General features: G+C 46.5%; 3 protein-coding genes across 4 annotated transcripts; 2 read left to right on the forward strand and 1 right to left on the reverse strand.

Annotated features, from left to right (window-relative positions):
- Positions 1-32,566: 32,566 nt before the first annotated feature.
- On the forward strand, positions 32,567-34,015 carry LOC125533727 (putative non-inhibitory serpin-10). The gene is made up of 2 exons (XM_087539988.1): positions 32,567-33,024; positions 33,194-34,015. The coding sequence occupies exons 1-2, from the start codon at positions 32,680-32,682 to the stop codon at positions 34,013-34,015; spliced, it is 1,167 nt and encodes a 388-aa protein (XP_087396114.1). The 5' UTR covers positions 32,567-32,679.
- Positions 34,016-34,355: 340 nt separating this feature from the next.
- On the reverse strand, positions 34,356-35,206 carry LOC125533728 (heavy metal-associated isoprenylated plant protein 39). 2 transcript variants are annotated; one of them, XM_048697091.2, is made up of 3 exons: positions 34,973-35,206; positions 34,785-34,866; positions 34,356-34,693 (listed from the first exon to the last, which is right to left on the reverse strand). In XM_048697091.2, exons 1-3 carry the CDS (start codon positions 34,982-34,984, stop codon positions 34,524-34,526), a joined length of 264 nt encoding a protein of 87 aa, XP_048553048.1. In that variant the 5' UTR covers positions 34,985-35,206; the 3' UTR covers positions 34,356-34,523. The 2 variants fall into 2 exon arrangements, with proteins under 2 accessions (XP_048553048.1, XP_048553049.1); XM_048697092.2 differs by having other exon boundaries at positions 34,785-34,863; positions 34,973-35,197.
- Positions 35,207-36,625: 1,419 nt separating this feature from the next.
- On the forward strand, positions 36,626-37,252 carry LOC147986133 (uncharacterized). The gene has a single exon (XM_087541890.1). It carries the CDS (start codon positions 36,626-36,628, stop codon positions 37,250-37,252), a length of 627 nt encoding a protein of 208 aa, XP_087398016.1.
- The last annotated feature ends 34,837 nt before the right edge of the window (positions 37,253-72,089 follow it).

The following is a 72,089-nucleotide window of genomic DNA, read 5'->3' on the forward strand; positions in this document are numbered from 1 at the left end:
TATCTGTTCACAATCTTCTTGCCCTTCTTTTTCACAAATGGAGTTCTTTTGTGGAACAGACGTCCTTTAGGTAGGGTGGTCCTTCTTCTTCTTGTGGTGTATGCTGCTACTCCATCGTCGTCGTCATGTTCGATCTTCGGGTCGCTGTACTTGTCGAAGTCTTGCTCATTGGCTACTCCATCCATTCCGATGATCTTCCTTTTGCCTCTCCTCGCGACAACACGACCGGGCTTTGACGGGTCGGTAATGAAGAAGCATTGGTCCACTTGGGAAGCCAGTACCCATGGCTCATTTTTTGCGGTGATGTTTGCGCCCGCGGTCTTTGATTTGGCTTCGGGTATAACCATGGTGGTGAAATACCGGTCTTCTTTTAGGACGCTCTTGGCCCATCTGACACGGAACATCAGGACCTTCTCTCCAGCATAGCTCAGCTCCCAGATCTCCTTGATCCTTCCGTAGTATCTATCCTTGTCGTTACCAGTGTAGGATTCCATCGTTACCCCGGAGTTCTGATAACCATCGCTCTTCATGTCCTTGTCCTCGGTGTAGAATGTGTAGCCGTTGATATCGTACGCCTCATAGGTCATCAGGTTGTGCTCGGCGCCCTGTGACAAGGCGAATATGAGTTGTTCCTCCACGGAAGAATCCTCATGTAAAGGGTACGACAGAAGCTTCTGCTTGAACCAACGCGTGAAACATGAGTTGTGCTCTTTGATTATATCTCCGTCCGTCCTCTGTTGGCCTCGGTCATTGTACGTCTTCTCAATAAAGGTTTTGTGCTCTACCACCCAAGGATCGACCACGTCTATGTGTTGTAGCGCGACTAGGTTTGCTCTTTCAAAGTCGGCGAGTCGACCCTCGAAGTCGACATGCATTTTGCGGCGACCCTCACAGTGACCCCATCCAGCGAGCCTGCCGAGGTGCCTGTTGACGAGCAGACCAACGGGGTCCTCGATGCCTAGATAATTCGTGCAGTAGGAGATGCACTCTTTGATCATAAAGCCCCTGGCTATGCTTCCCTCTGGACGTGACATGTTGCGAACGTATCCTTTGATGACACCATTCATCCTTTCGAACGGCATCATGCTGTGCAGGAACGTCGGCCTGAGTTGGATGATATCCTCCACGATATGGACCAGCAAATGCACCATAACATCGAAGAATGCGGGTGGGAAGTACATCTCAAGCTCGCATAGTATCACCACGATCTCTTCCTGTAGCCTTCTGAGTTGCCTCACGCCAACCGACTTCCGAGAGATGACGTCGAAAAAGTTGCATAGGCCAAATAGCGTTCCACGGACGTGCGCGTCCATGATCCCACGGATTGCAACTGGAAGTATCTGCATCATCAGCACGTGACAGTCGTGAGACTTCATCCCGCTGAACTTCTGCTTCGCTGGGTCTAGGTATCTGCTTATCTTCCCCGCGTAACTGTAAGGAAGTTTTACTCCTACGAGGCAGGTGAAAAACTGCTCGATCTCCTCCTGACTTAGAGTGAAGCACGCGGGAGGATAGTCATTTCCGGTCTTCTTGGCCTTTTTGCCTTTGTGACGACTTTCCATGTCCTGCTTCGCCTCATCATCATCATCATCATCATCAGCGTGAAGCTCCTCCCTGACGCCCATTGATTTCAAGTCTGCCCTTGCTTTTGGCCCATCTTTGGTCCTCTCTGGCATGTTGAGCAGGGTACCAAGCACTCTCGCACACGTTCTTCGTGATATGCATGACATCAAGGCTATGAGGCACACGGTGGATCTTCCAGTACGACAAGTCCCAGAAAACAGACCTCGTTTTCCATACCTTCAGCAGCGGCTCTGGCGCCTTTCGCTTCTTTCCCGGCTTTGGCGCCTTTTGCTTCTTTCCCGGCAGTGGGCAATCTTTTCAAATTTTTAACAGCTGGTCTATTTCCTCGCCGCTCCTCGTACGCGGGCGTTTTCGGGGTTCGGTTTCACCATCGAACAGATCCTTGCGTTTCCTCCACGGGTCATCATCGCGAAACCACCTTCAATGTCCCATGAACACGGTTTTTGAAGACCCGGGATCTCTATCTAGCTGGCGATACGTTGTGTCATCCATGCACCTGACGCATCCAGAAAATCCGTGGACCACCTGCCCCGTGAGATATCCGTAACCGAGATAGTCATGCACCGTCGTGAGCAATGCGGCTCCCATAGGGAAATATTCTTTCTCTGCGCGTCCCACGTATTGGCTGGTGTTTTCCACAGCGTGTCTAGCTCCTCTTTCAGCAGCCCCAGATACAGATTGATGTCGTTCCCTGGTTGTTTCGGCCCTTCAATTAGCATACTCATGTGAATGTACTTCCTCTTCATGCACAACCAGGGGGGAAGGTTGTACATCCACACAAACACATGCCAGGTGCTATGTGTGCTTCTCTGGCTGCCAAACGGATTGACTCCATCGGTGCTCGCACCTAGCACGATATTCCTTGGATCCTTCCCAAATTCTGGGTGTTTGAAGTTCAACGCTTGCCACTGGCTCGCATCCTTTGGGTGACTCAGCATCTTGTCTTTTTTATTTATCTCCGGATCATTTGCGTCATCTTCTCGCTTCTTCTCCTCCCTATCCGCGTGCCAACGTAGGAGCTTTGCTACCTTAGGGTCCGCGAAATAGCGCTGCAGAAGAGGAGTGATTGGAAAGTACCACACCACTTTTCGAGGAGCTTTCTTCCTCTTCTTGTATCAAGTGACGCCGCACACCGGACATATGGTAGACTCCGCGTGCTCGTCCTGATAAATGATGCAATTGTTCATGCACACATGGTATTTCACGTGCGGTAAATCCAGAGGACACACGATTTTCTTCGCCTCCTCGAAACTGGTCGGGCACGTGTTCCCCTTGGGAAGACGTTCATGCTAGAATGACATGTTCTCGTCGAAGCATGCGTCGGTCATTTTGTGTTTTACCTTCATCTCCAGAGCCATGAGCGTTACTTTCAGGCGGGTATCCTCGGGCCTGCATCCTTCATACAATGGAGTAACTGCGTCTATCTCCAGTTGATCCAGCTTGGCTTTCTCTCGGGCGGCAGCTCTTGCGTTATCCGTCTGCTTGAGAAGCAGCTCTTGAATATGAGGGTCCTGCACCCAGCCCATCGATGGTCCATCGTCGTCTGCTCCGCCGGCATCTTCATCTTCATGATCATGCCCTTCGTCTGCTCCGGCATCTTCTACATGATGACTGTGTACAGCATCACCGTCGTGATCATGTCCTCGAGATTCTTCCTCTTCTCGCCCGCCCGAGCCGCGCTAGTTGTCTTGCTGCCCTTCCTCATTTCTTGCCCGGCCCCCATGGACAACTTCATAGTCATCTTCATCACTTTGCCACCGATAGCCATCCATGAAACCATGCAAGAGCAGGTGGTACCGCACCTGCCCGGAATCCGGGTCCGCAATAAGGCTCTTTAGCTTGCATCTTCGACACGGACATCTTATCTTCGTCTCGTTCTTTTGAAGCATCTCGGCCTTCGCGGAGCTCAAAAACCTATTCACGATGCCTTCGGTCATCGTGCGGACCATGGTCGCCTGCGGGGTAGAGCAAAACTATATTTTAGAACCAAGAAAATTTTTGGCATGACTTTCCCTAAAATAGGACCAAAAAGAATGCATAGTGCCAAAATTCTCGCCGAAACGGAAATGAATCAACATTCGGGCAAAAAATATTGGCAACTATCGCATTTCAAATACCGGTACTTGCAAACACAAACATATATGCAACACAACAAACATATGCAACACCACAGACATACATAGATCTAGCTAGGCCACAAAAAGTGCATGTGCATGTTGTTGGAGCGAGCTAGGGAGAAAAAAAGTAGATCTACAACATGAAGATAGCTTTCCCTTACTTACCTATCAAAAAAAGGTAATTTCACCACTTAATTTTGATGAATCTATGGTGCAAATGAGGTGAGGAGGAGGAGGCAGCCGACAAGCTTGGAGAAGGAGGTGGAGGGAATGAAGTGGGGAAAGTGAGTGTGTAGGTGTGGATGTCCAAAATATCTAGCTGGTCCCAGGTTACTAATGGCGCACCACCTGGCCGTGCGCCATTAGTAATCCAACATACTAATTGCGCACCACCTGGCCGTGCGTCATTAGTAGTTTTGCAAAAAAGTTAAAATATATATATATATACTAATGGCGCACCGTGGCATAGTGCGCCATTACTAGTTTAAACTAGTAATGGCGCACTATGCCATGATGCGCCATTAGTAGTTTTGCAAAAAAAAAGAATAAAAAAATACATTAGTGGCGCACTCTGTGGCTGGTGCGCCATTACTAGTTATAACTACTAATGGCACACTTCGCCCGGATGCGCCATTAGTATGTTTGGAAAAATGAAAAAAAAATTGTTACTAGTGGCGCACCTTCTGCCTGGTGTGCCATTAGTGTCTTCCACACTAATGGCGCATCATCAGATGGTGCGCCATTAGTATATCGTAGTGGCGCACCACTTCTCTGGTGCGCCATTAGTGTCTATTTCATCTATAGCCCTTTACCTAGTAGTGGGAAAGTAATACGATGCCTCCTGTGCGGCCGTTTATGTATGTATGTATGTATATAACCTGAAAGATTGTAGTCGTCGGCTTCAATCCCCACGCATATAATGCGGAGGTGCTCGCAAAAAACGCGTGTTCACACTTAACCCAACGTCTTGGTCCTATTAAGGAGGTGATAGCGCAGCGAACGAGGCAACCGGACTATAATGCTTTAACACTTTCAATTAGCCATAGGAGTTTGACAGTGGGGCTACTAGATAGCACCTGGTGGCTCCGCACTCTCCCGATCTCGGGTTGCGTACATGCCTGGCCGGGAAATGGCCCTTCGTTAAGGTGGAGGAATTCTATCATTCCGATAGGTCATCGAGTGGTTGACCAGTCTCACGCTATATCATGACAGTCAGTTTTCGGCTTTCTCTACTAAGGTGCTCGTACGGATGAACCAGGGCACAATCGCAGTAGTTCTCCTGGTGCTGCCTTAGCCGATAAAGCGGAACGTAAGGCACCAAAACACGGGAGCTGGGCAAACCCAACATTTGACCAAAGACAATGATTCGGAGCTGATGCATATAAGGCCAAACTCGCGACATCGAACACTCCCTAAGGTATTCAGTCTTTATGGTATAAACCGGGCCTAAATAGTGCCCTTTGTAAGAAGCCCCTTGTGTCCAGGTACGTGCATTATTCTGACGTGGCCACATGCCAAGACGTCAGCATCCTTCTCAATTGTGCTGAGAATTCGAGGGATGTGTATCAACAAGAGACAGTAAAAAAGGTTTATGCAGGGTATTAATCTAAAAATAATCCTTGGAGCGGGTCCCTGTTGCACGTCTGCGCCTGTGTCTCCGTTGTGCCGTATCCTGGATGGGTGTAGCACGATGGTCATTTGTAAAAGAGAGGAACTTAGGTGAAAAAGTTGTCGCGCAAAAAGGTGGTTTTTAAAGAAACCATGTATAATTAAAAATGAGTAAAAAAAAATTCCACATGTCTGCGTACGTTGAGCCCCTTGTATTTGTAATAGAGGTGTGGCCCTCAATCCGGTATGAATTATATATAGCTGCGCCGGACTCGTCTAACCGTGTCCGTGGTCTTGACGACATATCGAATGCTTTAGTTGGTGAGGTCGTTTTTAGTGTGCGGCTGCTAAGGCAGTCGCATTCTTTTCGGCGCACAAAGATCGCTCAATATTTCCGTTCACTGTAATGATGCCACGTGGACCGGGCATCTTGAGCGTGAGGGAAGCGTAATGCAGTATTGCATTAAAGCAAGCAAAAGCTTCGCGTCCAAGTAGTGCTTGATAACCACTTTGGAACGGAGCAATGTGGAAGGTTAAATGTTCGCTACGGAAGTTATCGGGGAAGCCGAATATAACTTTTAGTAGCAGGGAGCCCATGCAATGAGCCCCTGGGCCTGGCATTACTCCTTTAAAGGTAGTGTTGCTATGGTGGATTTTTGTTGGGTCTATCCCCATTTCGCGGATTGTATCCTGGTATATCAGGTTTAAACTGCTGCCACCGTCCATCAGGACTCGTGTAAAGTGGTATCCATCAATTATTGGGTCTAATGCCAGGGCAGCCCATCCTGCATGCCGGATACTTGTTGAGTAATCACGATGGTCGAAAGTGATCGTTTGAGACAACCAGTGGCAGGGCTTCGCTGTGATAGGCCCTTGGGCATGTCTCTCTGGGAGTGTCGCTTTGCTTCCCTTGATCACGTGTAACACGTTGACTATTTTGACTTCTGGTGGAAACTTCTTTTGTTCCCCAGTGTCTTGCTTGAGAGGCTCATCCTCATCTTCGCTTGGTGTATCCTCCCCCTTGTGTACGGCATTGAGCTTGCCGGACTACTTGAAGACCCAACATTCTCTGTGGGTATGATTAGCGGGTTTACTAGGGGTGCTATGGATCTGACATACTTGGTCCAGAATTTTGTTTAGGCTGGACAGTTCGTCTCTGGCGCCTTTAGAGGGCGGCTTTTGCTGACTTGGCTGAGAACTTTTGAATCCGGCGTTTACTGCCGTGCTCTTCGTGTTGTCTTCTTTATTCTGGCGTTTGTTATTGTTGTTGCACCGTGATTTCCCGTTTCCATCTCTAGCTTCAGATGTACTGGGGTCGCTGGTGCTGCATCTGGCTAGCCAACTATCCTCACCCGCGCAAAAGCGGGTCATGAGGCTTGTTAATGCTGCCATTGTTCTCGGCTTTTCTTGGCCGAGGTGTCAGGCAAGCCATTCGTCACGGACGCTGTGCTTAAAAGCTGCCAAGGCTTCAGCGTCCGGACAGTCGACTATTTGGTTCTTTTTAGTAAGAAACCTGTTCCAAAGCTTTCGGGCTGACTCTCCGGGTTGTTGAGTTATATGACTCAAATCGTCCGCGTCCGGAGGTCGGACATAAGTCCCTTGAAAATTTGCCCGAAAAGCGTCTTCGAGCTCTTCCCAGCTTCCAATGGAGTTTTCGGGGAGGCTTTTAAGCCAGTGCCGAGCTGGCCCTTTGAGTTTGAGGGGTAAGTATTTAATGGCGTGGAGATCGTCTCCTCGAGCCATATGGATGTGGAGGATATAGTCCTCAATCCAGACCCCAGGGTCTGTTGTTCCGTCGTATGCCTCTATGTTTACGGGTTTGAATCCCTCTGGAAATTCATGGTCCAGCACCTCATCGGTGAAACATAGGGGGTGTGCGGCGCCCCTGTATTTGGGTGTGCCGTGGTGTTCGGATGTTTGGTGTGTTGCATCGTGTGCTGGAGCACGCTTGCGCAGTCCATAGATGGATCTAGTTGCTTCGTCCTTTTGATGCGAGCACTTGCGTGGATCGCGTATTGGCTTTTGTGCGGCATCGCTTGCCACTCCATGTTGGCTGTGAGGTCGTCTATCCGGCCGGGTGGCCGTTTTAATTTTCGGTTGCGAGGGATCTAAGGCCTCCTCATCAAATTCAGGTAGCAACTTCCGCTTCAGGTAGCTGGCGATTACCGCCATACTTCGTTGCTGTGTTGAGTACTTTACTCCATCTGATTTGGAGTGTGTCTTGCGCTGCCTTGAGCCTTTGCTTCTGCCTTTTTAGACTCCTCGCGGTGGCAACAAGCCTTTGATGGGCATTTTGTTGCTCCGGGTGTCTGTCCGGTGTTATGTCCTCCGGACTATTATCCTTGACAGAGTTGGTTTGTTCGGTTTGATTCTCCGCGTTGCCGTGGTCCGGCAATGGTTCACCCTACTCTAACGCTGGGTCTGTATGATCATTATTTCTGTCGAGGCGGGATTTGGGGCAGCTCTTATGCCGCCGCTTTGACTGCTTCTCGAGGGGACAGCCCTTCGTTGCGTCCTTCCGTTCCTCGTCGTCGTTTTCCTTTGGTGTGTCCACCATGTATACGTCATGTGATGAGGTGGACGTCCAGTGTCCTGTGGGCACTGGTTCCTTTTTGCCTCTCGCATCGTCGTCCATACCGTCGATGTCTTCGGAGTTGAAGTCGAGCATGTCGGTTAAGTCATTGATAGTGGCTACTAAGTGGGTGGTGGGTGGGTCGCGAATTTCTTCATCGTCCGCGTCCCAGTCCTGCCGGACATAGTTTGGTCAGGATCCTCCTGATAAGGAGAGAGACCTTAACGAGTTCAGTATGTCGCCGAAGGGCGAGTGCTGAAAAATATCCGCGGAGGTAAACTCCATGATCGGCGCCCAATCAGATTCGATAGGAACGGGCGTAGGCGATTCGGAGTCCGTGGCCGGAGAAGGATCCGGCAATTTATCAACACGGCTCTCGTGCAAGGTAAGGTCGATGTTCGGCTTGATCGCTGCTGAGGGTAAGGCCTCCGTGGCGGGGTCCATCCACCCGCCCGCGAAAGGCCCAACTGGCTCCGAATTGAAGGTCGGAGCGGCTGCCGGTGCGATCTCCTGAACACTGTCTGATGGTAGAGCTAAATCGTACTCATCGTAACTGCGTGACGCATAAGGCAGAGGCTCGAATCCGTCGAAGATCAAGTCTCCGCGGACATCGGCCGTGTAGTTTAAGCTTCCAAACTTGACCTGGTGGCAAGGGGCGTAACTTTCGATCTCCTCTAGATGGCCAAGCGAATTGGCCCGCAGTGCAAAGCCGCCAAACACGAAGATCTGTCCGGGGAGAAAGGTCTCACCCTGGGCTGCATCGCTATCGATGATAGTAGGAGCCATCGGGCCTAATGGCAACGACACAGAGGAACTCTCAATGAAAGCACCAATGTCGGTGTCAAAACCGGCGGATCTCGGGTAGGGGGTCCCGAACTGTGTGTCTAGGCCGGATGGTAACAGGAGGCAGGGGACACAATGTTTTACCCAGGTTCGGGCCCTCTTGATGGAGGTAAAACCCTACGTCCTGCTTGATTAATATTGATGATATGGGTAGTACAAGAGTAGATCTACCACGAGATCAGAGAGGCTAAACCCTAGAAGCTAGCCTATGGTATGATTGTTTCTTGTCCTATGGACTAAAACCCTCCGGTTTATATAGACACCGGACAGGGTTAGGGTTACACAAGGTCGGTTACAAAGGAGATATCTATATCCGTATTGCCTAGCTTGCCTTCCACGCCAAGTAGAGTCCCATCCGGACATGAGACGAAGTCTTCAATCTTGTATCTTCATAGTCTGACAGTCCGGCCAATGGAGCCGAACACCAGCCCTATTCTCTGCTGGCCTCCGCCGCACTGACTGCGGAGGTGGATAAGCTGAAGCAGAACCTCGCGCGGTCCGAGAACGAGCTCGGCCATGCTAAGAGGCAACTCGCGGAGAGGGAAGGTAAGTAATACCTTGCAAAAGTATATAGAGAAGATGTGGTTGCAAAAAATAACAGGATCAACGTGCTATTATAGGAGCCACGACTGAGGTGGCAACCCTTAAGAAAGCGCTGTCCGAGGCCGAAAACAGAGCGGCCGCGGAGCGCATAGAGAGAGAGGGAAGCAGGAGGCGCGGGTGGAGGAGGTGCGGAAAGAGCTCCAGGCTCTCGTTAAAAAACACGAGAGTTTGGAGCTTGACTCAAAGACGCAAGCGTCCGAGCTTGCGGCAGCCCTCGAAAGCGTGAAGTCTGCCAGGGCCGAAGCCCAGAAAGCCCTCCAAGAAATTGAAGCGATGAAGAGGATAGCGGCGGGTAAGGCATTCATTATGCAAAGCAAGCACGTGAAAGTGAATTACTTGTTACTTACCCGAGTCCGGAGCTCTCCAGGAGCATTCGCAGATTTGCCCCGCAGTGCGTCTAATGTCGCCGCCTATTACTGAGCCGAGGAGGGGAGCTCGACGGAGAAGGTGTTCTGGTCTCAGTATGCTAAGGCCGGACACCTGGTGCCTTTGAGCGGCCAGCTGAAGCAAGTGGTCGAGCTCCACAAGGTGGCCGAACAGGCCATAAAGGGCCTCATAGTTCGACTTTGGCCTGGAGAGGCTCTACCTGGGAGCTATTTCGGGCTAGTGAGGCGACTAACAAAGTAATTCCAGAAGCCACAGAAAGCCACCCCAGAGACACCAGTACGTTATTAACAGTCTTCGAGACTTTCGCATCAAATAATATGCGAAAAAGAACACTCCGCGGCCTTGCCGAAGTCTACCAAGTAGCAACAATAAACCCATGGAGTGACACGGCTATTACTTTTAATGCCAGTGATGAACCTAAATTCCGAACAGCCCGAGTACCAGCTGCATTGGTCCTCAGTCCAATAGTGGACGGCTTTCGTCTTACCAAGGTACTCATGGATGGCGGCAGCGGATTGAACCTCATTTATGAGGAAACCCTTCAAAAAATGGAAATAGACTGGAACCGCACTGAGTGAAGCAGCACAACCTTTAGAGGAATAATCCCCAGTCGGGAAGTGTGCTGTATAGGAAAAATCACACTAGATGTGGTGTTTGGCACGCCGGATAATTACAGGTCCGAAGAGGTCACGTTCCAAGTGGCCCCGTTCAGTAGCAGATATCACGCTCTGCTAGGGCGGGAAGCGTTTACAATCTTCCAAGCAATACCCCATTACGGGTACATGAAGCTCAAGATGCCCGGGCCTAACGGAATCATCACTCTCGCTAGTGATCCGGACATAGCACTCCGCGCCGAAAACAAGACAGCCGCACTGGCCCTCGAGGCGCTATCCGAAGCCCTAGCGGCTGAGGAACTGACTCCGCTGCGCTCCATGGTGAATAGGGACGATGTGGTACTTGACAAAAGATCCAAGTCCACCTCCTTTAAACCGGTGGACGAAATAGTCAAATTCCAGGTCCAATCAACGGACCCCAATAAAACAGCTTCCATCGGGGCACAGTTAAACCCTGATGTAGACACCGCACTGCGAGAGTTCCTACGAGAGAACTGGGACATTTTCGCCTGGCACCCTTCAGACATGCCAGGAATCCCACGCAGGCTGGCCAAACACAGCTTAAATATCCTAAAAGGATTCAAGCCAGTCAAACAGGCTCTTCGGCGTTTTTCTGAACCTAAGAGACAGGCCATGGGAGAGGAACTAGCCAAGCTATTGGAGGCCGGATTCATCAAAGATATAAAACACCCAGACTGGCTAGCAAACCTGGTGATGGTACCAAAGAAGGACAAATCCTGGCGCCTGTGCATTGATTTTAAAGACCTTAACAAGGCTTGCCCAAAGGATCCCTTCCCTCTCCCCCGCATCGATCAAATTATCGACGCTACCGCAGGACACGATTCGTTGTGTTTCCTCGACGCATACTCCGGCTACCATCAAATAAATATGGCAGAGTCAGACCAAGCCACAACGACATTCATCACACCATACGGCCCATTATGCTTCAACACAATGCCCTTCGGGCTCAAAAACGTTGGCGCAACATATCAGCGCATGATTCAGACATGTCTGGCAAACCAGGTCGGCAAAATAGTGGAGGCATACGTAGATGATGTGGTCGTTAAAACAAGACATGTCGAAACTCTAGTAGACGACTTGAGGCTAACATTCGATAACCTCTGAACATACGGCATCAAGCTCAACCCGGAAAAATTTGTTTTCGGTGTTCCAGCCGGAAAGCTCTTGGGCTTCATTGTATCCGGTAGAGGAATTGAAGCAAATCCAGCCAAGATCCGAGCTCTGTCACAATTGGATATCCCGAAGGACCTCAAACAAATACAAAAATTAACCGGATGCGTGGCGACTCTAAGCCGCTTTATCTCCCGCTTGGGAGAAAAGGCCCTACCCCTTTACCTCCTCCTTCGGCGCACCGAACACTTTGAGTGGACGGATGCAGCCACGGCCGGACTCGAGGAAATAAAAGCCATCTTGGCAACAAACCCAGTCCTGGCCGTGCCAAACATTGGCGAACCAATGCTATTATACATTGCAGCAACCCACCCGGTCGTAAGCGCAGTGCTCGTCGTCGAATGAGAAACGGATGGACACAAATTCCCCCTTCAAAAGCCGGTCTACTATGTGTCCACTGTCCTTACTTCATGCAAGTCACGGTACCCGCATTATCAAAAGATTGCGTACGCAGTATTTATGGCATCCCCGAAGCTGCGACACTACTTTCAAGAGTGTTCAATAACAGTAGCCTCAGAAGTGCCACTTAACGATATTATAAACAACCGCGACGCGATGGGCCGGATTGCAAAATGGGCCATTGAGCTCCTCCCGTTTGACATAACTTACAAGCCACGGTGAGCTATCAAGTCGCAAGTTTTGGCCGACTTCGTCGCAGAATGGACGGAGGCCGAACTCCCCAAAGAGTACGGCACATATTCAAACTGGGTCATGCACTTCGACAGCTCCAAAATGTTGGCCGGTCTAGGGGCTGGCGTCATTTTGACGTCCCCCACAGGAGACACGGTTCAATACATACTCCAGATAATGTACACAGACTCCAACAATGCAGCCGAATATGAGGCCCTTTTACATGGTCTCCGGATGGCAGTATCCATGGGCATTCAACGCCTAGAGGTGCGCGGCGACTCGAACCTTGCAATATCCCAAATAAATGGAGACTTTGATGCCAAGGATCCAAAAATGGCAGCTTATTGCAACACCGTCCTAAAAATATCAGCTCGGTTCGAAGGGCTCGAGTTTCACCATATAGCCCAGGAAAATAATCAGGCGGCAGATGTCCTGGCACGCATCGGCGCAAAACACGATGTAGTCCCCCCCAACATCTTCTTGGAAAGGCTGTTCAAGCCATCCGTAGTATGGGAAGGGGAACCCGACAATAATAGCCTGGACCCAACCGCACTGCCCAACACCGAACATTCTAACACAATTGGAGGCTCTGCCAATGAAATAACACCTTCAGCCCACATAATAATGGTCGTCATCGCCCCGTGGACAGAACCATTCCTCGCCTACCTTACTAGGCAGGAACTCCCCGAGGACCAAAATGAGGCACGCTGCATAGTGCGGCGATCTAAAGCCTATAAAGTCCATGAGGGAGAGGTTTATAAGAAAAGCACTACCGGAGTCCTTCAAAGGTGCATCTCCGAAGAGGAAGGGCGGAACCTCCTGGCTGAAATTCATGCCGGACTCAGCGGTCATCACGCTGCAGCTCGGTCCCTTGTAAGCAAGGCCTTCCGTACAGGCTTTTATTGGCCGACGGCCCGGGCAGACGCCCAGGACTTAGTCCAACGATGCGTCGGTTGCCAGCTCATTGCAAACCAAAGCCATATGCCACCCACCTCCCTCCAAACTATCCCCATCACTTGGCCCTTCGCGGTCTGGGGGCTTGACATGGTTGGACCCCTTAAAGGCGGAACCCACAAGCAAAAATACTTACTGGTCATGGTGGATAAGTTCACCAAATGGATAGAAGCCAAGCCTGTTAAGACGGCCGAATCCGGACCGGTGATAGACTTTATATCCGGGGTTGTACACCATTACGGCGTCCCCCACAGCATCATCACTGATAACGGCACGAACTTTACGGCCGACGAGGTAAAACTCTGGTGCAAAAACATGGGCATCAAGCTCGATTATGCTTCTGTCTATCACCCAAAAACTAACGGCCAGGTCGAACGTGCAAATGGTCTTATCATGAGCGGCATCAAACCCAGATTAGTGCGGTCCCTTAAGGAATCTAATACGCACTGGGTAGAGGAGCTCGACTCCGTACTCTGGGGGTTGTGGACCACGTCGAATCGCACCACTAGATACACACCATTCTTCATGGTGTACAGCGCAGAGGCTGTTTTGCCCTGCGACATAATTCATGACTCACCTCGAGTGCGCATGTACGAAGAAAGAGAAGCAGAGCTTGATCGGCAGGACAGTTTGGACGCCTTGGAGGAGGAGCGTGACGTGGCAAAAGCCCGTTCCGCATTCTATCAATAGCAGGCTCGAAGATACCAAAGCAGAGAAGTACGGGCCAAAAATTACAACGTTGGCGAATTAGTTCTACGCCTGCCGAACAAGAAAAAGGACAAACTCAAGCCCAAGTGGGAAGGTCCCTTCATAATTGACCAAGTCCTGACTGGTGGAGCGTACCGCCTGCGAGATGCATCTGATAACCGACTCGAGCCGAACCCATGGAACGCAGCCCGTCTCCGAAGATTCTATGCCTAGTGCCGGACTTTGTGTTCGTCTCCTTCCTCTGTCCATTTTTTATATACTTTCTGTCTTACATTTCTCTCCTTCTCATCTCTCTCTTATAGCCTTTAAAGGCTCATAAAGTGACGCGCTATCTGTGCTCATTAAACCTGGGGGCTTCTTTAAACAGAAGCTTATTTATACGGGCTTCATGCCCAACACATGTGTCACACTTCCGCATGTACCTTTTATTTACCATTATATGCATCGATATGACTTAAGTTTTGGCCAAGCTGGGTTGCCTGGCTCCTGTGCTTACCCCTACGTTCCCGATTGTTCGGCTAGGTGGTAAAGGGAGCACCTCTGCGATTGTTACTGCCGGGTCAGCCGGATGTGTACCTCAGACTGGGTGAAGCCGAAAGCTAGCGTTCTTAAGGGAATATTCGGTCGGTGAACTAAAGATGATCTTTTTTTTCTTCACTTATTTATCTATATGCCCCCAGATGTTTTTCCTGCGTCTCTTTTCGCAGAATGGACATGCACTTTAGGGCATGCCTCCCAGGGAAAGGAACCCCTAACGGAACTATTCTCCCTGGAAGATGTTTCTTACTAACCATGTAATATAACATAACTAGTTGGGCACTTGTCTGTTCAAGCACTAATGACCCCTACGCCTGGTCTCCATGCATACCCCGGTTCTTCTATAACCGCGAGGGTATTCGGACACACTCCGGACCGTCGGGTCCCGAGGTTGAAGCGAAAAGGTCGCCATGACAAATGATCTACAATCCGGCTAGAAGGCATTACACATGTTAATTAAAATTACATAGTCAATCTGACTGATTGTATTCCTCTTCAATACCATCTAACAGGCTGTCTAGCTTACAGTCCTGTTGGGAATACTTTGCGGCCAATTCTACTTGGCCGTATACTAAGCTCACAGGGATCTCCTTCCCATCGGGCCCCACGGGTCCGACCTCGGCCATGCGGTTTGGGTCAGCCTTCGTGTACCGCGTCGTCACCATGGCCCAGGCCTCCCTGGCGCCTTGACGGCAGGCCGACATCTTCCACAATCGGAAGCGCCGCCATGCTCCCTTCAGCTTCTCTACAAGCTCTCCAAGGCCTTCGGGCATGGAGACGGATGGCCACAAGGCCTGGGCGACGCCATGCATCACTTGCCGAACTCGCTCGTGCAGTTGGGAGAGCTCGGGAAGAAGGTCACCCATAGAACCGGGCATTTCCTCTGCAGGACGACCTGTTAGCATACCTACAGACATTAATCTGTTAGTCGACTTCCTCGCCGAACTCTTTTTTCAAAGTTCGTTTAAGCACTTACTAAATATGCCGCGTCGAAGCCGCTGATTCTCCTTAATGGAGTCCAACAGCTGGGCGCAAACATCCTTCAGTTCAACGCCCAGCTTGGTGTTGGCATCTTGGAGATCGTTCTTCTCCCGCCTCACCTTTGTCAGCACATTCTCACCAGCCTTCAGCTGGCGTAGGAGTTGTTGCCTTTCCGGATTCAATCCGGCGCCATCTGCAATTTCATTTGTCAGATTTGCACCCATGTCGCACTTCGCAAAATACTTATCTTTCGAAGCATATATTACCATAGGGGGTCTCCTTGGGATCCCCTGCCGCGGCTAGTGCGGCCTCAAGTTGGGCTTTGCACTCTTCCAGCTCCTGGGACAGTAGGGTATTCTTTTCTGTAAGAACCTGCATAACAAATGATCCTTAAATCAGTTATTCTAACTGTTTCATGTCTCGGGGGCTACTGGTATATATATAATTACCAAAAAAATTCTCACCCGTATGTCTTTTACATATTGCTCCGTGGCTCTGGCTAGACCATTTTGAGCGGCACGGAGGTACGCATCTCCCGAATTGAAGGCATCTAATGCCTCTTGGGAGAAACAAGCGTCGCGAAGAACTGTCCGGCGACGCCTGTGGTTCATGGCATTCTCCACCTCGGAATTGGTGGCAGACAGCCTGTCCGCATCCTCTGTCGGAGGAGCGTCTGGTGCGCGCCTTGTGTTCGCCTCCGCTTCTGGACCAGGCTTTGGAGCCTGGCTGGTGGAGGCGCGATTGGCAACCTCTCCGGATATAGTCCGGCGAGGTCTCTTCGTCCTAAAGAAAGCACGAGCGTTAATATGCCTTGAAGGAATAACACCTGGGAATAAGATGGCGCGCTATACCTTTGCGCCGGCGACTCAGTCCGGACCGTACTTCTTTTCAGCCCACGGGGCCTTGCCGCCCCTCGTTGGCTAGTCGTCGCAGGCTCGGCCTCCCGTATCAAGGACCTCCCTTGCAAAACACGGTTGTCATATGGCAATCTAAAACACGCGAGGATAGATCCCTTTTCAAAGTGCTGGGACTTACGTTTCAGTTACCTGTGAGGCTGGGAGTAGCCCTGGGTAATCGGCCGTAATGGCCACCAAGGCGTTGTCCTTGATCAATTGATGAAACACCCCATCAATCAGCTCCACAGATAAGTCCGGATCCTCTTGAGAGGCCAGGTCGAGGCACCGTCCTGGATCCTCGGGTTGTGGAGGAGGGCTGTTTATTTCTTTAACAGCCTGGCACCGTTCCTGTGCTGAAGTCGTTAGACTGAATATTTAATGATGGGAATATAAAACGGATGGGCAAGTAAAAGTGACCACTTACCCAGCTTGGGGGATTGTACATAGAAAATCCACCCTGTGGGTTGACGCATAGAAATTCCTCCTCTTCTCCCTTGTACAAAGCGGACAAGGTCTTTATTAGAGCGGAAGCCGAATCCGGCCCCTTACGGCCGTAGCGGGTGGCGTCGTCCTCCCCGTTGAAGTCCCACATGGGGTGGCCTCTATACTGAAGCGGATGCACCCCTCGCATGATGCATGCGGCCATGACCCCGATCATGGTCACTCCGGAATGAGCTAACAATCTTATCCGACCCATCAGGTAAAGAACGTCCTTGTCACTTTCCCTCTGAGGGCTCCGTGGACGCCAGCTTAGGCGCTTCTTTAGGGGAGCGCTGTTGAACTCAGGGAGGCCGATCCGGATAGGATCCGGCAGCGGGACGTCCTCTATAAAAAACCATTTCGAAGGCCAGTCCTCGGACACCTTCTTTGGGGTTCCGGATAGATATCCGGCCCCGGCGATGCGCCACACTTCAGCTCCACCCACTTGATATATTGACCCCTTCTGAGAACGGGGCACAAGGCAGAATAGCTCTTTCCACGGCGCGAAATGAGCCTCGCAGCCCAAAAACAGCTCGCAAAGGGCTACAAAGCCCGCGATATGCAATATGGAGGCAGGCGTGAGATTGTGCAGCTGGAGGCCATAGAACTCCAGGAGCCCCCGGAGAAACGGATGAATTGGAAATCCGAGCCCTCTTATTAAGTAAGGGACAAGGCATACCCACTCTCCTTTGAAGGGATTGGGGCGCTCTCCGCTTGCTCTCCGCCATTATAGGTGGCAAGTTCAGCTCGAACCGGGACCATATAGGCCGGGGGAAGAAATCCCTTGGTCTGGAGTGTCACTAGCTCACTGTGCGGGATGGAGCATCTCACCCAATCTCCAGGCTGAGGGCTGGAAGGGCGAGAGGAGGAGCTGCGGTGGTCGGCCATGATAGAATGGACCTCTGTCGGATACGCTCTGATGAATACTCGCGGAAGGGAGAAGGTGTGGTCTGGATCTAAATCCTCGTCCCCCTTAAATAGGCGGCTCATTCACGCGGCTAGGGGTGTAAATGTAAAAACACCCTGACTTTTCATATTTCGTTTGACACGTGGAAGACGGCCATTATTGGGCGTAGAAGCCAAGGAGCGCTACATTTACAAGAAACTGAGCATTATTCAACAGGTACACGGAATTTGGAGGAGAACCCGCCTTGCAATGGCGAAGACAATCTGCGCACCAGACTCGTCGTCATTGAAGCCTGGTTCGGGGGCTACTGAGGGAGTCCTGGATTAGGAGGTGTCCGGATAGCCGGACTATACCTTCGGCCGGACTCCTGGACTATGAAGATACAAGATTGAAGACTTCGTCCCGTGTCCGGAAGGGACTTTCCTTGACGTGGAAGGCAAGCTTGGCGATACGAATATGTAGATCTCCTACCATTGTAACCGACTCTGTGTAACCCTAACCCTCTCTGGTGTCTATATAAACCATAGGGTTTTAGTCCGTAGGAGAAAAGACAATCATACCATAGGCTAGCTTCTAGGGTTTAGCCTCTCTGATCTCGTGGTAGATCCACTCTTGTACTACCCATATCATCGATATTAATCAAGCAGGATGTAGGGTTTTACCTCCATCAAGAGGGCCCGAACCTGGGTAAAACATCGTGTCCCCTGCCTCCTGTTACCATCCGCCTAGACGCATAGTTCGGGACCCCCTACCCGAGATCCGCCAGTTTTGACACCGACAGTTAGGGTTACACAAGGTCGGTTACAAAGGAGGAGATATCTATATCCGTATTGCCTAGCTTGCCTTCCACGCCAAGTAGAGTCCCATCCGGACACAAGACGAAGTCTTAAATCTTGTATCTTCATAGTCTAACAGTCCGGCCAATGGAGATAGTCCGGCGGTCCGGAGACCCCCTAATCCAGGACTCCCACAACCCCTCTCTATTATTAAATCTCATCTTTTCTAAACTCTCAGATGCCTCTGAGACGTGACCCCGGATTTACCTTCCCGCCGGAGCTCACTCATTTGATCCAGCAGCAGAACACATTGATGCAATTGCTAGTCCAGAATCAAAATCAGGGGAACAACAACAACCCACCACCACCACCTGTTGATCACTTAGCCCGTTTTCTTAGGCTGAATCCACCGGTGTTTTCCAGTAGCATTGAGCCAATAGTAGCAGATGATTGGCTCCTCAAGACAGCAAGGGAGTTGACCACGACAAGATGCACAGATGCGGAAAAGGTGAAGTTTGCCACACATCAGCTTGACGGACCCGCAGCATCATGGTGAGAGAATTTCATCGCCACTTCCCCTATCGACACTGTCACATGGGACCAGTTTTAGCAGGCTTTCCGTACTGCCCATGTTTCAGCAGGAGCTATGGCCATGAGGAAGCGTGAGTTTCTCAACTTGCGCCAAGGATGACGGACAGTTGGCCAGTATGTGGAGGACTTTAATAAGTTAGCACGTTATGCCCCAGATGACGTTGCTACGGATGCAGCTAAGCAGGAGAAGTTTCTGGAAGGACTGAATGATGAGTTGAGCATGCAGTTGATGGTAGCAACCTTCAACAACTATCAGGAGTTGGTAGATCGTGCTCTTATGATTGAAGGGAAGCAGCAGCAGATTGAGAACCGCAAGAGGAAGTATGGACAAGGGAAGTACAATTTTGGAGCTCAACAGAAGCCACGTTTTACCCCTAGAGCGGGAGGACATTTTCAGCATACCCATGGAGGAGGTAGCTCGCACAATCATAATGGCCCCAAGAATGGTAATGGGAATGGAGGAAGCAACGGCCAGAACCGTACCAACCCATTAACCCCAGCCAAGAGAGACCTGAGCCAAGTCACTTGCTTTAAGTGCCAGAAGACCGGACATTATGCCAATGAATGTCCTGAGTCTCAGAATTAAATGGCAATGGAAACTCTGGGAAGAAGCCAAACCCTTTCAATAGGGGACAGCTGAACCACGTTAACGTCGAGGAGGTTGAAGAGCAGCCGGATGCAGTAATCAGCAAGTTTTTGGTTAAGTCATTTACTGCAATCGTTCTTTTCGATACTGGTGCATCGCATTCATACATATCAAGGGAATTTGTGGATAAGTATAACCTTCCCACCAAAGTTCTTAGAACCCCTATGTTAGTAAGCTCACCAGGAGCGGAGTATATGGCCAGCTAAGGATGTTTTCAAGTGCCATTGAGTATAGGTAGGCATGTGTTTCCCTCGGATTTAATCATTTTGGAATCACAAGGTTTGGATGTAATTCTGGGTATGGATTAGCTGTCGATGTATGGAGGAAACATCGATTGCGCCAGTAAGTCAATTTTTCTTACCACCCCAGAAGGGAGAAGGATCAAGTATGTATCCCGGCATGTGCCGAAGAGGACTCAAGTAAATTCCTTAACAGGAGTTGTGCAAGAGGAAGTACCAGTGGTAAAGGATTTCCCTGATGTGTTTCCAGAGGAATTGCCAGGCATGCCACCGCATAGAGACATTGAGTTTTTGACTGAGCTTTTGCCAGGCACGGGGCCAATATCTAAGAGACCATATATGATGCCAGCAAAGGATTTGGAAGAGATTAAGAAGCAGATTAAAGAGTTACTGGATAAAGGATATATTCGCCCAAGTTCTTTGCCTTGGGGATCGCAGTACTTCTAGTGGAGAAAAATGATGGATCGTTAAGGATGGTTGTTGATTATCGAGGATTGAACGAAGTAACAATCAAGAACAAGTACCCACTACCGATGATCAATGATCTGTTTGATAGATTGCAAGGAGCTAAGGTATTTTCCAAGATCGATCTGCGATCAGGATACCATCAGTTGAAGATTCGAGAACAAGATATACCTAAGACGGCTTTTACCACCAGGTATGGGTTGTACGAGTATACCGTTATGTCATTTGATCTGACTAACGCACCTGCATATTTTATGAACATGATGAACAAAGTGTTTATGGAGTTTTTGGATAAGTTCGTCGTAGTGTTCATTGATGATACCCTAGTTTACTCGAATAATGAAGAGGAGCATAAGGAGCATTTGAGTTTGGTACTTGAGAAGCTCAGGGAACATCAGTTATATGCCAAGTTTAGCAAATGTGAATTTTGGTTGAAGGAAGTCGGATTTCTCGGACACGTTATATCCGAAGAAGGTATAGCAGTAGATCCCACCAAGGTTGACACTGTGAAAAATTGGGAAGCACCAACAACAGTTGGAGAGATCCGGAGTTTTCTTGGACTCGCATGATACTACCGGAGATTCATTGAAAATTTCTCAAAGATTGCAAAGCCTATGACGGAGTATTTGAAGAAGGATACCAAGTTCATATGGACTAAGGAATGTGAGGCCAGTTTCCAGGAGTTGAAGAAACGTCTGGTTACATCAGCAGTGTTGATTCTGCTAGATCAGACCAAGGATTATGAGGTGTATTGCGACGCTTCACGTCGAGGACTTGGAGCAGTGCTTATGCAGGAAGGAAGAGTTGTTTCATATGCCTCACGACAGCTTAAGCCTCATGAGTTGAATTATGCTACACATGATATGGAGTTAGCAGCCATAGTGCATGCATTAAAGACTTGGAGACATTTTCTCATTGGAAACCATTGTGAAGTATACACGGATCACAAGAGTTTGAAGTACATTTTCACACAGAAGGAGTTGAATCTCAGGCAAAGGAGATGGTTGGAGCTCATCAAGGATTATGATATGAGATTGCATTACCATCCCGGAAAGGCTAGCGTAGTAGCTGACACATTGAGCCGTAAAAGCCATGTCAACACATTAATAACGGGAGAAGTACCAAGGGAGTTAGCTGAAACTCTTCATGAGCTATGTTTGGAGATAGTCCTGAGAGGCTATGTACCAGCATTGGAGATTCAGTCTACTTTGATGGATAAGATCAGAGAAGCCCAGAAGACTGACAAGGAGATTGCTTCTATTAAGGAAAAAATGAGCAAAGGAAAAGCTAAAGAATTTCGTGAGGATGAACACGATACCTTATGGTTTGAAGACCGTGTTTATGTGCCTAATGATTCGAAGATCAGGAAGTTGATCCTGCAAGAGGCCCATGATTCACCATATTCGATTCACTCAGGAAATACCAAGATGTATTTGGATTTGAAGGATACTTTCTGGTGGACCGGAATGAAGAAGGATATTGCGGAGTATGTAGCAGTTTGTGATGTATGTCAGAGAGTAAAGGCAGAGCATCAGAAGCCAGCAGGATTGCTACAGCCATTGCCGATACCCGAATGGAAGTGGGATAAGTTAGGCATGGATTTTATCACCGGATTACCCAGAACTCGTTCAGGCTATGACTCGATTTGGGTTGTAGTCGATCGTTTGACCAATGTAGCTCATTTCATTCCAGTGAAGACTACCTATACTAGTGCCAAGTTGGCAAAGATATACATGACCAGGATCGTATGTCTGCATGGAGTTCCAAGGAGCATTGTATCAGATAGAGGAACCCAATTTACCTCAAAGTTCTAGAATCAGTTGCATGAAACTTTGGGTACCAGGCTAGAGTTCAGTACAGCTTTCCATCCGCAGACAGATGGACAGACCGAGAGAGTCAATCAGATTTTGGAGGATATGCTGAGAGCTTGTGCGCTAGATTATGGATCTAGTTCGGACGAGAATTTGCCATACACAGAGTTCTCTTATAACAACAGTTATCAATCCAGTTTGAAGATGGCCCCTTTCGAAGCCTTGTACGGAAGGAGGTGCAGGACCCCATTATCGTGGGATGAAGTTGGAGACCGTCAGTTGTTTGGACCAGATTTGATTAAGGAGTCTGAACAGAAAGTGAAATTGATTCGCGATAGGCTCAAGGTAGCCCAGTCCAGGCAGAAGAGCTATGCAGATTCTAAACGCAAGGAGACAATTTACGAAGTCGGAGACCGAGTTTATCTTCGAGTATCTCCACTTCGAGGAGTTAAGCGCTTTTGAGTTAAGGGAAAGTTAGTGCCATGTTTTGTAGGACCATACAAGGTTTTGGAGCATATGGGAGAAGTAGCCTACAAGTTGAAATTGCCCGAAGGATTGTCAGGAGTTCACGACGTGTTCCATGTTTCCCAGTTGAACAAGTGCCACGCGGAGATGGCTGATATACCGCTGAGAGATACAGTGCCGCTGGAAGCAATTCAGTTGGACAGTGATTTGACCTACAAGGAGAAACCAGTTAAGATTCACGAATATGCCAGCCGAGTCACACACAACAAGGTTATCAAGTTTTGCAAAGTTTAGTGGAGCCACCACACGGAGGATGAAGCCATCTGGGAACGAGAGGAAGATTTGCTGAAGGACCACCCTCACTTATTTTCTAGCCAACCCGAATCTCGAGGGTGAGATTCATCTTAAGGGGGGTAGGTTTGTAACATCCCAAATTTATAATTTGGAATGTTATACACTAGATCATCATTGCATATCATATTTTATTGCATTTTGGGTTGATCCTAGAAATTCTACGCAACTCAAGGACCCTCGGAGAGAGTTGGGAATTTCGTTATTTTCATATTTGAGTTTTTCTCAAATTTTGAAAATAGGATCATTTGATTTTATTTTTTTATCTTCAATTAGTTCTATTATAAAGAAATATTGAGGATTTAATAATAAAATCAAATAAGATTTTATTTTGGTTTTATTTGCTATTTTATTTGAATTTAGGAAAAATGCGCGTTTTTCAAAATTGCATTTAGGCCCCAAATAAATGTTCATCCTCTACGGCTTGATTTTAGAAGCTGGGGAAAATTTATTTCGGGATTTTTGGAGTTCGTTTAGTATTCCTTTTGTTTTTTTTCTGAGCGTAATTATTTTAAAAAAATAAAAATCCGAAATGACCTTGGGTCGTGTCCGACCAGGACTATGCCTGGCTGAGGCTTTATATAGCGAGCCACCCAGGCCACCTCAGCCAAAGTCGCGCCGCCGCCCAAACCCTAGCCGCCCGCGCCGCCCGCCCTAGTCGCCGCCGCCGCCGGAGCCCCGCCGCCGACGAGGTCGAACCGCCGCCGCCCGCCGTTTTTCTAGAAAACCGTTGGTTTTCACCGGGTTTTTTTCAGTTTTTTTAGATTCGTTTTTTTAGATAGATCGATTTTTTTTCTCGGTTTAGTTAATTAGCGAGCATTCGCTCGTTCGTTCGTTTTAAAGAACGTGTTCTTCGTTTAGATCCAGATAACGAACGTTCATTCGTTAATCTGTTCGCCGTTTTTCTTTTTCTCGGATTAAATCCGCGATTTTTCTGATCGCGATTTCTGATCCGATTTTCGTTTTAGTTTAACTTTTCGCTCGTTTGTCGGAATGAGGCGATTCAAGCGCCTGGAGTTTCATCTCGAAAACCTCTTTCCGTTTAACAAACTCAAACAAGTTTTTGCCTCTGTAAAATTTGACCTAGGTCCAGATTAGTAAATGAAGCTTGTTTCTTTTGTCGTTTGCCTTTCGTTGCTTCGTCCAATTTGATTCTTTTTTTGCCAACCGGAGTTCTTAAGTTGAACTTTCTGGTTAGATCTCTTATTTGAGTTATACCTGTGCATTAGTTGAGTTCTTATTGTATGTTTGTTTGTTTGCGATAGAGTACCCGGAGTGCGCCGCTTGCTACTTCGAATCGCTAGGTCTTGCGGATCATCAGCAAGGCAAGTAACACTTTGATCATACTTTCCATTACCCAGTTTTTATTGCATTAGATCAATCCTCACACATTTCATGATTAGGATCTAATTAAATTGTGGGTTTGGGAAGTAGATGAGGTAGTACCTATTACCTATTATTATCAAACCTTTGGGAGTTACTTCTACATTTTCTTATTATGCCATGCTATGCTAGTAGACGTGGATTGGGTGAGTGTATCCATGACAGATGTGAGATTGTTAATTTAATAGTTTATCTAAGGTGGCAACTTAAATACACATCTAGGTGGATTGAGGCACCTGGGTATTCCAGCGATTGCCTGTTTTCTTTTAGACCGCCACCCAGGCTCAAAAGGATCATGAGATTATTCATGCTAGAAACTTCCGTGTGCAGCCACAAACTACTATGGGCTCTAGCATATTTGATTAAGTTGTGCGAACTCTTACAGTGGTTGACTAGCAGATGTAGGGGAAAGTATGTGTAACGGTCTACCCGTTCGTAAGGTGCAAGCGCTTCTGAAAGACTATATCTCATTCATCCGTTTCTCAAACACCATGTAGTGCGAGAATCCCAACGGAGGAGATCGAGTCTTGTGGGGAAAAGTGCGCAAACCTCTGCAGAGTGTATAAACTAATCATGGTTAGCCGTGTCCCCGGTTATGGACATCTTGAGTATCTAGTACTTGGATTATCATGTGAATCTCATCATGTTTAATTACTCTAATTAATTTTGTTGGGTTTTAATGATGATGCTTAATTGGGATTGAGAGGGTGTCTACACTCTCAATGTTTAACAACCACCATGATAGTTAAATAAAATTTATTCCTTTACAGTAGGGAAAAATTGGCTTTACACAAAACTATAACCATAGAGCTTTCCACCAGCCAAATATGCATGTAGTATAGTTTTATTCTTTCATTGTTCTCTATGTGTTACATTGCCAGCATATTCCATGTGCTGACCCCTTTCGGGCTGCAACGTTTATGTTGTAGACTTTTTCAGACGACGAGTAAGGTGCTTTTAGGTCATGGTTCTATACTCAGTGATGCCGTTGGAGTTGATGGACTCACTTATCTTCCAAGACTTCCGCTGTTATCGTTATTAGATGGCCTTAAGCCATATTTTTTGTAATAAGTTCTCTTTTGAGACACTCGATGTATTAAGTGTGTGATTGCTACTCTGCTATAAATCTTTCAAGTACTACGTGGTGTCAGCATTACTGATCCAGGGATGACACCAGAGCATAGAGATTGGACCGTTTGAGGTCTGGTCGCTACAGGCACAGCACCATCAGCGAAAGTAGGGGCGGATGTAATTTTTTTACATCCGCCCCTGCGCGGTAGTACCGCTTGCCTTAAGCGGTAGTATCGTGTCGGATTTTTGCGCTGTTTTAAGCGGTAGTACCATGTCGGAACTAGCCACGGACATTTCTTTATTTGTCCACGGCCTTCCCAGGCTGGTCCAACCCTTCCTTGCTGTAGTACCGCGCGAGCGGCAGTACCGCTCCAGCTTCGTTGCTACAGGCCTGGGCTAGCTCCTGTCGTGGCCACAGTAGTACCGTGGTTCGCTGCGGTAGTACCGTGAGCCCTTGCGGTAGTACCGCTTGAATGGCGTGGTAGTACCGCAAGTCGCGAGCTGGTTAAGTGGATAACGGTTGGATTTGTCTCTCCACTATATAAGGGGTGTCTTCTTCTCCGAGTTGACTACCTCTTCCAACCCTAAGCTCCATTGTTGCTCCAAGCTCCATTTTCACCCGATCTCTCTCCCTAGCCAATCGAACTTGTTGATTTTCTAGGGATTGGTTGAGAAGGCATCGATCTACACTTCCACCAAGAGAAATTCGATTCCCCCCACTAATCCCTTGCAGATATTGTTACTCTTGGGTGTTTGAGCACCCTAGACGGTTGAGGTCACCGTGGAGCCATATTTCATTGTGGTGAAGCTTCGTGGTGTTGTTGGGAGCCTCCGATTGAGTTGTGGAAATTGCCCCAACCTTGTTTGTAAAGGTTCGGTTGCCACCTCCAAGGGCACCAATAGTGGAATCATGGCATCTCGCATTGTGTGAGGACGTGAGGAGAATATGGTGGCCCTAGTGGCTTCTTGGGGAGCATTGTACCTCCACACCGCTCCAACGAAGATGTACTTCCCCTCAAAAGGAAGGAACTTCGGTAACACATCCTCGTCTTCATCGGCTCCACTCTTGGTTATCTCATACCTTTACTTGTGCAAGCTTATTTGTGTTATTTACCTTGCTAGCTTGTGTGCTTGTTGTTGTTGCATCATATAGGTTGCTCACATAGTTGCATGTCTAGACAACCTACTTTGATGCAAAGTTTAATTTGGTAAAGAAAAGTTAAAAATTGTTAGTTGCCTATTCACGCCCCCCTTCTAGTCAACTATATCGATCCTTTCAATTGGTATCAGAGCCTCGTCTCTTCACTAAGGACTTTGTCGTCCGAAGAGTTTGGTTGACACCGTAGATGCTGTGGAGGAGTACTCCGGTGTGAATCCGATCTCGTCTACGAGCGATAGGGGAACCGCAGTCTCTCGTGAGGAATTCAATGTGGCTTTGGAAACATTGAAAACCTCCATGAGGACCGAGGTTGAAAGCATGTTTAATAAATTCATAGAAGGGCTTAAACTTTCCACCGCACCGTTGAAAGTGAGCGATCCCACTAACAAGGTGACGGATGCTAACTCCGACAAGGGGGAAGCTACGAGTGAAAAGGCTCCTTCTAGTGGTAAAAATGGCACCGACATCTTTGCCCATGTGGAACCTCCACTTGTTTATGGTGGACCGATTCCTTCCACTCATTTGAATCATGTCGGTCCTCCCCCTAAGATTGTGAAAAATGAGGACTTTGAATCTTGGGTCTATCGTTTCAAGCGTCATTTAAATCATGTGAATACTAATCTTTGTAGAATCAATGAAGAAGGTTTCTATCCGCATGACCAAAGAAACTTCACGCCTAGAGAAGCCACGGATAATCAATTCAATGAGAATGCTCTCTTCATCATCCAAGATGCAATTCCACCCGAAGATCTTCCTCACCTTCGGCCCTTAGCCATGGTCAAAGATGCATGGCACCAAGTTGTTTCCCTCTACAGGGGAAGCGCAAGCATTCAACGCTCCAACTATGAAGTGGTGCAAGATGAAGCCGATGAGTTTGCAATGAAAGAAGATGGAGAACCTCGTGAGCTTTATCGGAGAGTAACCAAACTCGCGGTCTCACTCCGAGATCATGGGAGCAAGGATATGGATGACAATTGGATCAAGCACAAATTCCTCAAGGCAATGATGTCTTACCACAAGGCCATGTCCTCCGTCATTCGTCAAAGGCCGGACTTCCACACCTTTCCTCAAGTGAAGTGTTGGATGAGTTTGTGGCTATGAGCATCTTGGACAAAACCGCCGACAATGCGGTGCTATGTTCTCAAAGAGCAAAGAAGCCCAACCTTGCGTTAAAGGCCAAGGTGAGGGTGGAAGAAGAGGACGAAGAGGAAGAAGAGGATAGCAACCCCGAAGATACAAAGTATGCCTATCATGGACACATGGCTCTTGCTTCAAGGCAATTTTGAAGCAAGAAGAACTCAAGGCCCAACTTCAACAACAAGAACTCAAGTGGCACGAAGGTCAAGCAACGTATGAGGACTTGCTATAATTGTGGCAATGTGAGTCATTTCGTTGCGGAATGACCTTATGAGAAGAGGGAAGACAATGATGGCAAGCTCATCCGAAAGGACAAAGTCAAGTCTTTCCCCAACAAGAGCAACTTCACCAAGAAGACTCCTCCCAAGGCGTTGGTGGTACAAGAAGAGTACAATGAGGATGATGATGATGATGATGAAGATGGTGAGTCGGTTTCCATGGCCTCCGTTGCCATTGCGACAACTCCACGGGTGTCACTCTTTGACTCACCCAATGAGAACATCACCGCCAAGTGCCTCATGGCTAAAGCCACCAACAAGGTAACCCCAACATCAAAACTACCATCATTAATAATCCTTCTTTGACAGATTGCATTGATGAATATGAGGGATCTAATGTGGAGTAGAATGAGTTTGAGTCCTTTATGGGTAAACTCAAGGGTAAATCCAAGAAGCATTTCGTTGCTCTCTTGGAACAACTTGGTGAAGCCAATGACATGATCGAGGCTCACAAAAATACTATCTCCAAGATGGAGGGGCATAGTCGTGACTATGCCGATGAGATTTCGGATCTTTCCAATATTCTTGAGGAAGGGCGTGGTCTTCGTTTGGCTCTTGAGGAGTCACACAACGTTGATCACACTAAGTTAAAGAAAGATTTTGATCATACTCTTGTTGTTTCTCGTGTGCTAAACTCCGAGAAGGCCAAGCTCGGGGTTGATCTTGCTAGACTCAAAGAGGAGTTTGACTTACTTGACAAGGCTCACAAGGTCTTGAAGGGTGCTCATGCTAGCCTCAAAGAGTCTCATGATCAACTTCAAGTAAAGTTAACCAAGGAGAAAGCCATTTTTCCTCGTATGATGTTAATTCTTGTTGTAGGTAAAGCGAACGTTAAGCGTGCGTAGAGTTCTATCGGTGGTCGATAGAACTTGAGGGAATATTTGTTCTACCTTTAGCTCCTCGTTGGGTTCGACACTCTTACTTATCAAAAGAGGCTAGAATTGATTCCCTATACTTGTGGGTTATCACACGCTAGGGTGTACTTCTCGCTCACCAACAACCCGTCGCCTTTCACGTACATCTTTCTTGTACCTGCTCGTCGTTGCACCAGCGGTGCCAACAATATTCACGATTTTGTAAAATGTTTGTGGATTCAAAAAATATTCGTGATTTTGTAAAAAGTTTGCTTATTCAAAAAATGTTCGTCATTTTGAAAACAAATGTTCGGAAAATCGAAAAATGTTCATGACTTTCTAAAAAGTTCATGTACTAAAAAATGTTAATGAAATTGGTCAAAATTTTGCCAATTCAAAAAATGTTCATGAATGGAAAATTATCCTAAAAATTCAGAAACTGCCCATGACTTACAAAATAGTTTATTCACTCATAAAATGTTCGCTGATTCAAAAAATGATCATGCATTTCAAAAATTGTTCTTTAAATATAAAAATGTTCATTAAATAAAAAATGATCATGAATTTAAAAAATGGTTCCACCAATTTCCAAAAAGATGTTCGTCGGTTTTGGAAATGTTTGTCGATTCAAGAGAATTGTTTTAAAATATGTTCACAATTAAAAAAAATACTTTCGAATATTATAAAATATTCATGAATTCAAATAATGTTCTTGATCTTAGAAAATGTTCAAAAATTTGTAAAAGAGCTTACGAATTTCAAAAATGTTCATGATTTAAAATATGTGCACGAGTTTAAAAAATGTTCATGATTTAACGAAATAGAGAGTTATAGTGTGTCTCAGTGATGCAGCAAAATATGGTCATAGCATTGGAGATTATAATTTTTATTTCCCGTTGCAACGTACGGGCTCTTTTGCTAAAATACAAAATTGAAATCCACGGCCAATTACAGTCGCGTTGGGGGGGGGAGGGGGGGGGGTTAGTTGCGACATCTCTTTTTTGCTGCATCCCGACAGCTCCTCCCAATTTAGTTATCCCCCCCCCCCCCCAATTTAGTTGGGGGGGGGGGGGGGGGGGGGGGGGTTGAGTGAGGAGCTGTCGGGATTAGTTGTCGGTCACATTTCAAAAACTAGGGTTGCGACACTTGCAGTCACATTGATGCCCGTGCAGTTACAATTGGTTGCAACACTTGCAGTTGCTACTCTAATGTTGAACCGACAACTAATCCCGACAGCTCCTCACTCAACCCTAGTTATAGTCTATCTGTGTTCCTTTCAGTTGCAGGTGAACTACAACGCTTGCAATTGCCGAAAATGCTCATACGCGGCCGCGCGTTGCAACGCTCGACCTGGGCATCGCGCGTACGACACTGTCGGAAAAGGCGCAGGGCCCACCCACATGTCCAGACCATCCACAAAACTCTGCCCCGTGATTTCAATGGTGGGGCCTAGTGTCTCCTTCCATATATAAAACTCTGCCCCGTGATTTCAACCGGTGGGGGGCCTGATTAATTAGCATCACCCTGATTTCTTTACAAGGAAACTTGAGTTCCTAACACGCTGTCGGAAATCGATCGTTCTAACGCGCGCGCGCGTAATAGTTCTACTTTGCAATTGCATGTATAGTATGTCAACAACACATAAGGCCACAAACAGGTCGTCCTGGGTCACAATTAGAATACCAAACAACTAGAAAGAAAACAAAATAGCCACGATGGATTGCTTCACTTGGAAAATTCATTCGCTAGAATGCACAAATCACAACGCACTTGATCCGCTGGTTGATGAGGTGAATGGGAAGATAGTCCTTTCCGTAAACTTTTCCCTAAATCTAGCACCAAAATTACCCCCTCTCCCGTGTGAAGTTTCACGTGCATTTTTGAATATGAATTTTAAATCAAACTTTACAAATTGTGTTTTTGAAATCATATTCATTTATGTTTGTCGGAAAAAAAATTATTTTTTACCCCGCAATATTTTTTAACTTATTGTGTTGATAGAATAGTCATTGTATATGAATCCGTCAAGCCATCCGTTCTCCATGGACCGTTCGGATGGTCAGAATGTATTCTAGGCGGTGCACGGTGCACGCGTTTCCCTAGCCCTCGCCTTTCCGTCTATAAATACTAGAAGAACATCCGTGCATTGCAACGGGGCCACATTAACTTTAAAAGTTCAATATTAATATTCTCATATATATCAAGTGATATTGGCGACCTTTTTTACCATCAATTCCCCACACACACTCTCTGCCTCCCTTTTCCTCACTCTCTCCCCCTCTCCCTCTCTCTCTCTAACACACACACATATCCATCTTATTGGGTACGGGATCATAATCAATCTATTTCACACACACACTAGTACATAACAATATAGATTATGTATATTATATTTGCCACCACAACTGAGGGAATTAATTTCATGTAAATCGGCCAGCCACAGCTCCAAGAATACGCGGAGAAGGTGGCCCGGGTCGGCGTCGGCGCCGTCCGGCACGGGCCACGGGCCCGCTTCCAAGCGCGTCTGTGCGTCGGCCATCCACGCCGTGTCCTTCAAGTGCCACTTCCACCGCACCAACTCCCAGGGTCATGGCCATGGCCAGGGCCAGGGAAGCCGCCCTTCTTTGCCCCCTTCACCGGCCGCGGCCAACGCGGTGCCGCGGCACCCGCCTCGCCGTCCTCGTCCTCCAGCACCGTCGCGACCCAGTGACGCAGCCCAAGCATCGGCCTCGAGAATCAAGAACACTCGACAACGTCGAGGGAAGGAAAGGTCATATACATGTCATAAGAAAGAGAGTTTATTTACTACTCCCTCGATGTATTGTTTCCTTTGTTTGGAGATTGATTACCATCCGTGAGTTAAGATAAGGTTTACGTGATTGAGTGATTTTTTGAAAATCAATTATTTGTTTTCTAATTAATGTAATTGAGTGATTTAAGGTAAGGTTAATTAATTTAGATTTGATCTTTAGAGATTGTTCGTGATTGATTCTACATTACTAAATAACTTGCGCCAGTATGGAAAGTTTTGATCTGTTTAGATTTCTTTCGTTGTGTGAGAAGGTGACGCGAAAATAAACCGATGAAGTGAGGGGAGGGGACGAAAAAATCTACGAAAAAAAACCAGCGAAGGTGGGAGGAGGTACCAAAAAAACCATGGAAGGTGGGAGGAGACTACCAACTGCTTCATTAGGAATAGAAATTATTAGAGATTAAAGATTATTTGTTTTCTAAAAATCTATTATTTGTTTCCTAAAGCAAATTGCATTAATGAGAGAGATTTCGTAGATTTGGCTAAGGTAGGAAAGAATCTATTATTTGTTTGCTAAAGCAAATTGCATTAATGGGAGAGATCCGTTGATTTGGCTAAGGTAGAAAAGAATCTATTATTTGTTTGCTAAAGCAAATTACATTAATAGAAGAGATCCGTTGATTTGGCTAAGGTAAGAAAGAATTTATTATTTGTTTCCTAAAGAAAATTGCATTAATGAGAGAGATTTGTTGATTTGGCTAAGGTAGGCGGTTTTTGCGGTTCGTGGCGGCTTAGTGTGAGGTGGGACGAGGTACCAAAAAAACCATGAAAGGTGGGACGAAAAAAAATCTGGAAGATGGGAGTTGTCCCTGGTTAACCTACGAAATTTCGTAGATTTTTTTAAGACGAAAAAAACCGTGAAAGATGGGACTAAAAAAACCTAAAAATGAGACTAACAACTGCTCCTTTAGGAGTAGAGACTAGCCGACCCCTCCCCTTTCTCCCCTATTTTTCGCCCCGAACGCCTTCGCCTCCAGATTTAATTTGCTCGACGCCACTTCGTGCAGTTGTCTCTGGAAGAAGTTCGGCATGGATAAATGTATGCAGGTCGCTTGGTTCGCCGGCACGGACGTGATCGCCAGGCGGTCCAATTTCATCTTCTCGCCCCTTTCCGTACGCACCGGGCTCGCACTGCTCGCCACCGGCACCAACGGCGAGACGCTGAGCCAACTGCTGGCCTTCCTGGGCTCCCAGGAGCTCCACCTCCTCAACGCGGCCAGCGCCAGCCTCGTCGCCGAGATGCGCGCGTGGCCGCAGCTCACCTTCGCCGCCGGCATCTTCGCGGACAAATCGTTCTCGCTGAGGCCGGAGTTCGTGTCCGCCGCCAGCTCCGCCCACCGGGCCTCCGTGAGATCCGTGGACTTTCAGAAGCAGGTAGTTCCATAGTGGCATTTGCAGCACTAACGATAACGATAAGTACAAGTAAATTTGACTGAAAATCAATCTGCAAGTAAACATGAACGAAAAAACTAACGATAAGTACGGCATGATTAAGAAACGCGAGCACGTGACTAAGAAACTGATTTTGCGTTGCATGGATCAGCCGGCGGCAGCGGCGGCTGAGGTGAACGCCCTCATCGCAGAGACCACGCGGGGCCGCATCAGCGACCTCGTCTCCCCGGACTCGTTTCAAGGCGACCCCAAGATCGTCCTCGCCAACGCCATGCACTTCAAGGCCACCTGGGCACGGAGGTTCGACCCGTCAGACACCGTCCGCCGCGACTTCCGCCGCTTCGACGGCACGTCCGTGCTGGTGCCGTTCCTCTCCGACCCCGGGATGCAGTACGCCACCAGCTTCGACGACCTCGGCTTCAAGGTCCTCCAGTGCTTCTACAAGATGGCGGGGCGCGACGGCAAGCTCGACCCAAAGGCGCCGCTCTTCTCCATGCTCGTATTCCTCCCGCACCGGCGCGACGGGCTCCGCGACCTCCTGCGGCTGGCGGTCACCGAGCCGGACTTCGTCATGCGCTGCGCTCCCCGGCGCGAGCAGGTGGTCAGCCCCTGCCTCCTCCCCAAGTTCAAGTTCTCCTTCCGGTTCGACGCCACGGACGCGCTGCGCGGCCTCGGGCTCGCCGCGCCGTTCGACCCGCTGGCCGCCGACCTGTCGGGGGCGGTGTCGAACATGCCCCCGGAAGGGCTCTACGTGTCGGCCATCGAGCAGATGTGCGCCGTCGAGGTGGACGAGGAAGGCACGACGGCGGTAGCAGCGTTCTACACGCATACGAGCCCGACCTATAGCCTGTGTGGGCGGCCGCCGCCGCCGCCAATGAGCTTCGTGGCGGACCACCCATTCCTGTTCGCCATCGTCGAGTATGGCAAGGGCGAGGTGTTGTTCCTCGGCCACGTCGTGGACCCTTCCAGTTGAATAGTAGTGTTGATGGACGGTTTCGATTTACTCGAGAGCAAAGTAGGGCTGCGATGGATGAGGGCCCGCTCAGACAACACTTGTTTTATTGATTTATTTACCATTTCTAGATTGGTATTTTTGACGATTATTCACATATAAGTTTGTAATTCGGTGGTGATTTCCTACTCTGTTCAGAAATCCATGTCTCTGTCTCTGCACTTTAGGCACTTTGTGAGTACTTTATCTTGAAGAGAAACTGAGCCAAAAACACTTATCAAAGTTGGAAACCCTGATATTTTCAAGCCTATCCCCGTATCCCGGCTTCGATCATTTTTGGTGAACAATTATGCAGGTAGCATTTCACCTGTTAAATTCTGAATGCTTTACTACTCTGTATGTAAATACATCTGCAGGTATCCAGATAACTGAACTTAGGGTACAGAGCAAAAAGCCAAGAAACTCAGTATGTTCGTCCTCAAATATGAGAACAAGAGAGATATCGATGGAACAGAAACACCAAGTTTGATCACATCTTCTCCCCTTTCTTATCATCCTTCTTCTCCTCTTTCGCCGGCCCAACGGAGAGGATATCGATCCTCCCAAACTTCCTCAGCTTCTTGGCGATCACGACGCTGTCCATATCACCTATCACCGTCATCTTCTGATCCTTGTGGTCCGTGGCTATCGAATCGATACCTGTTTCAGATCATAGTCAAGTTAGGATAGCAAGCTATGAAGAAGCAAGCTGAAAAAAAGGAACACCAATGCAAAGTGCAAGTTACTTCACCATAGATGTCCGCAACGGTTTCCATGGCTTTCTGCTTCACCCTCTCGTCGCTCATAGAAGAGACCTTCACAACCACCTTCTGCTGCCACGCAAAGAACCCATCAATTATTAGAGAGAGTGTGCAAGAGATCGTCCATGGCGAGGGCGATTTGATCTGCATGCAAGAAATTCACTGGCTGGAACCATACCTGCGGCGCCATCCGGAGGAGAGACGGAGATGGGGTGGAGGCAGAGGGGAAGGGAATGCTGCATGCGATTTTGAGTGTGCAGTGCAGGCTGCAGAATGAGCCAAGCTGGGAGACACGGCCCAAATTTGTACAGCGCCGCGGGGTACGGCTTTCTTCTTTTTGTTCTTCTTCTGATGCCGCTTTGCTCTGGACTGGACCCTAAGACCAGCTTGTGTGCACGGTTCTATAAAAAATACAGAGTGATCAGCTAACAAAGTACTACTCCGTAGAACATTTTGTTGGTCGCTGCATGCGGATGGGACAAAAAGGAGAATGCCGGCACCAACCACAACCTATCAAGTCTGATTTCTGTAGTTCATCAGATGCGTCTTGTCAAAAGATTGCCGGGTGGCTCGGCAGTTGTTTACCTGCCATCATGCAGCTGCCTAGCGCCTGGTTCGTGTATCCTCTGCGGCTTGTTTTGCGTCTACGACTTGCAACATGGAATCTAGTTAGTTCCCACGCATAAAAGTCGGTGGAGATTTAGGTAACTTTGGTTGAACGTCCCTCTCCGCAGAGAGAGAGAGAGTGTGTGTGTGAAGGATAGTTTGGTGAGCCACAACCGTTGAACTTGTCATGTGCGCCGTGGAGGAGAGCGTATGTCCAGTTCTCTCTTGTAGCTTGAGGCGTCATCATCCATGATGCATCCAACGATGTATAGAGGTAGCCCGCATGCCGCCTAGCCAAACTCTCGGGATGTAATTTTGCTCTGTTCGGATGTCCGTGTTACACCCAATTCGTGAACCTCAGCGACATGAGCAGAGCCAGGCCCCCCCGAGCTCGGCTCCAGCGAGCCACGCGTGGCTGTCGCTTGCACGCCTGAAGAAGCACGGGAGACGAGACGAGACGGGATGTATTATTTTTTGAATAGAAAGTCAATGTATCTAACCTATTATTTCACAGGAGTACTAGTTGCTGAAGGTGATTTCAGAATCAAAAAAAGTAAAGTTAAAATTATTTAGCTTATTCTCTCAATTTCAATCGACCGCTGCTGGATTTAGTATATCTAATATGAATTGGCGATCAGAACACATATGGGTAGAACTTCTAAAAGGTTCTCGAAAAAGGGGTAATTTTTTCTGGGCCTGTATTCTTTTTCTAGGTTCACTAGGATTCTTATCGGTCAAATCGTCTGCAGGTACATAAACTGCTTGAATCGAAGTTATAGATCCCTTTTTAGTAGAAGCAATTCTTTCTTGCAAAGAACCCATTTCTGTACTAAGAGTAGGTTGATAACCCACTGCGGAGGGCATTCTCCCTAATAAAGCGGATACCTCTGATCCTGCTTGAACAAAACGAAAGATATTATCGATAAATATTGACACTACTTCCCACACTCCTCTCCTCTCACCGCTCAAACCCCCATTGACATTGCTCTCTCTCACAATCCATTCGGTCTCACCGATGGTCCACCTATGCTCCGCTCGATTCCTTCCCTTGCCGGCAGCCCCCATTCGCATGAAGCCGCGGTCCGCGTGGATCAACCACTAATGGACGGTTGATACCTGGCGGGGGGTAGTTTGTGTGATGAGGTGGAAACTTTGATATCCACGGTGATAGGGATTTCGATTTGATATCCGCTTGCGCCCCTTGCAGCCAAGCCTCTCTTGGGTGATGGCGTCCTCCTTGGATGCGCAGTCGGCAACATGTGGCGGGGCTAGGGCCGCAAACCCCAGCAATCTGGATGACTTCTTCAACCAACTCGACCTTGATGGAGAAACCTTCGACGATTTGGTGGTCGATGAGGATGATCCAGTCATCAATGAAAGTGTTTGTTGGTTAGCCCTGGCTAGGGTTTACACGGAGAAAAACTTCAGTCAGTCTGCCTTTTTCAAGGATATGTGTGCGGCATGGAACACAACGCAGGAGGTTCGCTTCAAGCCAGTGGGTAATAATCTCTTTGTTGTTCAAGCCTCTTGCCTGGGAGATTATGAGCGAATTGTGGAGAAGGGCCCATGGATATTCAGGAACTTGGCTGTTCTCATACAGTCGTATGATGGTTTCAGCAAGACAGATGAGATCGAGATTGTGCACATGCCTATATGGCTCCAAATTCATAAGCTACCGGATGGATATTGTAAATCGGATCTAGTTCAAAAGCTAATCAGGAAAGTAGGTGAGGTCCTAGAGACTCGTTTGCAAGGTAATTCATGGGGTGATTACATCAGAGTGCAGGTTAAGCATGACATCAGGGAACCGCTGACCAAGCATGTTAGCATTGTCAGAGGAAGAGAAAGATAGGTTTTTGCTGTCAGATATGAGGAGTTGGACCGTTTCTGTAAATTCTGTGGCAGGATTGGGCATGACTTCAAAGAGTGTGGTACAGGGGTGTATGCTACCAAGGATCTTACTTTTGGAGATTGGCTATATGCTGACCCCCCCCCCCCAATTTCTCTTAGCCAAGAGGAGGTGCAAGGCAGAGTACGTACAAGGAGGCGGCAGACAGCGGCGCCCCCGATACACAGAAGGCTGAGGATGAGCTTCGGGATACTGCTTCCAGCCCGATAAAGTATCAGGCGATGACAGAAACTCTAGGAAACGGTTGAACTTAAATGAGAACATCATTAATGCTGGATCTGAGATTAAAACTAAGACCGATCAGTTGATGCTGACAAACAAACCGCATGGAGGGGGACGATGAGTCTCCAACGAATAGTCAGGACAGTAAGAGAACAAGGAGGGATGGAGACAGTGGGAACAAATCATCTACATCGACGGACCCCCTCGAGGGGTACTGCCGGGAGCAATGAATTACCTAATATGGAACTGCCGGGGGGTGGGGAACCGCCAGACAGTTCGAGATTTGTTGGCCCTTTCAAGGGTCAACCACCCCAAACCCTGTCTTCCTCTGCGAGATGAGGCAACCTGCTGTGAAAGTCAAGAAAATAAAGTGGGGGCTTGGGCTCCAAGGTTTTGAAGGTGTGGATCCAGAAGGGAGAAGTGGATGCCTTGCGGTCTTTTGGGACGAGGGCCTTCAAGTGACAGTAATAGAAGCATGCAAGAGATTCATAGATGTGAGAATTGTTGACCCGGCAGAAGGGAAGCAATGGCGTGCAACTTTTGTTTATGGTGAACCCAGAGTGGAGAATAGGAGACATATGTGGGATCATCTCACGAGATTGAGAGGTGTGTCGAGTGAGCCATGGGTAGTCTATGGGGATTTCAATGAATGTATGTGGCAGCATGAACATTTGTCCTTTACGACCCGGAGCTCGCCACAAATGGAAGCCTTTCGGGACTGTTTGCAAGTGTGTGAACTAGTCGACATAGGGTTCTCAGGTTTGCCCTATACATACAACAACAATCAGTATGTAGCAAGGAATGTTCAAGTGCGACTTGATACGGGGTGTGCGGATGAGCAATGGCGAGACATGTTCCCTACAGCAAAGGTGAAGCATCTCACTTCGCCTGCTTCGGATCACTGCCCTATTATGCTTGAAGCATGTTCAGAGGAGCCCGCCAAGAGACACCGTAGCGCTTTCCGCTACGAGATAATGTGGGAGAGACATGCAGCGCTCCCGGAGGTCATTTCCAAGGCTTGGTCCAGAAGACGAGCACATAACCTGGGGGAGATAGCAGTCAACTTGAAGGACATGATGAAGGACTTGCAAGAGTGGAGCAAGAAGAACGTCGGCCATGTTTCAAATGAAACTGAATCTCTGCATGCAGAATTAGCAGAGTTGCAGCTGCACAATGCGCAGAGATCTGTAATTCATGAGAAGATGTATATGTTGGATGAGCTCCTCTATAGGGAGGACATGATGTGGTTACAAAGATCGTGCATTACTTAGCTCAAAGAGGGCGACCGAAACACTCAGTATTTCCATAGGAAAGCGATATGGCGGGCAAGGAAAAATGCAATTCGGCGCCTTCAAAGAGCGGACGGCTCGTGGTGTTCGGTACCTACTGAGATGGAGCTGATGGCTAGTTCATATTTTAAGGAACTATACACTAAGGATCCAACATTGAGCTTGGAGTCCTTGCTAGGGTGTATACAGCCCAAGGTAACACAACAAATGAATGATGCTCTTGATGCAGTTTACACGGAAAAGGAAGTGGCTGATGCCTTATTTCAGATTGGACCAATCAAAGCAACTGGTCCGGACGGCTTTCCGACTAGGTTTTTTCAGCGAAATTGGCAAGTTTTGAAGGAGGAGATCACCACGACGGTACTGGATTTCTTTGCCACAGGAACCATGCCACCGGGAGTTAATGAGACTGCAATTGTTTTAATCCCTAAGGTTGCGTCGCCGATGGACTTGAAGGATTTCAGACCAATAAGTATATGTAATGTCATTTATAAAGTGGTGTCCAAATGTATGGTCAACCGTCTTCGCCCCTTGTTGGCGGAGCTCATATCTGAAAATCAGAGTACGTTCATACTAGGAAGGCTTATTACCGATAATACTCTTATAGCCTTTGAGTGTATCCATCATATTCAAACCTCGTCGTTGGAGCAATCTTATTGTGCTTACAAGTTGGATCTCTCAAAGGCATATGACCGGGTGGACTGGGATTTCTTGGAGAGTGCCCTTCTAAAGTGGGGATTCTCGGCGAATTGGGTGAACCGTGTAATGGTGTGTGTCAAATCAGTCAAGTACTCTGTCAAGTTTAATGGGAAGCTATTGGATCAATTTTCGCCCTCGCGAGGCCTTCGGTAGGGTGATTCCTTATCCCTTTTTCTCTTTTTATTTGTGTCTGATGCTTTGTCTGCTCTATTACATAAAGCTATAAGAGAGGATGGGTTGGAAGCTATGAAAATATGCAGAAGGGCTCCGGCTATGTGACGCCTGGAGACTGATGCTCGAGTTTCCTTCCATTTATTTTAGTTGTTGCCGTGTGTTTTTGTGTTTGTTGCACTGTCATATTTATTTTGCATATTTTATTCCTCTATGTTGTTGCCATGAGCATCATGTGCATTGCACTCATCCTTGTGTTACATGTCACTTTCATGTTGTGTGTGCATCAGCCCTTGCTATCTCTCTCTCAAGCCATGCCATGTATCATCACCTCTCCCTTCTTTCTTCCTCCATGTTTTTGCAAGTGACATTATTCTCTCCTCTATTAATGTTCATTTATTTCCTGATGATCTTACTTCATGCCTTATACCTCTCTGTCAAATATCATCCATTTTGGAGTTGTCTTGGTTGGGTTCAAAAATGGCTCAAGTTTGAATTTAATTCAAACTTGGATTATTTTTCTATCTATAAAATTGCCAAGCCAATTTATTAGAATGGTGCATAATTCCAGCATTCCTGAGATATTTGTATTCCAGCCTACTCCCTCTCCAAAGTCCCTGTGATTTTCTCTTTGTTTTCTGCCTGAAGAAATTCGAAGATAAGAAACTGAGCCTGGGAGAGGGAGCAGCAGTGCAGCCCAACCACCGCTGCAGCCCAGCAGCAGCCACCTTAGCCCAATCCGCGCCTGGCCTTTCTCCTCTTCCCCATGGTAAATTTTGCTCAATGCACTCCGTCGGGCCCGCCTGTCATCCCCTCAACCCTCGTTTTTTCTTCCACCTCCAGTCGCTTTCCTCTCTCTCAGTAAAACAGAGCGCCACGCCACACATGGCCACCGTGGACGCCCGAGCTCCACGTCCGCCCTTCCCCCTTCCTATTTAACCCTCGCTGCGATCCCTAGGGTTCCCTCTCTCTCCTCCTCTTTCCCTCCTCCGCGCCGCCGCTCCAGGGAGGCTCTCCCTCACGTCTCCTTGCTCCTACCTTGAGTAGCACCCGAACGCCATGGCTGGCCAGGCAAGGAGCTCGCTGCCGGCCTGACGCTTCCCTTCGACCTCCAAGACGCCCGCGAGAACCGCAGCGAGCCGCTGGTTCCGTTCCGCTGCAAGGCGAGCCCAAGACCGCCTCCACGACGTCCTCTTCTTCCCCTTCGTCTTCTTCTTCCCGCCAAGTCCCTCTTCTTCCCCTGCGTCCTCTACTTCACGCCGGGAGCCAATGCGCACGCCACGAGGATCTTCTTCCCCGACATCGTCTTCTTCGACTACAAGAAGGCCAGGAGCCAGACAGGCCCAAGGCCGACGCGATCGTCTTCCTCTACGACCTCTTCTTCCCTATGTTCTCTGCTTCACGTACACTGGCGATCTGCGGGCCCCCAAGCCGTCTTCACTGCTTCTCCGACCGCCCTGCCAATGAATTCGAGCCCCTCGTGAGCTCCTCTCGCAAACCCCTCCTTGTACCTTTTCAAATCCGTGCATGTAGGCTTCGCCCCGGTCAAGATTGTGCACGACCACCACGAACGAGTTTATGAAGCTTCGGTTGTTTTCTTTCGCGAGCCCGTGGTCTGTTCCTGCGTGAGCACACCCACACATAATGCGCAGCTCGCTTCCCGCACGCCCTCCGCTACTCTGCCTCGGAAGCCGCCGCTGCTACTGCCCGCAAGCGCTCGCCGGAGTTCTGGTTCCTCCGGGCGAACATGGAGTTCCAGGACTGAGCCTCAATTTATAACTAGCCGCGCCCCTGCATTCTGGACACACAGAGTTTCAGCCTAGTGGCTAGGGGCACTCGATTATAACCAGGGGATCTGGGGTTCGAATCCCAGATACACCCGTTTTTCCTTTCCCCTCTGTTCTATTTAATTTTTTCACACCCACTCAGCCGTTTGGGCCTCTTTCACTCCCGGGCCGCTGCACTGTGTTGCAATCCGGCCCACGTAGGTTTTTATTTCCTTCTCTGGTTTTAGTATTTTCCCAGTGTATGCATAATTCCAGGAATGCCACTCTTTTGTATTGTTAATAACTAAATATGCTTGCATCCAAATTAAACAAACTATATATGTAAAATGCTTAGAATTTAATGTAGCTCAATAATTTTCAACTTTCATCCATGTTTGAAATGTTTAAATAGCTGTTTGTTTTAATTTGCTTAAATAACTTGTTAAAATGATTTATTTCATAACTAAATAACCGTAGCTCCAAACGTAACAAACTTTATACGTAAATGGGATAGAAAAATTCCTAGTTTAACATGGTGTACGTGCTTTGCATGTGTAACAACTCTAAAATTGTGTTTAGGGCAGAACAGTACCAAACCTTAAAAAAATTGCACATGAGGAGTTTCCGTACTTGTTGCTTGTTGTTCCGGCCTCATTTAAACTTGCCTAGATAGATAGTTTCATTATGCTTCATCTCTTGCCATGTTTAACAACATTTAATATGGTTGGGTACATAAACAAGATCGAAACTAAATAACTTGAATGTGGTGTTTCGTCAATATGCAACGGAGTTGCATATTGAGCTCCACTTAATTTGTAGGATTGCTTGTGCACTTTGCCATGCCATGCTTCTTTAAACCGGACATGCATCATACTTGGTTGTGCATCATGTCATGTTCATGTGGTGGTTGTTTACTATGTTGTTTGCTTTTTTCCGGTGTTGCTTCTTCGGGTTGGTTCCGATAACGTTGCATTTGTGAGGATTTGTTCGACTACGTCCGTTTGTCTTCTTCATGGACTCATTCTTCTTCCTTGCGGGATCTCAGTTAAGATGACCATACCCTCGAAATCACTTCTATCTTTGCTTGCTAGTTGCTCGCTCTTTTGCTATGCCTATGTTGCGATACCTACCACTTGCTTAATCATGCCTCCCATATTGTTAAGCCAAGCCTCTAACCCACCTTGTCCTAGCAAACTATTGTTTGGCTATGTTACCGCTTTGCTCAGCCCCTCTTATAGCGTTGTTAGTTGTAGGTGAAGATTGGGGTTTGTTCCTTATTGGAACATGGATATTTTGTTGGGATATCACAATATCTCTTATTTAATTAATGCATATATATACTTGGTAAAGGGTGGAAGGCTCGGCCCTATGCCTGATGTTTTTTTCCACTCTTGCCGCCCTAGTTTCCATCATATCGGTGTTATGTTCCCGGATTTTGCGTTCCTTACACGGTCGGGTTATAGTGGGAACCCCTTGACAGTTCGCTTTGAATAAAACTTCTCCAGCAAGGCTCAACCTTGGTTTTACCATTCGTCACCTGGCCTTTTTCCCTTGGGAGTCGCGCATCCTGAGGGTCATCATTATTTTAAACCCTCGGGCCAGTGCTTGTCTAAGTGTTGGTCCAACCCAGAGCACCGTGCAGGGCCGTCCCTTGGCAACTAGGGTTACATTGGCTCCCGTACGCTTAGCTTATCCGGTGTGCCCTGAGAATGAGATATGTGCAGCTCCTATCGGGATTTGTCGGCACAGCGGGTGGTCTTGCTGGACTTGTTTTACCATTGTCGAGGATGTCTTGTAACCGGGATGCCGAGTTTGATCAGATTGTCTTGGGAGAAGGAATATCCTTGTTTGACCGTGAGAGCTTGTGATGGGCTAAGTTGGGACTCCCCTGCAGGGATTTGAATTTTCAAAAGCCGTGCCCGCGGTTATGGGCAGATGGGAATTTGTTAATGTCCGGTTGTAGAAAACCTGAAACTTAACTTAACTAAAATGCACCAACCGCGTGTGTAACCGTGATGGTCTCTTCTCAGCGGAGTCCGGGAAGTGAACACGGTGTTGGAGTTATGCTTGACGTAGGTTGTTCTAGGATCACTTCTTGATCATAGTTGTTCGACAGTGCTTTTGCCTTCTCTTCTCGCTCTCATTTGCGCATGTTAGCCACCAAATATGCTAGTCACTTGTTGCAGCTCCACCTCATACCTTTTACCCTTCCTATAAGCTTAAATAGTCTTGATCGCGAGGGTGTGAGATTGTTGAGTCCCCGTGACTCACAGATACTTCCAAAACCAGCTTGCAAGTGCCGTTGAACCATGCAGGTGACGCAACCAAGCTCAAGGAGGAGCTCGATGAAGATTGCGTTCACTATGTTGTTCCGTTTCCAGTTGATCAGTAGAGGAGCCCAGTTGGGACAATCGGGGATCTGTGCAGCATTTGGGGTAGTCTTCTTTTATTTTGGTTCCGTAGTCGGACCTTGATTGTATCTGGATGATGTAATGCTTTATTCATGTAATTGTGTGAAGTGGCGATAGTAAGCCAACTATGTATCTCTTTCCCTTATGTATTACATGGGTTGTGTGAAGATTACCTCACTTGCGACATTGCTTTCAATGCGGTTATGCCTCTAAGTCATGCTTCGACACGTGGGAGATATAGCCGCATCGAGGGCGTTACAGGCTATCTCTCACCTTCTGTTCGCAGATGATACTCTCCTATTTTTCCGGGCAAGACCCGACCAAGCGGTAATTGTCAAAAAGGTGTTGAACACGTATGCAGCGGTGACGGGACAACTCATCAACCCGGCCATGTTCTCCATCTTGTTTGCTGACAAGTGTCAAAGGTTGGTGTCTGAGGAAATCAAACACATTTTGGAAATTACTCAGGAGGTATTTGTGCCAAAATATCTGGGACTACCGGTCCCAGAGGGAAGGATACATAAAGGTTTGTTACAACCTCTACTAGCAAAATTAACTAAGAGGTTAGTGGACTGGAGCGAGAGGTATATGTCCATGGCCAGCAAGGAAATATTGATAAAGGCAGTAGCGCAGGCTATTCCTACTTATGTTATGGGTGTTTTCAAATTACCTTTGTCAGTGTGCGATGACTTGTCTAAGCTCATTAGACAATACTGGTGGGGAGTGGACGAAGGCAAGAGAAAAATGGCGTGGCTAGCATGGGATAAAATGGTCCTACCAAAGTCGATGGGTGGCATGGGATTCAAGGACATGCGTGCTTTTAACCAAGCTCTTCTGGCCAAGCAAGCTTGGAGATTGATCTCACATCCAGAAAGTTTGGTTGGAAGGTTGCTCAGTGCAAAATATTACCCCACAGGTAACTTGGTGGATACTGTATTTACAGGAAACGCGTCGGCTATATGGCATGGTATTGAGCATGGTCTGGAACTAGTTAAACGTGGAATGATATGGCGTGTGGGAAACGGGAGCAAGATTAGAACATGGAGGGATCCATGGATCCCAAGAGGCCTTCTCTAAGACCAATTTCGCCAAAAGGGAGATGCAGACTGAACAAAGTCTCGGATTTCCTAAACAACGGTGTTTGGAATGTCGAGTTGCTTAGCAGATTCTTTATGCCAGCTGAGGTACAGATAATCAGAAGTATCTGAACATCACCAAGTGAGCAAAGTGACTTCCTAGCTTGGTTTCCGGGCAAATTTGGGTAGTTTTCAGTGAAGACGACCTATCATCTGGCCATGCAGGATCATGTACTGCAGTATGCTCCTGGTGCATGCAACGCGCGGCCTGGCGGCGATCGCTCACTCTGGAATTTGGTGTGGTAGGCCAAGGTTCCCCCCAAGATGCGCTCCTTTGCATGGCGTGTGATTGTTGGTGCCTTACCAACGAACACATGCATGTTGCGGCGGCACGTCGCTGTCTCAGGTGACTGCCGTCTATGCGGAGAGCCGAACGATGACTCTTTCCATGCATTAATCGTTTGCCCAAGTTCAGTTCAGTTGTGCGATATGATGAGACAAGTATGGCCGCTTCCAAGCAGAGACAAACTCATCCACTCTGGTGATGAGTGGATGTTCAATATCTTGTTGTTGGAGATGGAAGAAGTTAGATTTATGATCATCATGTTATTGTGGCGTACCTGGAGTCTAAGAAATGATGTGCTACATGGTACATTAGCTCCTCCCACAAAAATATCTAAAACCTTTTTGTGCAGCTATCGATCCTCTTATAACCAGGCACAAAAGTACTCGGTTGAAGATATTGTTAAAAGAAAAATGACAGTGGTGGAGTTTCCGGTCAGAACAACTACTGTCAGCAAGGAAATTCTACCATGGCCCAAACCACCAGTTGGGTGGGTTGCTCTTTCCACTAATGGATCATTCGTTCAAGATACATGATTAGAAGGGACAGGCATGGTCCTGAGAGATTTAGAAGGAACAGTTATCTTCTCTGCGTACAGGCAATTGTTTCATTGCAAAGATGTGTGCCATACTGGAGGGCCTATCTCTCAGTTTTCAAAGGTCAGATTCACCGGTTATGATTCAATCTGACTGCTCTATATTGATTGATGCATTGACTGATGAATCTTTGGACAAATCTGCTCATGGACATCTCATACTGGAAATTAAGAAGCTCCTGGAGATGCGTCGTTTTATTCCGCAGAAAATGGATCGTAATCAAAATAGTGTTGCTCATTGTCTAGCTAATATAGGTCGTACTGGAGGTAGCACCGCCTATTGGTTGCATCAAGTTCCAGACAGTGTTTCAAGCTTTGTATTAGCGGACTATAACACTATACAAGAGGAATAAAATACCCGTTTGCCCCGCAAAAAAGGGCATCTACCTCGTGGTTTTGTTTAGCGGACTATCGGTATGTTCCATGTGACCATTTATACTCTCTATTTGAATATATATTCACAAATGACAACAGTAAATTTGTGTGAACCACAAATCCATTTTTATCTTACAGTGTCTTCTAGGACGTTTGGATGGTTTTTTGTATGGCTATACTTTTGTCGGCAGCATGGTGAGTTTGGCTTTGTAATTGGCATCATTCTATGACTTCTATTGTCATACCTCAAGTTTATTTCATTACATTATATATAAGTTGACTTTGAAATTATTATTTTATTTAAAAAAGGCAAAAGAATTGCCATTTTCATTGATTAAGAAGAAGAGAGTTGCCCGGTTAATTAGAGGGAAACCGGGCGAAAACCTAAATTACAAACCCAACATGGGGCACACACGGACTGTTGGGGAATGTAGCATGCAATTTCAAAAAAATTCCTACGATCATGCAAGATCTATCTAGGAGATACATAGCAACGAGAGGGGAAGAGTGTGTCCACGTACCCTCATAGAGGGAAAGCGTCAGCTTAACGCGGTTGATGTAGTTGAACGTCTTCTCGATTCAACCGATCAAGCACCGAACGTACGACACCTCCGAGTTCTGCACACGTTCAGCTCGATGACGTCCCTCGAAATCTTGGTCCAGCAAAGTGTCTAGGGAGAGTTTCATCAGAATGATGGTGTGGTGATAGTGATGGTGAAGTGATCCGCGCAGGGCTTTGCCTAGGCACTACGACAATATGACCGAAGGAGCAACCGGTGGAGGGGGCACCACACACGGCTAAGAACAATTGATGTGCCTTAGAGGTGCCCCCCGCCACCGTATATAAAGGAGGGAGAGGGAAAGAGGCCGACCTAGGGGCGCGCCAAGTGGGAGGAGTCCCACTTGGGCTCCTAGTCCAATTCGGCCCCCTTCCTTTTATCAGAGGGGGAAAGGGGGAAGGAGAGGGAGAAGGAGAAGGAAAGGGGGGCCGCACCCCCTCCCCTAGTCCAATTCGGACTTCTCCCTTGGGGGGGCACCCTTGTGGGCTGCCTTGCCTCCCTCTTATGGCCCATAGGGCCCATATCTTCCCCCGGGGGGTTCCGATAACCCTCCGGTACTCCGATACGTACCCGATACATTCCGAAACACTTTTGTGTCCGAATACTATCATCCAATATATCAATCTTTACCTCTCGACCATTTCGAGACTCCTCGTTATGTCTGTGATCTCATCCGGGACTCCGAACAATCTTCGGTCACCAAAACACATAACTCATAATACAAAATCGTCATCAAACGTTAAGCGTGCGGACCCTACGAGTTCGAGAACTATGTAGACATGACTGAGACACATCTCCGGTCAATAACCAACATCGGAACCTAGATGCTCATATTGGTTCCTACATATTCTACGAAGATCTTTATCGGTCAAATCGCAATGACAACATACGCCATTCCCTTTGTCATCGGTATGTTACTTGCCCGAGATTCGATCGTCGGTATCTTCATACTAGTTCAATCTCGTTACCGGCAAGTCTCTTTACTCGTTCCGCAATACATCATCCCGCAACTAACTCATTAGTCACATTGCTTGCAAGGCTTATCATGAAGTGTATTGCCGAGAGGGCCTAGAGATACCTCTCTGATACTCGGAGTGACAAATCCTAATCTCGATCTATGCCAACCCAACAAACATCTTCGGAGATACTTGTAGAGCATCTTTATGATCACCCAGTTATGTTGTGACGTTTGATAGCACACAAGGTATTCCTCCGGTTTTCTGGAGTTGCATAATCTCATAGTCAAAGGAATATGTATAAGTCATGAAGAAAGCAATAACAATAAAACTTAATGATCATTATGCTAAGCTAACGGATGGGTCTTGTCCATCACATAATTCTCCTAATGATGTGATCCCGTTCATCAAATGACAACACATGTCTATGGTCAGGAAACTTAACCATCTTTGATTAATGAGCTAGTCTAGTAGAGGCATACTAGGGACACTGTGTTTTGTCTATGTATTCACACATGTATCAAGTTTCTGGTTAATACAATTATAGCATGAATAATAAACATTTATCATGATATAAGGAAATATAAATAAAAACTTTATTATTGCCTCTAGGGCATATTTCCTTCACAGACGACCTGACCACACACAAGATCATAGCACAATCAGCGACACAACCGTCGAAAGGTAGCACCAAACAACAAATCAACGCCAAACAGTCGACCCCAGCGTCAAGGACATGGAAGCTCTGATTTTACTAACGAGCATCACAGGAGAGAGTTGCAAGCCTCGCACCGATCAAGTCCAGTGTAACACCCGAAGAGCACCGCTCGCCGAAAACTGCTCTCATAGAGCCATCGTTGCCGCAGTGGCCCCGCCACCCGCAGCTCTGACTTCTTTGTCACAGCCAGAAACCAGCAAAGGCACACCCATTGGCGCACCGGACCTTCGACATCATAAGGTCTAGCCACGACCCGACTCTTCTCGCCACCATCGTCGTTGCCACACACGTCGCAACGGCACGCTAACCTCATCGCCGGTCGGGCACCTGCCGACCGCAATGTAGTGCACCTCCAGCCTGTAGGAAGCACAAATGGGACCAAAATCTCCAAGGTGGCGCACCCAAGAGGGAATACGATGTTCAATACATCACCGCAACCTGATCCAACCAGGAATCATGGCTTCCACCCGAAGATCTTGACCCGAAAGCAAAGGATGCCCAAATCACCTCGACGGTGCCTCCAAGAAAGAATGCAAAGCCCACTGGCGCCGCCACCGGTGGCGCAAGCACTGGCCAGGCTTTCACCCGGATCATCAACACCATCACTCACACGCGGTCGTCCGGTGTCAACCAGCACCTCCATTGACCCGCGCACCCCTGCACAGCAACATCGCCATGACCAGGCAGTGATACGTCCATTTTGTGTCATGTTTTCTTACTGTTATTTATAATGTTTTTATCCATAATAATGCTTTTTGGAGTAATTCTAATGCCTTTTCTCTCATAATATGCAAGGTATACACAAAGAGGGAGAATTCCGGCAGCTGGAAATCTGGACCTGAAAAAGCTACGCCGGGCTACCTATTCTACACAACTCAAATAAGCTGAAACTTCACAAGGATTTTTTATGGAATATTTAAGAAATATTGGAGGAAATAACTACCAGAGGGGGCCTACCAGGTGGGCACAACCCACCTGGACGCCCTGGTGGGTTGTGCTCACCCAGGCCCACCTCCGGTGCCCATCTTCTGGTATATAGGTCATTTTGACCTAGAAAAAAAATAAGGAGAGGACTTTCGGGACGGAGCGCCGCCGCCTCGAGGCGGAACTTGGGCAGGAGCACTTTTGCCCTCCGGGGAGCGATTCCGCCGGGGGAACTTCCCTCCCGGAAGGGGAAATCGTCGTCATCATCATCACCAACAACTCTTCCATCTTGGGGAGGGAAATCTCCATCAACATCTTCAACAACACCATCTCATCTCAAACCCTAGTCCATCTCTTGTGTTCAATCTTGTTACCAGAACTGTAGATTGGTGCTTGTGGGTGACTAGTATTGTTGATTAACATCTTGTAGTTGATTACTATATGGTTTATTTGGTGGAAGATTATATGTTCAGATCCAATATGCTATTTAATACTCCTTTGATCATGAGCATGTTTATCATTTGTGAGTAGTTACTTTTGTTCTTGAGGTCACGGGAGAAATCATGTTGCAAGTAATCATGTGAACTTGATATGTGTTCGATATTTTGATAGTATGTATGTTGTGATTCCCTTAGTGGTGTCATGTGAACGTTGACTACATGACACTTCATCATATTTGGGCCTAAGAGAATGCATTGTGGAGTAGCAATTAGATGATGGGTTGCGAGAGTGACAGAAGATTAAACCCCAGTTTATGCACTATTCCGTAAGGGACCAATTGGATCCAAAAGTTTAATGCTATGGTTAGAATTTATTCTTAATACTTTTCTCATAGTTGCGGATGCTTGCGGGAGGGTTAATAATAAGTAGGAGGTTTGTTCAAGTAATAAAAACACCTAAACACCGGTCCACCCGCATATCAAATTATGAAAGTAGCGAACACAAATCGAACCAACATGATGAAAGTGACTAGATGAAATTCCCGTGTACCCTCAAGAACACTTTGCTTATCATAAGAAACCGTTTTGGCATGTCCTTTGTCTCAAAAGGATTGGGCTACCTTGCTGCACTTTTGTTACCACTATCGTTACTTGCTTGTTACAAATTATCTTGCTATCAAACTACTCCGCTACTTACAATTTCAGCACTTGCAGAAATTACCTTGTTGAAAATCACTTGTCATTTCCTTCTACTCCTCGTTGGGTTCGACACTCTTACTTATCGAAAAGAGCTACAATTGATCCCCTATACTTGTGGGTCATCAAGACTATTTTCTGGCGCCGTTGCCAGGGAGTGAAGCGTCTTTGGTAAGTGGAATTTGGTAAGGAAACATTTATATAGTGTGCTGAAATTTATTGTCACTTGTTACTATGGAAAACAATCATTTGAGGGGTTTGTTCGGGGTATCTTCACCTTGTATGAAACCACAATTAGCTACCCCTCAACCTACTACACCTACTAAAAATATTGAATATGAAATTCCTTCGGGTATGATAGAACAACTGCTAGCTAATCCTTATGCAGGAGATGGAACCGAACATCCTGATATGCACTTGATATGTGTAGAACAAATTTCTGGATTGTTCAAGCTTGCAAGATTACCCAGGGATGAAGTTATGAAGAAGGTTTTTCCCTTTATCTTTGAAGGGGAAAGCATTGGCATGGTATAGGCTATGCGATGATATTGGATCTTGGAATTGGAATCATTTGAAATTGGAGTTCCACCAAAAAATATCCTATGCAACTAGTTCATTGTGATCGGAATTATATATATAATTTTTGGCCTCGTGAAGGAGAAAGTATTGCTCTAGGGGGGGTGGGGAGTTAGATTGATTGTACAGAGTCCTTTTATATGGGAGAGTTAGATGATTAAACAAAGTCCCATTCACCTCATGAGCCATCGAATCAAGTGTGTCGTGATTTGTGCATCCCAGCGAATGAATTTTCCCGGCAAAGCGATCAATCATGGCTATTTTCATCTCTTTCTAGGGGGCGGGGAGTTAGATTGATTATACAGAGTCCCATTCACCTCATGAACTGTCGAATCAAGTACGTCGTGATTTGTGCATCCCAGCAAACGAATTTTCCCAACAAAGCGATCAGTCGTGGCTATTTTCTTCTTTTTCTAGGGGGCAGGTGATGTCTACTACGAAAATTTATCCTTGTAGACGTTGTTGGCCTCCAAGTGCAGAGTTTTGTAGGACAGCAGCAAATTTCCCTCAAGTGGATGACCTAAGGTTTATCAATCCGTGGGAGGCGTAGGATGAAGATGGTCTCCCTCAAGCAACCATGCAACCAAATAATAAAGAGTCTCTTATGTCCCCAACACACCCAATACAATGGTAAATTGTATAGGTGCACTAGTTTGGCGAAGAGATAGTGATACAAGTGCAATATGGATGGTAGATAAAGATTTTTCTAATCTAAAAATATAAAAACAACAAGGTAGCAAGTGGTAAAAGTGAGCGAAAACGGTATTGCAATGCTTAGACACAAGGCCTAGGGTTCATACTTTCACTAGTGCAAGTTCTCTCAACAATGATAACATAATCAGATCATATCACAATGCCTCAACATGCAACAAAGAGTCACTCCAAAGTCACTAATAGCGGAGAATAAACGAAGAGATTATTGTAGGGTACGAAACCACCTCAAAGTTATTCTTTCTGATCGATCTATTGGGATATTCCTATAAGTGTCACAAACAACCCTAGAGTGAAGGAAATATGCCCTAGAGGCAATAATAATGTTATTATTTTATTTCCTTATATCATGATAAATGTTTATTGTTCATGCTAGAATTGTATTATCCCGAAACATAATACTTGTGTGAATACATAGACAAACCAAACGTCACTAGTATGCCTCTACTTGACTAGCTCGTTAATCGAAGATGGTTATGTTTCCTAACAATAGACATGTGTTGTCATTTGATTAATGGGATCACATCATTAGGAGAATGATATGATTGACATGACCCATTCCATTAGCTTAGCACCCGATCGTTTAGTATGTTGCTATTGCTTTCTTCATGACTTATACATGTTCCTATGACTATGAGATTATGCAACTCCCGTTTGCCGGAGGAACACTTTGTGTGCTACCAAACGTCACAACGTAACTGGGTGATTATAAAGGAGCTCTACAGGTGTCTCCAAAGGTACATGTTGGGTTGGCGTATTTCGAGATTAGGATTTGTCACTCCGATTGTCGGAGAGGTATCTCTGGGCCCTCTCGGTAATGCACATCACATAAGCCTTGCAAGCATTACAACTAATGAGTTAGTTGCAAGATGATGTATTACGAAACGAGTAAAGAGACTTGCCGGTAACGAGATTGAACTAGGTATTGAGATACCGACGATCGAATCTCGGGCAAGTAACATACCGATGACAAAGGGAACAACATATGTTGTTATGCGGTCTGACCGATAAAGATCTTCGTAGAATATGTGGGAGCCAATATGAGCATCCAGGTTCCGCTATTGGTTATTGACCGGAGACGTGTCTCGGTCATGTCTACATTGTTCTTGAACCCGTAGGGTCCGCACGCTTAAGGTTTCGATAATAGTTATATTATGAGTTTATGCATTTTTGATGTACCGAAGATTTGTTCGGAGCCCCGGATGTGATGACGGACATGACGAGGAGTCTCGAAATGGTCGAGACATAAAGATTGATATATTGGAAGCCTATATTTGGATATCGGAAGTGTTCCAGGTGAAATCGGGATTTTACCGGAGTACCGAGAGGTTACCGGAACCCCCCGGGAGGTATATGGGCCTTAGTGGGCTTTAGTGGAAGAGAGGAGAGGTGGCTAGGGCTGGGCCACGCGCCCCTCCCCCCTAGTCCGAATAGGACAAGGAGAGGGGGGCGGCGCCCCCCCCTTCCTTCTCTCTCTCCTCTTTCCCCCTCCCGAATCCTATTCCAACTAGGAAAGGGGGGGAATCCTACTCTCGGTGGGAGTAGGACTCCTCCTGGCGCGCCCTCCTTCTGGCCGGCCGCACCCCCCCTTGATCCTTTATATACGGGGGCAAGGGGCACCCCTAGACACACAAGTTGATCCACGTGATCATATTCTTAGCCGTGTGCGGTGCCCCCTTCCACCATAATCCTCGATAATATTGTAGCGGTGCTTAGGCGAAGCCCTGCGACGGTAGTACATCAAGATCGTCACCGCGCCGTCGTGCTGACGGAACTCTTCCCCGACACTTTGCTGGATCGGAGTCTGGGGATCGTCATCGAGCTGAACGTGTGCTAGAACTCGGAGGTGCCGTAGTTTCGGTGCTTGATCGGTCGGGCCGTGAAGACGTACGACTACATCAACCGCGTTGTGCTAACGCTTCCGTTGTCGGTCTACAAGGGTACGTAGATCACACTCTCCCCTCTCGTTGCTATGCATCACCATGATCTTGCGTGTGCATAGGAATTTTTTTGAAATTACTACGTTCCCCAACAGTGGCATCCAAGCCTAGGTTTTATGTGTTGATGTTATATGCACGAGTAGAACACAAGTGAGTTGTGGGCGATATAAGTCATACTGCTCACCAGCATGTCATACTTTGGTTCGGCGGTATTGTTGGACGAAGCGGCCCGGACCGACATTACGCGTACGCTTACGCGAGACCGGTTCTCCCGACGTGCTTTGCACAAAGGTGGCTAGCGGGTGACAGTTTATCCAACTTTAGTTGAACCGAGTGTGGCTACGCCCGGTCCTTGCGAAGGTTAAAACAGCACCAACTTGACAAACTATCGTTGTGGTTTTGATGCGTAGGTAAGATTGGTTCTTGCTTAAGCCCGTAGAAGCCACGTAAAACTTGCAACAACAAAGTAGAGGACATCTAACTTGTTTTTGCAGGGCATGTTGTGATGTGATATGGTCAAGACATGATGCTAAATTTTATTGTATGAGATGATCATGTTTTGTAACCGAGTTATCGGCAACTGGCAGGAGCCATATGGTTGTCGCTTTATTGTACGCAATGCAATCGCGCTGTAATGCTTTACTTTATCACTAAGCGGTAGCGATAGTCGTGGAAGCATAAAATTGGCGAGACGACAACGATGCTACGATGGAGATCAAGGTGTCGCGCCGGTGACGATGGTGATCACGACGGTGCTTCGAAGATGGAGATCACAAGCACAAGATGATGATGGCCATATCATATCACTTATATTGATTGCATGTGATGTTTATCTTTTATGCATCTTATCTTGCTTTGATTGACGGTAGCATTATAAGATGATCTCTCACTAATTATCAAGAAGTGTTCTCCCTGAGTATGCAGCGTTGCGAAAGTTCTTCGTGCTGAGACACCACGTGATGATCGGGTGTGATAGGCTCTACGTTCAAATACAACGGGTGCAAAACAGTTGCACACGCGGAATACTCAGGTTATACTTGATGAGCCAAGCATATACAGATATGGCCTCGGAACACAGAGACCGAAAGGTCGAGCGTGAATCATATAGTAGATATGATCAACATAGTGATGTTCACCAATGAAACTACTCCATCTCACGTGATGATCGGACATGGTTTAGTTGATTTGGATCACGTAATCACTTAGAGGATTAGAGGGATGTCTATCTAAGTGGGAGTTCTTTAAGTAATATGATTAATTAAACCTAAATTTATCATGAAACTAGTACCTGAAAGTATCTTGCTTGTTTATGTTTGATTGTAGATAGATGGCCCGTGCTGTTGTTCCGTTGAATTTTAATGCGTTCCTTGAGAAAGCAAAGTTGAAAGATGATGGTAGCAATTACACGGACTGGGTCCGTAACTTGAGGATTATCCTCATTGCTGCACAGAAGAATTACGTCCTGGAAGCACCGCTAGGTGCCAGGCTTGCTGCTGGAGCAACACCAGATGTTATGAACGTCTGGCAGAGCAAAGCTGATGACTACTCGATAGTTCAGTGTGCCATGCTTTACGGCTTAGAATCGGGACTTCAACGACGTTTTGAACATCATGGAGCATATGAGATGTTCCAGGAGCTGAAGTTAATATTTCAAGCAAATGCCCGGATTGAGAGATATGAAGTCTCCAATAAGTTCTATAGCTGCAAGATGGAGGAGAACAGTTCTGTCAGTGAGCATATACTCAAAATGTCTGGGTATAATAATCACTTGTTTCAATTGGAGTTAATCTTCCAGATGATTGCGTCATTGACAGAATTCTCCAATCACTGCCACCAAGCTACAAAAGCTTCATGATGAACTATAATATGCAAGGGATGGATAAGACAATTCCTGAGCTCTTCGCAATGCTAAAGGCTGCGGAGGTAGAAATCAAGAAGGAGCATCAAGTGTTGATGGTCAACAAGACCACTAGTTTCAAGAAAAAGGGCAAATGGAAGAAGAAGGGGAACTTCAAAAAGAACAGCAAGCAAGTTGCTACTCAAGAGAAGAAACCCAAACCTGGACCTAAGCCTGAAACTGAGTGCTTCTACTGCAAGCAGACTGGTCACTGGAAGCGGAACTGCCCCAAGTATTTGGCGGAAAAGAAGGATGTCAAGGTGAACAAAGGTATATGTGATATACATGTTATTGATGTGTACCTTACTAATGCTCGCAGTAGCACCTGGGTATTTGATACTGGTTCTGTTGCTAATATTTGCAACTCGAAACAGGGACTACGGATTAAGCGAATATTGGCTAAGGACGAGGTGACGATGCGCGTGGGAAATGGTTCCAAAGTCGATGTGATCGCAGTCGGCACGCTACCTCTACATCTACCTTCGGGATTAGTATTAGACCTAAATAATTGTTATTTGGTGCCAGCGTTAAGCATGAACATTATATCTGGATCTTGTTTGATGCGAGACGGTTATTCATTTAAATCAGAGAATAATGGTTGTTCTATTTACATGAGTAATATCTTTTATGGTCATGCACCCTTAAAGAGTGGTCTATTTTTATTAAATCTCGATAGCAGTGACACACATATTCATAGTGTTGAAACCAAAAGATGCAGAGTTGATAATGATAGTGCAACTTATTTGTGGCACTGCCGTTTGGGTCATATCGGTATAAAGCGCATGAAGAAACTCCATACTGATGGGCTTTTGGAACCACTTGATTATGAATCACTTGGTACTTGCGAACCGTGCCTTATGGGTAAGATGACAAAAACACCGTTCTCCGGTACTATGGAGAGAGCAACAGATTTATTGGAAATCATACATACAGATGTATGTGGTCCGATGAATGTTGAGGCTCGTGGCGGATATCGTTATTTTCTCACCTTCACAGATGACTTAAGCAGATATGGGTATATCTACTTAATGAAACATAAATCTGAAACATTTGAAAAGTTCAAAGAATTTCAGAGTGAAGTTGAAAATCATCGTAACAAGAAAATAAAATTCCTACGATCTGATCGTGGAGGAGAATATTTGAGTTACGAGTTTGGTGTACATTTAAAACCATGTGGAATAGTTTCGCAACTCACGCCACCCGGAACACCACAACGTAATGGTGTGTCCGAACGTCGTAATCGTACTTTACTAGATATGGTGCGATCTATGATGTCTCTTACTGATTTACCGCTATCGTTTTGGGGATATGCTCTAGAGACGGCCGCATTCACGTTAAATAGGGCACCATCAAAATCCGTTGAGACGACGCCTTATGAACTGTGGTTTGGCAAGAAACCAAAGTTGTCGTTTCTGAAAGTTTGGGGCTGCGATGCTTATGTGAAAAAACTTCAACCTGATAAGCTCGAACCCAAATCGGAGAAATGTGTCTTCATAGGATATCCAAAGTAAACTATTGGATACACCTTCTATCACAGATCCGAAGGCAAGACTTTTGTTGCTAAATTCGGAAACTTTCTAGAGAAGGAGTTTCTCTCGAAAGAAGTGAGTGGGAGGAAAGTAGAACTTGACGAGGTAACTGTACCTGCTCCCTTATTGGAAAGTAGTACATCACAGAAACTAGTTTCTGTGACACCTACACTAATTAGTGAGGAAGCTAATGATAATGATCATGAAACTTCAAAACAAGATACTACTGAACCTCGTAGATCAACCAGAGTAAGATCCGCGCCAGAGTGGTACGGTAATCCTGTTCTGGAAGTCATGCTACTAGATCATGATGAACCTACGAACTATGAAGAAGCGATGGTGAGTCCAGATTCCGTAAAATGGCTTGAAGCCATGATATCTGAGATGGGATCCATGTATGAGAACAAAGTATGGACTTTGGTTGACTTGCCCAATGATCGGCAAGCAATTGAGAATAAATGGATCTTCAAGAAGACGACTGACGCTGACGGTAATATTACTGTCTACAAAGCTCGACTTGTCGCAAAAGGTTTTCGGCAAGTTCAAGGGATTGACTACGATGAGACCTTCTCACCCATAGCGATGCTTAAGTCTGTCCGAATCATTTTAGCAATTGCCGCATTTTATGATTATGAAATTTGGCAAATGGATGTCAAAACTGCATTCCTGAATGGATTTCTGCAAGAAGAGTTGTATATGATGCAGCCGGAAGGTTTTGTCGATCCAAAGGGAGCTAACAAAGTGTGCAAGCTTCAGCGATCCATTTATGGACTGGTGCAAGCCTCTCGGAGTTGGAATAAACGCTTTGATAGTGTGATCAAAGCATTTGGTTTTTGTACAGACTTTTGGAGAAGCCTGTATTTACAAGAAAGTGAGTGGGAGCTCTGTAGCATTTCTGATATTATATGTAGATGACATATTACTAATCGGAAATGATATAGAATTTCTGGATAGCATAAAAGGATACTTGAATAAGAGTTTTTCAATGAAAGACCTCGGTGAAGCTGCTTACATATTAGGCATTAAGATCTATAGAGATAGATCAAGACGCTTAATTGGACTTTCACAAAGCACATACCTTGACAAAGTTTTGAAGAAGTTCAAAATGGATCAAGCAAAGAAAGGATTCTTGCCTGTGTTACAAGGTGTGAAATTGAGTAAGACTCAATCCCCGACCAATGCAGAAGATAGAGAGAAAATGAAATATGTTCCCTATGCTTCAGCCATAGGCTCTGTCATGTATGCAATGCTGTGTACCAGACCTGATGTGTGTCTTGCTATAAGTCTAGCAGGGAGGTACCAAAGTAATCCAGGAGTGGATCACTGGACAGCGGTCAAGAACATCCTGAAATACCTGAAAATGACTAAGGATATGTTTCTCATATATGGAGGTGACAAAGAGCTCATCGTAAATGGTTACGTTGATGCAAGCTTTGACACTGATCCGGACGATTCTAAATCGCAAACCGGATACGTGTTTACATTAAACGGTGGAGCTGTCAGTTGGTGCAGTTCTAAACAAAGCGTTGTGGCGGGATCTACATGTGAAGCGGAGTACATAGCTGCTTCGGAAGCAGCAAACAAAGGAGTCTGGATGAAGGAGTTCATATCCGATCTAGGTGTCATACCTAGTGCATCGGGTCCAATGAAAATCTTTTGTGACAATACTGGTGCAATTGCCTTGGCAAAGGAATCCAGATTTCACAAGAGAACCAAGCACATCAAGAGACGCTTCAATTCCATCCGGGATCTAGTCTAGGTGGGAGACATGGAGATTTGCAAGATACATACGGATCTGAATATAGCAGACCCGTTGACTAAGCCTCTTCCACGAGCAAAACATGATCAGCACCAAAGCTCCATGGGTGTAAGAATCATTACTGTGTAATCTAGATTATTGACTCTAGTGCAAGTGGGAGACTGAAGGAAATATGCCCTAGAGGCAATAATAATGTTATTATTTTATTTCCTTATATCATGATAAATGTTTATTATTCATGCTAGAATTGTATTATTCGGAAACATAATACTTGTGTGAATACATAGACAAACCAAACGTCACTAGTATGCCTCTACTTGACTAGCTCGTTAATCGAAGATGGTTATGTTTCCTAACCATAGACATGTGTTGTCATTTGATTAATGGGATCACATCATTAGGAGAATGATATGATTGACATGACCCATTCCATTAGCTTAGCACCCGATCGTTTAGTATGTTGCTATTGCTTTCTTCATGACTTATACATGTTCCTATGACTATGAGATTATGCAACTCCCGTTTGCCGGAGGAACACTTTGTGTGCTACCAAACGTCACAACGTAACTGGGTGATTATAAAGGAGCTCTACAGGTGTCTCCAAAGGTACATGTTGGGTTGGCGTATTTCGATATTAGGATTTGTCACTCCGATTGTCGAAGAGGTATCTCTGGGCCCTCTCGGTAATGCACATCACATAAGCCTTGCAAGCATTACAACTAATGAGTTAGTTGCAAGATGATGTATTACGAAACGAGTAAAGAGACTTGCCGGTAACGAGATTGAAGTAGGTATTGAGATACCGACGATCGAATCTCGGGCAAGTAACATACCGATGACAAAGGGAACAACGTATGTTGTTATGCGGTCTGACCGATAAAGATCTTCGTAGAATATGTGGGAGCCAATATGAGCATCCAGGTTCCGCTATTGGTTATTGACCCGAGACGTGTCTCGGTCATGTCTACATTGTTCTCGAACCCGTAGGGTCCGCACGCTTAAGGTTTCGATAACAGTTATATTATGAGTTTATGCATTTTTGATGTACCGAAGATTTGTTCAGAGTCCCGGATGTGGTCACGGACATGACGAGGAGTCTCGAAATGGTCGAGACATAAAGATTGATATATTGGAAGCCTATATTTGGATATCGGAAGTGTTCCGGGTGAAATCGGGATTTTACCGGAGTACCGAGAGGTTACCGGAACCCCCCGGGAGGTATATGGGCCTTAGTGGGCTTTAGTGGAAGAGAGGAGAGGTGGACAGTGTTTGAAATATGCCCTAGAGGCAATAATAAAAGCATTATTATTATATTTCCTTGTTCATGATAATTGTCTTTATTCATGCTATAATTGTGTTATCCGGAAATCGTAATACATGTGTGAATAATAGACACCAACATGTCCCTAGTAAGCCTCTAGTTGACTAGCTTGTTGATCAACAGATAGTCATGGTTTCCTGACTATGGACATTGGATGTCATTGATAACGAGAACACATCATTAGGAGAATGATGTGATGGACAAGACCCAATCCTAAACATAGCACAAGATCGTATAGTTCGTTTGCTATTGTTTTCCAATGTCAAGTATCTTTTCCTTAGACCATGAGATCGTGTAACTCCCGGATACCGTAGGAGTGCTTTGGGTGTACCAAACGTCACAATGTAACTGGGTGACTATAAAGGTATACTGCGGGTATCTCCGAAAGTGTCTGTTGGGTTGACACGGATCAAGACTGGGATTTGTCACTCTGTATGACGGAGAGGTATCACTGGGCCCACTCGGTAATGCATCATCATAATGAGCTCAAAGTGACCAAGTGTCTGGTCACAGGATTATGCATTACGGTACGAGTAAAGTGACTTGCCGGTAACGAGATTGAACGAGGTATTGGGATACCGACGATCGAATCTCGGGCAAGTAACATACCGATTGACGAAGGGAATTGTGTACGGGGTTGCTTGAATCCTTGACATCGTGGTTCATTCGATGAGATCATCGAGGAGCATGTGGGAGCCAACATGGGTATCCAGATCCCGCTGTTGGTTATTGACCGGAGAACGATCTTGGTGATGTCTACGTGTCTCCCGAACCCGTAGGGTCTACACACTTAAGGTTCGGTGACGCTAGGGTTGTAGGGATATGTATATGCAGTAACCCGAATGTTGTTCGGAGTCCCGGATGAGATCCCGGACATCACGAGGAGTTTCGGAATGGTCCGGAGGTAAAGAATTATATATGGGAAGTCTTGTTTTGGTCGCCGGAAAAGTTTCGCGCATTATCGGTATTGTACCGGGAGTGCCGAAAGGGGTCCGAGGGTCCACCAAGGGGGTCCACCTGCCCCGGGGGGCCACATGGGCTGTAGGGGTGTGCGCCTTGGCCTATATGGGCCAAGGGCACCAGCCCCAAGAGGCCCATGCGCCAAGAGATAAGGGAAAGGAAGAGTCCTAAAGGGGGAAGGCACCTCCTAGGTGCCTTGGGGAGGATGGACTCCTCCCTGGCCGCACCCTTCCTTGGAGGAAGGGCCAAGGCTGCCCCCCTCTCCCTTGACCCTATATATAGTGGGGGGAAGGGAGGGCCTCTTACCTTTGCCTTTGGTGCCTCCCTCTCCCTCTCCAACACATCCTCCTCCATAGAGCTTGGCGAAGCCCTGCCGGAGTACTGCAGCTTCATCACCACCACGCCGTCGTGCTGCTGTTGGAGCCATCTTCCTCAACCTCTCCTTCCCTTTGCTGGATCAAGAAGGAGGAGACGTTACGCTGACCGTACGTGTGTTGAACGCGGAGGTGCCGTCCGTTCGGCGCTAGGATCTCCGGTGATTTGGATCACGTCGAGTACGACTTCCTCATCCCCGTTCTTTGAACGCTTCCGCGCGTGATCTACAAAGGCATGTAGATGCAATCCAATCACTCGTTGCTAGATGAACTCCTAGATGGATCTTGGTGAAACCGTAGGAAAATTTTTGTTTTCTGCAACGTTCCCCAACAGTGGCATCATGAGCTAGGTCTTTGCGTAGTTCTCTTGCACGAGTAGAACACAATTTGTTGTGGGCGTTGATGTTGTCAACTTTCTTGCCGCTACTAGTCTTATCTTGCTTCAACGGTATTGTGGGATGAAGCGGCCCGGACCAACCTTACACGTACGCTTACGTGAGACCGGTTCCACCGACTAACATGCACAAGTTGCATAAGGTGGCTGGCGGGTGTCTGTCTCTCCCACTTTAGTTGGAGCGGATTCGATGAAAAGGGTCCTTATGAACGGTAAATAGAAGTTGACAAATCACGTTGTGGCTTTCACGTAGGTAAGAAAACGTTCTTGCTAGAACCCTATTTCAGCCACGTAAAACTTGCAACAACAATTAGAGGACGTCTAACTTGTTTTTGCAGCAAGTGCTTTGTGTTATGATATGGCCAAAGTTGTGATGAATGATGAATGATATATATGTGATGTATGAGATGTTCATGCTATTGTAATAGGAATCACGACTTGCATGTCGATGAGTATGACAACCGGCAGGAGCCATAGGAGTTGTCTTTATTTTTTGTATGACCTGCGTGTCATTGAGAAACGCCATGTAAATTACTTTACTTTATTGCTAAACATGTTAGCCATAGTAGTAGAAGTAATAGTTGGCGAGCAACTTCATGGAGACACGATGATGGAGATCATGGTGTCATGCCGGTGACAAGATGATCATGGAGCCCCAAGATGGAGATCAAAGGAGCTATGTGATATTGGCCATATCATGTCACTATTATTATTTGATTGCATGTGATGTTTATCATGTTTCTGCATCTTGTTTACTTAGAACGACGGTAGTAAATAAGATGATCCCTCATAATAATTTCAAGAAAGTGTTTCCCCTAACTGTGCACCATTGCGACAGTTCGTTGTTTCGAAGCACCACGTGGTGATCGGGTGTTAGATTCCAACGTTCACATACAACGGGTGTAAGACAGATTTACACATGCAAACACTTAGGTTGACTTGACGAGCCTAGCATGTACAGACATGGCCTCGGAACACAGAAGACCGAAAGGTCGAGCATGAGTCGTATAGAAGATACGATCAACATGAAGATGTTCACCGATGTTGACTAGTCCGTCTCACGTGATGATCGGACACGGCCTAGTTAACTCGGATCATGTTATACTTAGATTACTGGAGGGATGTCTATCTAAGTGGGAGTTCATTGAATAATTTGATTAGATGAACTTAATTATCATGAACTTAGTCTAATTTTTTTTACAATATGTCTTGTAGATCAAATGGCCAACGTAGTCCTCAACTTCAACGCGTTCCTAGAGAAAACCAAGCTGAAAGACGATGGCAGCAACTACACGGACTGGGTCCGAAACCTGAGGATCATCCTCATAGCTGCTAAGAAAGATTATGTCCTACAAGCACCACTAGGTAACGCACCTGTTCTCCCTGCAGAACAAGATGTTATGAACGCTTGGCAGGCACGTACCGATGACTACTCCCTCGTTCAGTGCGGCATGCTTTACAGCTTAGAGCCGGGGCTCCAAAAGCGTTTTGAGAGACACGGAGCATATGAGATGTTCAAAGAGCTGAAAATGGTTTTCCAAGCTCATGCCCGGGTCGAGAGATATCAAGTCTCCGACAAGTTCTTCAGCTGTAAGATGGAGGAAAACAGTTCTGTCAGTGAGCACATACTCACTATGTCTGGGTTGCATAACCGCTTGACTTAGCTGGGAGTTAATCTCCCGGATGACGCGGTCATTGACAGAATCCTTCAGTCGCTTCCACCGAGCTACAAGAGCTTTGTGATGAACTTCAATATGCAGGGGATGGAAAAGACCATTCCTGAAGTATTTGCAATGCTGAAATCAGCAGAGGTAGAAGTCAAAAAGGAACATCAAGTGTTGATGGTGAATAAAACCACTAAGTTCAAGAAGGGCAAGGGTAAGAAATCCTTCAAGAAGGACGGCAAGGGAGTTGCCGCGCCCGGCAAGCAAGCTGCCGGGAAGAAGCCAAAGAATGGACCCAAGCCCGAGACTGAGTGCTTTTATTGCAACGGAAGTGGTCACTGGAAGCGGAACTGCCCCAAATACTTAGCGGACAAGAAGGCCGGCATCACGAAAGGTATATGTGATATACATGTAATTGATGTGTACCTTACCAGTGCTCGTAGTAGCTCCTGGGTATTTGATACCGGTGCGGTTGCTCACATTTGTAACTCAAAACAGGAGCTGCGGAATAAGCGGAGACTGGCAAAGGACGAGGTGACGATGCGCATCGGGAATGGTTCCAAGGTCAATGTGATCGCCGTCGGCACGCTACCTCTACATTTACCCTCGGGATTAGTTTTAAACCTTAATAATTGTTATTTAGTGCCAGCTTTGAGCATGAACATTGTATCAGGATCTCGTTTAATTCGAGATGGCTACTCATTTAAATCTGAGAATAATGGTTGTTCTATTTATATGAGAGATATGTTTTATGGTCATGCTCCGATGGTAAATGGTTTATTCTTAATGAATCTCGAGCGTAATGCTACACATGTTCATAGTGTGAGTACCAAAAGATGTAAGATTCATAATGATAGTCCCACATACTTGTGGCACTGCCGCCTTGGTCACATAGGTGTCAAACGCATGAAGAAGCTCCATGCTGATGGACTTTTAGAGTCTCTTGATTACGAATCATTTGACACGTGCGAACCATGCCTCATGGGTAAAATGACCAAGACTCCATTCTCAGGAACAAAGGAGCGAGCAACCAACTTATTGGAAATCATACATACTGATGTGTGCGGTCCAATGAGTGTTGAGGCTCGCGGTGGCTATCGTTATGTTCTCACCCTCACTGATGACTTGAGTAGATATGGGTATGTCTACTTAATGAAACACAAGTCTGAGACCTTTGAAAAGTTCAAGGAATTTCAGAGTGAGGTTGAGAATCAACGTGACAGGAAAATCAAGTTCCTGCGATCAGATCGTGGAGGAGAATACTTGAGTCACGAGTTTGGCACACACTTAAGAAAATGTGGAATAGTTTCACAACTCACGCCGCCTGGAACACCTCAGCGTAATGGTGTGTCCGAACGTCATAATCGCACTCTATTAGATATGGTGCGATCTATGATGTCTCTTACCAATTTACTGCTATCTTTTTGGGGCTATGCTTTAGAGACTGCCGCATTCACTTTAAATAGGGCTCCGTCGAAATCCGTTGAGACGACACCGTATGAATTATGGTTTGGGAAGAAACCTAAGCTGTCGTTTCTAAAAGTTTGGGGATGCGATGCTTATGTCAAGAAACTTCAACCTGAAAAGCTCGAACCCAAGTCGGAAAAATGCGTCTTCATAGGATACCCTAAAGAAACTATTGGGTATACCTTCTACCTCAGATCCGAAGGCAAGATCTTTGTTGCCAAGAATGGATCCTTTCTAGAGAAGGAGTTTCTCTCGAAAGAACTAAGTGGGAGGAAAGTAGACCTTGATGAAGTATTACCTCTTGAACCGGAAAATGGCGCAACTCAAGAAAATGTTCCTGAGGTGCCTGCACCGACTAGAGAGGAAGTTAATGATGATGATCAAGATACTTCTGATCAAGCTCCTACTGAAATTCGAAGGTCCATAAGGACATGTTCCGCACCAGATTGGTACGGCAACCCTGTCTTGGAAATCATTTTGTTAGACAACGGTGAACCTTCGAACTATGAAGAAGCGATGGCGGGCCCAGATTCCGACAAATGGCTGGAAGCCATGAAATCCGAGATAGGATCCATGTATGAAAACGAAGTATGGACTTTGACTGACTTGCCTGTTGAGCGGCGATCCATAGAAAATAAATGTATCTTTAAGAAGAAGACATACGCGGATGGTAATGTGACCATCTATAAAGCTCGGCTTGTCGCTAAGGGTTATCGACAAGTTCAAGGGGTTGACTACGATGAGACTTTCTCACCGGTAGCGAAGCTAAAGTCCGTCCGAATCATGTTAGCAATTGCCGCATTCTATGATTATGAGATATGTCAAATGGACGTCAAAACGGCATTCCTTAATGGTTTCCTTAAGGAAGAATTGTATATGATGCAGCCGGAAGGTTTTGTCGATCCTAAGTATGCTGACAAGGTGTGCAAGCTCCAACGCTCGATTTATGGGCTGGTGCAAGCATCTCGGAGTTGGAACATTCGCTTTGATGAGATGATCAAAGCGTTTGGGTTTACGCAGACTTATGGAGAAGCCTGTGTTTACAAGAAAGTGAGTGGGAGCTCTGTAGCATTTCTCATATTATATGTAGATGACATACTTTTGATGGGAAATGATATAGAACTCTTGGACAACATTAAGGCCTACTTGAATAAGAGTTTTTCAATGAAGGACCTTGGAGAAGCTGCTTATATATTAGGCATCAAGATCTATAGAGATAGATCAAGACGCCTCATAGGTCTTTCACAAAGCACATACCTTGATAAGATATTGAAGAAATTCAATATGGATCAGTCTAAGAAGGGGTTCTTGCCTGTGTTACAAGGTGTGAAATTGAGCTCAGCTCAATGTCCGACCACGGCAGAAGATATAGAAGAGATGAGTGTCATCCCCTATGCATCAGCCATAGGTTCTATTATGTATGCCATGCTGTGTACCAGACCTGATGTAAACCTTGCCGTAAGTTTGGTAGGAAGGTACCAAAGTAATCCCGGCAAGGAACACTGGACAGCGGTCAAGAATATCCTGAAGTACCTGAAAAGGACTAAGGAAATGTTTCTCGTTTATGGAGGTGACGATGAGCTCGTCGTAAAAGGTTACGTCGACGCTAGCTTCGACACAGATCTGGATGACTCCAAGTCACAAACCGGATACGTGTATATTTTGAATGGTGGGGCAGTAAGCTGGTGCAGTTGCAAGCAGAGCGTCGTGGCGAGATCTACATGTGAAGCGGAGTACATGGCAGCCTCGGAGGCAGTGCATGAAGCAATTTGGGTGAAGGAGTTCATCACTGACCTAGGAGTCATACCCAATGCGTCGGGGCCGATCAAGCTCTTCTGTGACAACACTGGAGCTATTGCACTTGCCAAGGAGCCCAGGTTTCACAAGAAGACAAGGCACATCAAGCGTCGCTTCAACTCCATTCGTGAAAATGTTCAAGATGGAGACATAGATATTTGTAAAGTACATACGGACCTGAATGTAGCAGATCCGTTGACTAAACCTCTCCCTAGAGAAAAACATGATCAATACCAGAATTCGATGGGTGTTCGACTCATCACAATGTAACTAGATTATTGACTCTAGTGCAAGTGGGAGACTGTTAGAAATATGCCCTAGAGGCAATAATAAAAGCATTATTATTATATTTCCTTGTTCATGATAATTGTCTTTATTCATGCTATAATTGTGTTATCCGGAAATCGTAATACATGTGTGAATAATAGACACCAACATGTCCCTAGTAAGCCTCTAGTTGACTAGCTTGTTGATCAACAGATAGTCATGGTTTCCTGACTATGGACATTGGATGTCATTGATAACGAGATCACATCATTAGGAGAATGATGTGATGGACAAGACCCAATCCTAAACATAGCACAAGATCGTATAGTTCGTTTGCTATTGTTTTCCAATGTCAAGTATCTTTTCCTTAGACCATGAGATCGTGTAACTCCCGGATACCGTAGGAGTGCTTTGGGTGTACCAAACGTCACAACGTAACTGGGTGACTATAAAGGTATACTGCGGGTATCTCCGAAAGTGTCTGTTGGGTTGACACAGATCAAGACTGGGATTTGTCACTCCGTATGACGGAGAGGTATCACTGGGCCCACTCGGTAATGCATCATCATAATGAGCTCAAAGTGACCAAGTGTCTGGTCACGGGATCATGCATTACGGTACGAGTAAAGTGACTTGCCGGTAACGAGATTGAACGAGGTATTGGGATACCGACGATCGAATCTCGGGCAAGTAACATACCGATTGACGAAGGGAATTGTGTACGGGGTTGCTTGAATCCTCGACATCGTGGTTCATCCGATGAGATCATCGAGGAGCATGTGGGAGCCAACATGGGTATCCAGATCCCGCTGTTGGTTATTGACCGGAGAACGATCTCGGTCATGTCTACGTGTCTCCCGAACCCGTAGGGTCTACACACTTAAGGTTCGGTGACGCTAGGGTTGTAGGGATATGTATATGCAGTAACCCGAATGTTGTTCGGAGTCCCGGATGAGATCCCGGACATCACGAGGAGTTTCGGAATGGTCCGGAGGTAAAGAATTATATATGGGAAGTCTTGTTTTGGTCGCCGGAAAAGTTTCGCGCATTATCGGTATTGTACCGAGAGTGCCGAAAGGGGTCCGGGGGTCCACCAAGGGGGTCCACCTGCCCCGGGGGGCCACATGGGCTGTAGGGGTGTGCGCCTTGGCCTATATGGGCCAATGGCACCAGCCCCAAGAGGCCCATGCGCCAAGAGATAAGGGAAAGGAAGAGTCCTAAAGGGGGAAGGCACCTCCTAGGTGCCTTGGGGAGGATGGACTCCTCCCTGGCCGCACCCTTCCTTGGAGGAAGGGCCAAGGCTGCACCCCCCCTCTCCCTTGACCCTATATATAGTGGGGGGAAGGGAGGGCCTCTTACCTTTGCCTTTGGTGCCTCCCTCTCCCTCTCCAACACATCATCCTCCTCCATAGAGCTTGGCGAAGCCCTGCCGGAGTACTGCAGCTCCATCACCACCACGCCGTCGTGCTGCTGCTGGAGCCATCTTCCTCAACCTCTCCTTCCCTTTGCTGGATCAAGAAGGAGGAGACGTTACGCTGACCGTACGTGTGTTGAACGCGGAGGTGCCGTCCGTTCGGCGCTAGGATCTCCGGTGATTTGGATCACGTCGAGTACGACTTCCTCATCCCCGTTATTTGAATGCTTCCGCGCGTGATCTACAAAGGTATGTAGATGCAATCCAATCACTCGTTGCTAGATGAACTCCTAGATGGATCTTGGTGAAACCGTAGAAATTCTTTTGTTTTCTGCAACGTTCCCCAACAGCCAGGGCTGGGTCGCGCGCCCCTCCCCCCTAGTCCGAATAGGACAAGGAGAGGGGGCGGCGCCCCCCCCCTTCCTTCTCTCTCTCCTATTTCCCCCTCCCGAATCCTATTCCAACAAGGAAAGGGGGGAATCCTACTCCCGGTGGGAGTAGGACTCCTCCTGGCGTGCCCTCCTCCTGGCCGGCCGCACCCCCCCCCTTGATCCTTTATATACGGGGGCAGGGGGCACCCCTAGACACACAAGTTGATCCACGTGATCATATTCTTAGCCGTGTGCGGTGCCCCCTTCCACCATAATCCTCGATAATATTGTAGCGGTGCTTAGGTGAAGCCCTGCGGCGGTAGTACATCAAGATCGTCACCACGCCGTCGTGCTGACGGAACTCTTCCCCGACACTTTGCTAGATCGGAGTCCGGGGATCGTCATCGAGCTGAACGTGTGCTAGAACTCGGAGATGCCATAGTTTCGGTGCTTGATAGGTCGGGCCGTGAAGACATACGACTACATCAACCGCGTTGTGCTAACACTTCCGCTGTCGGTCTACAAGGGTACGTAGATCACACTCTCCCCTCTCGTTGCTATGCATCACCATGATCTTGCGTGTGCGTAGGAAATTTTTTGAAATTACTACGTTCCCCAACATAGAGTTCGTACTAGAGTAACACCCTAAGACACACATCAACCAAAACCCTAATGTCACCTAGATACTCTAATGTCACCATAAGTATCCGCGGGTTTGATTATAAGATATGCATCACACAATCTCAGATTCATCTATTCAAACCAACACAAAGAACTTCAAAGAGTGCCCCAAAGTTTCTATCGGAGAGTCAAGACGAAAACGTGTGCCAACCCGTATGCATAAGTTCACAAGGTCACAGAACCTGCAAGTTGATCACCAAAACATACATCAAGTAGATCACGTGAATATCCCATTGTCACCACAAATAAACACATGCAAGACATACATCAAGTGTTCTCAAATCCTTAAAGACTCAATCTGATAAGATAACTTTAAAGAGAAAACTCAATACATTATAAGAAGGTAGAGGGGGGAGAAACATCATAAGATCCAACTATAATAGCAAAGCTCGTGGTACATCAAGAACGTGCCAAATCAAGAACACGGGAGAGAGAGAGATCAAACACATAGCTACTAGTACATACCCTCAGCATATAAAACATCCAAGATAGATAATATAATAGCATGGAACAATAAAAAATTATAGATACGTTGGAAATGTATCAGCAGAGAGTTAGACTGACTATATAGAGTCCCATTCACAGGAGAATATCTGGTACTCCCACCTCTAGGATGCTCTCGGTGCTCCAAACTTGATAGCACATTTTTAAATGTTCAAAAAATTCTGAAAAAAATTCTAGCACTTTGACACAACATCGATGTATGTTGTCAAAAAAATTCAATTCAAAATTCAAAACATTGCTCGAGATACAAAAATGAAAAAAAATCGATATCAATGTGCTAATGGGCCAAATCTAAAGCCCAACTTATGTTGTGTACTATTTACTGTCTAATTTGTCATTTATGTTTCTCAAGCTATGTTTCAGATTTTGATTTCGAATTTTGTGACAACATACATTGATGTTGTGTCTATGTGCTGGATATTTTTCAGAATTTTTCAAACATTTAAAAAAGGGCTACCCAGATTGGAGCACCGAGAGCACCCTAGGGGTGGGAATACCGGATATTCTCCCTTCCATTCATCAACCGTCGAATCAAGTATGCATTGATTTGTCCACTTGTGGCCTTCTGTGTCGCCGATGTACTAGACATGCAACAACTGCAACTACATGTGTTGCGACCAATTGTAACTGCACGGGCCATCGACGGGACCGCAAATGTTGCAACCCTAACTACAACTGCAGTGGCCCCCAACACAACTACAATTGGCGGCGGATTTCAATTATTTGATTTTTCCCTTTATTTTATTTTTAAAAAATATGAACTTTTTAAAAAAAATCGGCGAACATGTTTGACAACTTGTGATTTTCTAAATTCGTGATTTTGAAAACTTGTGATTTTTTTTGAATTCATGAACATTTCTAATAAATTGTGATTTTGAAAATTTGTAAACTTTTTTGAATTCATGAACATTATTTCGTATTTGGCAAACAATTATAAAATACATGAACAAATTTAAAATTTTAAAAAATCACATGGTTTATGGTGAAACAGAACAACAGGAAATCAACATAGCTCTATTCCTATACTAGCAACCAACTCCTAGCAACAATACTTTGCCATCGCATTATGGTGAAATGGAGCAACAGGAAATCAACAACATATCATGTTTAATTAGTTTGGGGTGTCAATTGTTGCTTCAAGAAAAAAAAAATCTGCAAGTTTTCACCTAGTTGTACGTCGCCAAACAGCAACTAGTTTTTTTAGCGGTAAACAGCAACTAGTAGTTCACCGCAAAAAAAAAAACAGCCCAATACGAAAAGTCACTAGGCCAGGTCCAGCCCAGCCAAAAAACAAGAAAGCGCACTAGGCCAGCCGAACAGAAATAACAAAAAAAAACGAAGCTACCGCTCAAAAAAAAAAAGACGACCCGGTCGGAGGATGTGCTAAAAAACAGATTACAGATGGGAGAGGAGCGACGGACAAATTCACATCATTGATGATTCATGAATGAGAATGACACATATGGATATGGTTGTCTTTTCTAGATAGTTTTGGGCGTTCTCTTTTACGCATTATTGTGTTAGGGGCGTATGATTTTTTTTTTCATTACAACACACGAGAATGTTTGCTACTCCCTGCGTCCCATAATATAAGAGCGTTTTGACAATAATGTAGTAGTATATTAAGAAAACAACACAGTTATATACATATCACCACGTGTGCACGGGGTTTAGCTATAAGATACGTTGTGCATACATGGTATGATCGCAATGCCAATCCGTAACTGAGGAGATGATGTATGGGCCTGTGAGAAAGAGAAAAATGGCCATTTTACAGTGCGGTCGGCCTATAAAATTCTAAGTAAATGTGCTCGACAATCCGACGTTCCATCGTCGTCAGGTGAGGGCTAGCTGGAGGTAATTTCTGGAAAAAGTTTTGAAAAATGGCTGTGCCGTCCAAGCTTAAAAAAAAT

The sequence above is a fragment of the Triticum urartu genome, chromosome 2A (assembly GCF_056163025.1).
Source record: "Triticum urartu cultivar PI428250 chromosome 2A, HENAU_Tu73, whole genome shotgun sequence".
NCBI lineage: Eukaryota > Viridiplantae > Streptophyta > Magnoliopsida > Poales > Poaceae > Triticum > Triticum urartu.

Bases quoted from the DNA above. Each gene is read 5' to 3' on its own strand.
- LOC125533728 (XM_048697091.2), bottom strand. The intron at 34,694-34,784 runs GTGAAGTAACTT...GATCTGAAACAG, and splicing joins AACCGTTGCGGACATCTATG to GTATCGATTCGATAGCCACG.
- LOC125533727 (XM_087539988.1), top strand. From the start codon at position 32,680: ATGGATAAATGTATGCAGGTCGCTTGGTTCGCCGGCACGGACGTGATC. The intron at 33,025-33,193 runs GTAGTTCCATAG...TGCATGGATCAG, and splicing joins CCGTGGACTTTCAGAAGCAG to CCGGCGGCAGCGGCGGCTGA.
- LOC147986133 (XM_087541890.1), top strand. From the start codon at position 36,626: ATGGCGTCCTCCTTGGATGCGCAGTCGGCAACATGTGGCGGGGCTAGG.